General features: G+C 48.3%; 3 long non-coding RNA genes and 1 pseudogene across 11 annotated transcripts; 2 read left to right on the forward strand and 2 right to left on the reverse strand.

Moving 5' to 3' along the window:
• Positions 1-2,945: 2,945 nt before the first annotated feature.
• On the forward strand, positions 2,946-12,266 carry LOC148002172 (uncharacterized). Of its 3 annotated transcripts, XR_015634594.1 has the most exons (5): positions 2,946-3,031; positions 3,559-3,751; positions 5,421-5,700; positions 10,280-10,376; positions 10,804-12,266. It is a non-coding gene; the product is annotated as an uncharacterized LOC148002172 (long non-coding RNA). The 3 variants fall into 3 exon arrangements; XR_015634595.1 differs by lacking the exon at positions 5,421-5,700; XR_015634593.1 differs by lacking the exons at positions 2,946-3,031; positions 5,421-5,700 and adding an exon at positions 3,305-3,389.
• A 4,152-nt stretch (positions 12,267-16,418) lies between these two features.
• On the forward strand, positions 16,419-52,050 carry LOC102554603 (uncharacterized). Of its 6 annotated transcripts, XR_015634588.1 has the most exons (5): positions 16,419-16,516; positions 27,975-28,110; positions 43,790-44,163; positions 48,091-49,025; positions 49,149-49,977. It is a non-coding gene; the product is annotated as an uncharacterized LOC102554603 (long non-coding RNA). The 6 variants fall into 6 exon arrangements; XR_015634587.1 differs by lacking the exon at positions 27,975-28,110; XR_015634591.1 differs by lacking the exons at positions 16,419-16,516; positions 27,975-28,110 and adding an exon at positions 42,734-42,868.
• LOC134481149 (uncharacterized) lies at positions 25,718-31,612 on the reverse strand. 2 transcript variants are annotated; one of them, XR_015634586.1, is made up of 4 exons: positions 31,409-31,598; positions 30,621-31,023; positions 28,934-29,009; positions 28,618-28,842 (listed from the first exon to the last, which is right to left on the reverse strand). It is a non-coding gene; the product is annotated as an uncharacterized LOC134481149 (long non-coding RNA). The 2 variants fall into 2 exon arrangements; XR_015634585.1 differs by lacking the exons at positions 28,934-29,009; positions 30,621-31,023 and adding an exon at positions 25,718-25,853 and having other exon boundaries at positions 26,752-28,842; positions 31,409-31,612.
• On the reverse strand, positions 51,502-52,055 carry Rpl35a-ps8 (ribosomal protein L35A, pseudogene 8; annotated as a pseudogene).

A 57,042-nucleotide genomic window follows, 5' to 3' on the forward strand; every position in this document is an offset into this window, starting at 1 on the left:
TTATGTGTGGAGTACTTGCTGATTAATGCAGAGCCATGGGAGGGACACTGGGAAATCAGGCTGATTCGCACCTTGCGGATAATGGCTTTTCTGAAGTGTTGGCTCATCACCGATTCAATGGATTCAATGGTGGGCTCTGCTGTCTGGTACAGAGCTCCATCTCCAACTTCACTCAAGACAACATTGTTGCTAATAACACATTGTATCTGTGATAAAAACACCACTACCAAAGCTTATTCCTCTAGTGGTTCTAGAAGGAGAGTCCATAATGCTGAGAGAAGCATGCCAGGGGGATTGATCAACACACACGCGCGCGCGTACACACACACACACACACACACACACACGTCAGCCAGGTACTTTCAAAATGTAGAATCAGCAGGAGGCTGAGAGATCATATGTTCCAGAATAGACAGAGCAAACAGGAAGTGAAGCAAGTCTTTAAACCCTCAAAGCCCACCCCCAGTGACTAACTTCCTCCAGCAAAAGTCTCCCAGCCTCAAACAGCAACACCTATTGGGACCCAAGTGTCTAAATCCAGGAGCCTGTGGGGGACAGTTCTCATTCAAACTACCACACATGCTAAAGAAATCGGTGGCTGATACAAAGTGAGTATTATGTCATCCATTTAAAAGTTGTGAGACCTGAGGTCTTGGAGGATCTTACTGTGCATGCACACCAGGCTGACTTGGAACTGATGACCTTCCTGTCCGGATCTCAGGAATATGCCACCACCACACCTAGCTCTATAAATTCCTTTAAGAGACAGGAACAGGGGTTGGGGATTTAGCTCAGTGGTAGAGCGCTTGCCTAGCAAGCGCAAGGTCCTGGGTTCGGTCCCCAGCTCCGGAAAAAAAAGAAACAAAAAAAAAAAAAAGAGAGAGAGAGAGACAGAAACAATTTAACACGTTTAATGATAGGATTTAATAGATTAATATTCTAAATCGAGTCCCTGAATCTATCCAAACGCATTTGTTTAGGAGGAACTGGGATGGGGCAAGTGCAGCAGAAGACCTTGCCACTGTCACAAGGCACTGCCTGGTTTCTAGAAGCTTTGGGATCCTAGTGGGGACAACATGGCTTTGTGATCTTCGTGCCCCAGCCTCTGGGAGGGCTGGGGTTACAGATGTGTAATAGGATAGAGTTTTTTTCAATGAGACAGAACTCTTGGTTTGTTTGTTTGTTTGTTTGCTTGTTTGTTTTTTATTTAAGAAAGGGTACTAAGAAAAAGGACACAGTTCAGAGAACACCAAATATAAAATTTTGGATGCTTTTAAAACATTTATTTGTGTGTGCGTGTGTGTGCGTGTGTGTGTGGGGGGCAGCTTGTAGAATTAAGCTCTCTCCTTTCACCCTGTGGGTTCACGTCATCAGGTTTGGCAGGAAGTGCCTTTACCTAGGGAGCCAGAGCTGTCTCGCTGGCCTGTATTGTTTTATCAGATAAAGCAGGTAGAGATAAAAGTGCTTATGAAGAACTCCGTTTCCCCAGCTAGACCGAAGGGGCCAAACACCAACATGGCGGGAAGCCAGGCAGTTTTACATCTCTAGCTTTATTTACCTCATCCTCACCAGCTCCAAATGGGCCAAGAGCCGAGATACCCAAAGTATGTTCTGGGAACTTGTGACAATCTCTCAGGCTTCACGATGAGATTTCTGCAGGCTAAAAACCCCAGATGTTGGAACCACATGTTCTATTAGCCCAGAGAGAAAAAAAAATAAAGTCTTTCCTGAAATTCTGAATTTCTAAAACACTTAAAAAATACGAAGGAAAAAAAAATCCCAAATCAAACATCGGAACGCCTGCACAAGCGTACGCGCGTGAGCTTGCACACACACACACACACACACACATGCACACTGACACACACACACATACAAACACACACACATGCACACTGACACACACACACATACAAACACACACACATGCACACTGACACACATAGACAAACACACACACTCACCAATCTAAAACCTAGCAACAGATAAATAAAGCCTGGGATACACAGAGGCAGTGCTCATGTGAACGTTAGTTCCTAACTTCGTCCAGACTCTAGGATACAGTTTCACAGAAGGGAATTTAAATAGGTAGTAGACAGTGGTCCCTACTGACAGTCCAGGAAGGGTTTGTATGGAAATAGGCACAGTGATCATCACTTCTGTCCCTGGATAGAAGGCAACTGTTGTTCCTCTCTGGACATTAGCCCCACGTGGCTTTCACTGGGTCTCTATCACTTAAGCACTTGCCTCCTGCTTCCCTTCTTAGGCACCGTGATTAGTGGGGTTAATCCTAGACCAACGTTAGGTTAGGACACACTCGCTTGCTTACACGTTCGTCTGCTTTGGGAGCCAAGGTCTTAAAGATTCATTTTGTCCATTGTATCCCCAGCACACGGTGGCGAACTCAGATGTCAGCGAAGATTTTAAAACCCACTGTTAAGGGAGTAAGAGGGTTTTAAAGAAATGTGAAGCCCCTCTTCCCTTTTACCTAGAGACAAAGATCCTTCCTTGGCTTGAGAGCTGGGGGTTTTCTTCCCCAATCTTGAGTTTTCAAGCACTGGGCACCAGAAATCAGGTTGCTGCCTAAAAAAAATCCTCACTGCTATTGAGGTCACGGTGACCCGGACAGGACTTGGAGTCCCTGCTCACCCATTCAATCACTCCTGCAGGGCCTGACACCCAGTAAATGACCTGTACGTATTTGATTTTACAAAAAAGCACCCCCGCCCCCGAAACAAGAGCCAGGATGTTCCTAGGCCAGGAAATCCGTTCCTCTGCCTGCGTCCCATCCTCCTCCATGCGCCTCCATTTGCTGAACTCACAGTGGATTCGGAGGCCAGGAAAGCGACACCTGCCGGCGGATGGCGGAAGTGCGGCTCACCGGAGCCGGCATCCTGCAGGCCAGGCAGAAACGGGCCCTGGGCCAGGGCGTCTGCACGTGGTTTGCCTGAGCAAGCCGGTTCTTGATTCGGTTGCTCTGAGCGCAGCACGGTCTCCTTCTTTGAAAGATCGTCCAAAACTTCTCCATCAGGCATGTGTAGAGGAGCCTACATGTCTTCAGGTTTTGGCCCTGGGTGACATCTTCAGTCAGCCTGCTCCCCTCTCCCCTCTGGTGTGCCCAGTCTCTAGATACCTCCTGCTCGGTGAATTCCATTAATTTTAACTCTGCCAAATGAATGGAGTCCCCTTTCCTGGTGCATTAGAACCCTCCCCGTGCTTCCTGTTCTGACTTCTAGTAGCAGAAGTGGGTGGGAGCAGAAGGGCCATGAAATTCAAGGCCAGTCTGGGTTGGTTATCTTGCCTCAAAAACAAAGAGCGAAACCAAAAAAGAACACACGCTTGTTTTTCCGCCATCACTGGTAATTTTTTCAAAGCCAGATCGTCCTCTGGTAAGCTTTTGTCAGCCCCTTGCTTCCTGCAGGAGCTAGTGTGTGGTAGCCGTGCCATTCACAGAGGCTACTACAATTCAGCAAAAACACACCACGTCTAATTTATTACTTGTGCGGGCTATGCGGGTCTAGCCTCAGCTTATAATCACCCTCTTTCATTGTCACCAAGAGCTGGAAGGGAAGCTTTCTGGAGAAAGGCTGGAAGACCCGAGCCGTCTATCTAGAGCTGCTGGTTTGGGACTTGTCCCTTTAAGGAAGGGAGAGACTTGAGTTCTTGCAAGGCTGTCAAGCTCTTCTAAGGTGTCACCTGCTGTCTAGGTGGACGGGTAGAGAAGCCAGGCTGCTTCTCTGCAGATCAGAAGGTAAGTGGAGAGCCGGAAGTTAGTATGTGGGTGGTTGGACTTCTCCCAGCTGCTGGGAACGTGTTTGAAGCAGGGATTTCAAGGTGCTGGTGGGAAGACTGTTGACTCATCTCTGAGCATGCTCAGTAGGTCCCTCCCTTCTAAAGGCTAGGTGTGGAACTCAGGGAGTTCCTGCTGGTGGTTCTGATGTTCTGTTAAACTTGACCAGGGCTGGGTGTAGCTTAGTGGTACAGGTTAGCTGGAGAGGCAACCAGCAGGGGCTGGGAAGATTCCTATAATCCCAGCATCCAGGAAGCATAGGCAGGAGGTTCAAGGCCAGCCTAGGCTCCATTGTGAGACCCTATCTCAAGTATCCGAAAATAAGTTTGCTAGTTTCTGAATTAGAGAAGGGAGCAGGGTGACTGGGGGGCAGACTCCAGGGAAAAGCCCGGCTGAAGGAGAAAGGAGAGTGTTCCATCGCCGAGGATGGGAGTGGAGAAGGGGAACCAGTCTGTGTGAGAGCGTGCTAAGTATATGCTATCTGAGCCACACTGAGTGCCAAAGTACAAAAATCACAATTAACTTAACGACTTTAATGAGCTTTATTTTAGGTTCTGTAAGTGGGCTTAATGTGACGACAGGTAGGACATCCACAGAGGGAGGGATTGCTTGAAGCCACTAGAAGTCAAAGCAAGAAGCACGGGTGTGGAGAGGACCCCCACTGTCTCCCCGCCTGCCACACACACGTACTCCATGGTGAGGAGAAGGGAAATGAGAGAGTAGTGTCTGGGTTCCAGTTCACTGAGGAAGCAAGTGTGCTGAGAGGAGGGGAGACAGAGGGGGGAAGTCAAGAAGTTGACTTCGTGACGGGCAACCTGAGCAGAGAGGAAGAAAGAAAACCCTGTGTAGCACCACTGAGGGAGAGCAGAAAGACATTCCAGTAAGAGGAGTAGGAGAGAGCCGCCCTGAACGGCGACTTCAAACCAGCTGTCACCCAAACCTGACTGAGAAAGCAGCATCTTAGACAATAGGTTGGGTCCTGGAGAGATGGCTCAGTGGCTAAGGGCACATGCTGCTCTTCCAGGGAACCTGAGTTCTGTTCCCAGCATCCAAGTCCGAGCCAGCGCTAAATTCTAAATCCAGGGGATCTGACGCCCTCTTCTGGGCTGCATGGTCTCCTGCACACATGTGTATGCGCGCATGCGCACACTATCGAAAAAAATCATCTTTGGAGAATAGAAACTGTCAGAGGATATCTCACAAGGCAAAGACAGTTTTTCCAAGACCTTTAGTTGTTGTTGTTGTTGTTGTTGTTGTTGTTGTTGTTGTTGTTGTTGTTGTTTAAGACAGGGTTTCTCTGTGTAGCCCTGGCTGTTCTGGAACTCACTCTATAGACCAGGCTGGCCTTGAACTTAGAGACTGGCTTGCCTCCACCTCCTGAGTGCTGGGATTAGAGGTGTGCACTCCCTTGTCCTTCAGTCTTTCTTGGTTTTCTTCAGTCCAGCACTCCAGCCCGTGGGATGATGCTAAGACAGGTTTCCCCATTTCAATTTTCAACCTAGAAACTCCCTCACAGGCACACCTAGGCTTGCCTCCTGGGTGATTGTAGACCTTGTCATGTTGACAATATTGATCATCATAGGAGGGACATTTGACAAAGTTTCTGATCAATTTTCTGTTTTATTTCAAGGCTGGGTTTCTCTGTGCAGCCGTGACTGTTTCAGAACTCTCTCTGTAGACCAGGCTGGCCTCAAACTCACAGAGATCCACCTGCCTCTGCCTCCTGAGTGCTGGGATTAAAGTCGTGTGCCACCAACACCTGGCTCAAGACCTTTCAAAAGGATCAAGATTATAAAAGGAAGGAAGGAAGGAGTGAGGAACTCTCGGACTCTCGGAAACTTTAGGACCCCGGAACTAAATTACGATATTGGGAAACTGGTGTTTGAAGTTTAATCTGCAACATTGGACAGGTGTTAATTTCCTCATTAACCATTAACTATGTTAGTATTTAGCCGGGTGAGGGATAGATGGATATTCAGTATACTATCGTTGCCATGTTGAGAGTATAATATAATTACGTTTCTCCTTTGGAATTTTTGAGTCAAGGTCTTGCTGTGGCTCAGGGACTTCCTTGTCTTTTTTGCTTCAGGCTTTGAATGCCTGGCCTTTTGTTTGTTTGCTTGCTGGCTTTTTTTTTTTTTTTTAAACTAAGTTCAATGTAACCCAAAATGGCCGCCAACTCAATCTGTAGTCAAGGCTGGCCTTGAACTGCTGATCTTCCTGACTTTACCTCCCGGCTACTAGGATTGGATTGCAGGTTTTGTAGCCAGTTTGCTGAGATCATCCTTGACTCTTAGTGTGGGTTTTCTATTAAGTCTAAAAATCTCAAAAAGTAGAAAAAAATCATTATTTTGTATGTATGCCGCAGGGTTTGTAATGTCAAATACATTTCTTAGAGTAAACTGTTCACTTTCGTGGACTCTGGGACGTCTGGGGTTGCCGGCCTGTGCTGGGCAGGGAGGGAGGCTCCTGGCTCTGAGGGCCTGTTTGGGGGGTCTGTGTTTTGATGCTGCCAAGAACAGGCTGTGGTCAGGGACGGTTGCAGCTCACATTACCACAGTCTGGAGGCCTCCCTGCAGCTGCTAGGTAGGGCCCACTGAAGGGGCTAGAGAGGCTGTCCCAGAACTCTTTTTTTTTTTTTTAATTTTTTTTTTTTATGAGAACACTGTAGCTGTCAGACACACTAGAAGAGGACATCAGATCCCAGATGGTTGTGAGCCACCATGTGATTGCTGGGAATTGAACTCAGGACCTCTGGAAGAGCAGTCAGTGCTCTTAACCACTGAGCCATCTCTCCAGCCCCCAGAACTCTTAGTAGAAGCTATCACAGCCACTATGGGGTATTTGGACACCCAGAAGAATTACCCTAGGGAGACGGTGGTCTGTGAGAGCCTGTGGTAGGCCGAGTTCTTCCATTTGTATGTGTGAGGGGATAAACCATAGTTTCAATCTTAAAGGTCGCAGGCAGTGGCCTCTTTCAGCATGAGTTCTTCAAGCAACCCAAAGAATGAGTGTGTCTCTACTAACATCTTCCCCCGGCCTCACCACCGTGTGCTACACCAGAGCTACACCTGGGGTGATGTCGCCCCACTCCCACTCCGGGAGACATGTGACCATGTCTGGGGATATTTTCAGTTGTTACATTGGAAGGCACGTATGTGTTCAGGCATGTAGTGTGACTGTTGAACACTCTGAAGTGTGTACGAGTGCCCCGACCATCCCCATAGATAGAATGCCTTCCCGCTCCAAATATAGGTACCACACAGGCTTAGAAAACCGGAGTTAGAGGAGGTGAAATTTCGAGCTGTCTCTGGTCCAGAAGTTGCCTGGGCGCTTTTCATGAAGGAGAGGGTATTAACTTCACTTCCTGGCTTGGTTTCAAGTGGGTAATTATAACCTGCCTACCTGAAATTTACACCGAGTTTCAGTATGTGTCTGTCTTCGTGCTTAAACAAGCCAAGCGTGGCTGTATTCTCAACAACAGGGCAATATTCTGCACCCGGATCGGTTACAGGTCAGCAGGGGGTTAAACTATCGGTCTGCGAAAGTAATTCAAAGCCTTCAGGGATTAAAAAAACCAGGAAAACAAGAAACCCGGGATATTACTACCATTATTAATTAGCACGATCGCGGCGACTTCATTTTGTTTTTGTTTTTTGACCACTTGGGAGTCCCATAGGATTCCTACTAGCACTAAGGTCAAAAGCAGATACGTGACCTTCAGTCAAAACCTACGCAGCCTGGAATTAATAAGTTAGCTGTTAAAAGGAGGGAGCTCTGCGTCCTGGAGCTTGGGTGCCTGGGAGAAGCTTGGCTCTGGGGATGTTAAGCTTCAAAGCAAATCTCCAATCTTTGTTTGTTCTAGCCATTCCCTGTTTAGGAGGGAGCGGCACATACTTGTCTGTTGCTCCAAGGCAGGGGCAGATTCTGAAGGCATTAAATAGAGGCTCACTTCCAGTGAAGCCGAGAAACTGGAACCAGGCTCTGTCTCCCTTTTCTTGTTCACCCCAAAGACGACAATAATTTACAGAGGCAGAATTTAAAATCTGGAGGCGTACTTGACACATAGCATGGCTATCGTTCAGAAGCCCCAAGAAGTTGTTTGGAAAACCGATTCTCCTCTTCTCCCCACCCCCAACACCTTATGAAGGTTAAACATGCTGAAGGCCCTAGGCATAAAAAGCGGGTACTGGGGCTGGAGAGATGGCTCAGTGGTTAGGAGCACTGACTGCTTTTCCAGAGGTCCTGAGTTCAAATCCCAGCAACCACATGGTGGCTCACAACCATCCGTAATGAGATCTGATGCACTCTGCATCTGTGTCTGAAAACAGCTACAGTGTACTTATAATAAATAAACAAACAAATAAGAAAAAAAAAAGCGGGTACTTTATGTTGGTTTATTAATGTTCTCGGGATTTCTATCGTTACAAAAATAGGATCTACTTCATATGAGTAACGTGGAGTTTTGACAGAGTGGAACTTTGGGAATTTTCAATGGCGGTACCAATGATGTTTCTGCTGGATACGTTTTGATTAAATAAGTTGGGGAACTAGGGAGTTAGCTCAACTGTTAAGAGCCCTGGCTGCCCCGGAAGAGGACCTGGATTTGGTTCCCAGCACCCACATGGCAGCTCAAAGCCACGTGTAACTCCAGTCCCAAGGATCCAACAGTCTCTTCTTGCTTCCTCAAGCAGCAAACATGCACATGGTACACAGGCATACACAACAATATATCCATGCATGTAAAGATACTGTAGCTGTCTGCAGACACACCAGAAAAGAGCATCAGATCCCATTACAGATGGTTGTAAGCCACCATGTTGTTGCTTGGAATTGAACTCAGGACCTCTGGAAGAGCAGCCAGTGCTTTTAACTGCTGAGCCATCTCTCCACCTTCCAAATAAATACATTTTTAAAAGTATTATATGTTTTAAAATGTTAAAAAATTTCTATATTTTTCTTGAAATCTGTATTTTTACCTCTAGCATAAATGTAGCCTTTTGTCCACCTGATTCATCAGCATGTGTTGTCAACTAAAAACATGTATTTTGAAGTTGCAGTACAGGGAGGCAGAACTTTTAGCCAAGGGACAAGAGTCTGTTTCACAAAGCAAAATGATGGTTCTCAGACAGAGCCTAAAGCTGTGCTACCCTGGAACCAGGAGTCTGTGTGGGCCGACTCTTCCCTAGGCGCTGATCTGAGTCGAGTGTGCGGATAACTCTTAGCTTCCCGTCCCTTCTTGGTCTTGCTACCCCTACATTATAGCTGGAGAAACAGGCTGCGAGCAGTTGGAAACTTCACTCACAGTCAAAGCAGAGAGAGGAGCTAGAAGTTGCGGAATTCCAACCGTATCTGTAGCCTTTGCTCTTGCAGTCCCGCTACAAACCATGAAAATTGTAGCCTTTTTCAGTTGTTTCTACTTCACACTGGCTGCCTCTGGCTCAGGAGGCAGATGGCCCCTGGGGCCTGGACTATATCTTTGTATCAATAACTGGTTTGAGATGGTTAGACTCAGTGCATGGAAAGAGGCACCCTGCTTGGTGGAATTTGGTGCCCTATTGTGATGAGTGCATTTGCCTCCTCTCTGCTATTTGAGTTTGGGCGATGATTGTTTCTTTTCCCACTTTCCTTGCACACGGCACAATTGATACTGACTCAAGTTCAGTCACACCCCAGCATGGCCTTTTGCTTGTGGCAGTTTTGGGGAGTGCAGTGTGTGGTGCTGATGGCATATTTATCTTGGAGGGGTGGCTAGAAAGCCAAGTGTCATCTTTAAACATGAAACACATTACTCGGGGTTGGGGATTTAGCTCAGTGGTAGAGCGCTTGCCTAGAAAGCCCAAGGCCCTGGGTTCGGTCCCCAGCTCCGAAAAAAAGAAAAAAAGAAAAGAAACAAGTTACTCTTCTCCTGGGAGTCTAACCTTGGCTCTCTAAGATTCGGGAGGCAATGGTAAAGCCTTAGACTAACGGAGCACTTGGGAAGCTGGGACAGGAGGATTTTGAAGTCAAGGCTAGCCTGGGCTAAATGTACAAGAGAGAAAAAGAAAGCTGGATCCAGCTCATGAGTTGGGGCAAGGTGGGAGGATCCTGAAGCAGAGGCTAGCTTAGGCTACACAGCAAGATCTCAGCCACCTGCCAACCCTACAGTTCAGTGCCAGTGCCCCTCCCCCTTGCCTTCTTGGTCACTGCAGTAGTGGGGGGGGCGGTGTGTGCGGCTTGGTTAGCTTTCTACTACTCGTATTCAGGGTTAAGCAGGACCCTTTTTGCATCAAGTTTAAAACACAACCATTTGCTAACAGATAGTTCTGTGCTTGTAAGACATGTGGCGACTTGACATAGCCTGGGAGGCCCCTTGGATCAACCCCAGCCTGCGTTCCCTACCCAGCAGCTGTCCCAGGTGGCCTGCCTCCATTCACTTCCAGTAGGGTTAAAGGTAAGTGGTGGCCTCTGTACCGACAGGCCCCTGAGGCCCGATGTCTTGTGTCCTAGGCTACAACTCTGAAATCTGGCAGCTCTGTGCCAATGACTGTCTGTGTGGCTGAACTCAGGCCTCACACGAGAGATGTCTACTCTCACATTGTTCAAGGTAAGATACAGTTCATGTGCTTCAGACTACTAGACCTTTCCTCTGTGTGGGTCTCTCACCCTTGGACAGGCCTAGGTTCACCGATAAAACACTTACCTAGAATGTGTAGAGACTTGATCTCCACCACTGGGGGAAATATAAAAAAATTTAAAAATGGCTGAAGTCAGGTGTCCTTTTCCACTTGGCCTTCCTTTGCTTTTCCTGTCTTCGGTCTCTTATCTTCTGGGGAGAAGCTTGCCCTGATAGTATATACTGATTGACACACTCCTGCCACGCTCACACAGCATCCCCACCCCTCCACCCCCACTTCTCACTTCCTCTGCACAGCTGGGAGGCCTCTCACCGCTTTGCTCCCTCACTCCACCTGCGAGTGGGGGGAAATCAATATTTTCGAGGGATGAATGACTATGTCTCTTTTTTTTGGCAGATGAGCCTACTTAAGAAAACAACTCAAGTCAAAAGAAATCTTGACTTCCGAAGCTTAGCTGGAAACACCTCCAGTCCATGTGTGAGGCAGCCTTTTCTCGTCTGCTTCAGTCTCAATACTGACACCCCCGCCCCAATTCAGTTTGAGGGAGAGAGTACTTATTTCTTTCTGGGTTCTAAACTAAATACTTGAAGCACTCATTGGGAGCTCCAGAGGCATGTCCGGCCTGGAGCTGTGGTATCTCCCCACAGCACATCTCCCACCCTATGTCAGCACAAGGGCACCCTTGCCAGTCCTAACTGACTCTGAAGGAATCCATGTAGAGTGCCGTGACACTGGGTCGTTTGCAGTCATCTGTCCAGAACCCTAGTACCTTGCAGCCCCTCTCTCCTTAATGGCTTGGCTCCGCCCAATCCCCGCCCCGTTTCCTACCACCAATCAGCTTAAGTCCTTCACCCTTCCGTTGTTACTGTGTATCTACAAGTCGAACTGACTGCCACTAGCTTAATTGGTGTCTGTTGTGTACACCACTGGTCCCTTAGATTCCAAGAGTTTGGGTGAGCATTATAGTTACTTTGGAATAACTTTCAGGGGGAGCCTGTGAAAGGTAATTATAGGCAGCCTGGAAATTCCCAGAAAGCCTTGGCTTTGAAATAGTCGGGATTTGCTTCTTTTTTTTTCGGAGCTGGGGACCGAACCCAGGGCCTTGCGGTTGCTAGGCAAGCGCTCTACCACTGAGCCAAATCCCCCGGGATTTGCTTCTTATCTACGTACATGCCGTGCACTTTACGTTAGAAGCTCTCGGTTTGGGGATGTGGACCACGGTCATCGTAATGATAACAGAAGCAGCGTGTGAGCCGCTTGTCATGTGCCAAACACAAGGGTTACAGGGACATACTTTCAGGACAGTTGTGGTAGGCAGGGGTTGGATGCAGCTCTGTTTATGGCTTCCTCATCTGTGAGCTCAGCCGAGATCTGACCTGGTGTCCTGGTTTGCTTTCCGTGACTCTGATAAACACCAGTGGGGGAGGCAACCTGGGAAGGAGAGGGCTGGTTTTGACTTAGAGCAACAGTTCTCCGTCTGTATGTCACAACCCCTTTGGGGTTGAAAGGACCCTTTCACGGGGGTGGGGGGGGTGGTCATGTAAGACAATGGGAAAACGCACACACTGACATTACAATTCATAGCAGCAGCAAAATTACGGTTATCGCAAAGCAATAAAATAATTTTCTGGTTGGGAGGGGGGTGTCACCACAACACGAGCAACTGCATTAAAGCATCATGCAGCATTAGGAAGATTAAGAACCACTGGCTTAGAGGTTATTTATAGTCCATTACGTCAGGAATCCGGAGGCAGGTCCAGACGCAGGGACCATGGATGAATGCTGCTTCTGGCTCACTCAGCTTTGAGAACCAGGTCCACCCGCCTAACACTAGGCTGGACCCTCCTACATTCAACAGGAAAAAAAAAAATCCCACAGGGCAATCCGACTGAGGTAATTCCTCAGTTGAGGTTCCCTCAATTAGTTGTGTCAATATGTGTGTCAAATTGATACCCCAGGAAGGTAGAAGCTGGAGATGGATCGGGCTGTGCTGGACAGGAGCAATAGACATCTCCTGTATCTGACCGCTTCTTAGTTTACGAAGGAATCCTGGAGACTGATCACTGATAGGAACAGTGCTCCAAGGCCAAACTTATCCCTATCACCCACCAATCCATTGTCCAGGGAAGCCTGTGGAATGCTTGTGGCTTCCTGCCTACCCTTTCTCCTTATGCCTCCTCAAATCTTCCTCCCTCACATTCCCGGCCCAGCTCTCATGATTACTCTTCTTCCGGATTTTTCAGAACATTCTAGAAAATCTATGAAGAGACGAGAAAAACATGACCCCCCAGCAGAACATGACCGGTTCTTCTCAAACGGATGACCCCTCACCCATGGCAGCAGCAGGTACAGGCCATAGCTGCGGCTGACCTTGTACCTCCCCTCTTACACACTCCCAGTGTTTCTTGTCAGCAAATCTGTCCAATCGCCAAAAGGCCGAGGAGGGTGGGGGATGGGCCCACGAAAGCTGTGGGTACCACAAAACCAAGGCTAAAGGACAAGAAGATGGCATCGTGGGTTTTTCATCTCCAAGGACATCTCAGGGGTCCTCTTCAAAGAACTCGCCATTCCCAAACAGGCCAAAGGCTGTTTGAGATGACCAGAGGTTAGCAATATTATGCGGTAGAATATTAATGATATGCCCCTTAGTGTGCTGATGTATTATGCGGACAGTTGAGTGGCATCGAGAACGTCCACACTGCTTGCTGACCACCTGGTCTCCAGAGCCTTCTCGTCTCTCCAGTGAAGCTTCTTACCCACCAAACACTGGCTTCTCTCCTTGCTTCCCCTCCCTAAGCCTCCAGTAACCGTGTTCTCCTCTAGGCCCCTCATATAGGGAGATCTGAAGAGCAACCACAGGTAGTGATAGCATCCAGTTACTTAGCGCGGTGTCTAGACTTTCCCATGCTGTGCCGGAATCTTCTTCCTCGTCGACTTTGTGTTAGTTTTCTTTCTGTTGTTGTGCTAAAACAAACAAACAAAAAACCCAACCAACCAACCAAATAAACAAACCCACAAACAAAAGCAACTTATGGAAGAAAGAGGTTTTGGTTGTTGTTTGAGGTTTTTTTTTTTTTGTTTGTTTGTTTATTTTGTTTGCTGTTGGTTTTTGTTTGTTTTGCTTTGTTCTCGGTTTCTTGCTTCTGGCTTCTGGTCCCAGAGGGACAAGAGCCCATCACGGTTAGGAGGCATGGCTGCAAGTGTCATCAAGGGTGGCAGGAGCAGGAGGCTAAGAGATCTTGGACCACAAGCAGAGAGCGGGAGGTAGAAGGAGGGTGAGCCTATACATTTTGAAACCCCGCCCTCAGTGATATGCCTTCTCCAGCAAGGCTGCATGCTTTCCCAGACAGCACCATAGCCGAGGACCCGGTATTACAACGGCCGAGCCTAGTCTCACTCAAACAAGGCGGGACATTTAGCTTGTTGTATTTCCAAAGCACACCTTGTTTCCTCATCCATCCGTGGATGGGCCCTCGGGATAACGTAATCAGTGCTGCAAAGGTTATGAGCATACACACCTCGGGTCAAGACCCTTTATGTCTTTTGAGGCTTGGCCCTGCTGTAGTTTGAATATGAGATGTGCCTCGCTTCCCAAAGGTCCACGTTCAGCCCAGTCAAAGCAAGGAAGTCTCTCTCCACACCTTTCAGCAGTAAATCCGAGTGAGGTTGGTGTATGTCAACCACACCCTATCCCCAGGCACCTCGGTGCTGTGCAGGTTGGCTCTGGAGGGGCAGAGTTGAGGGCGGATGTTCCCTTGAACTCTCAAGTTTGTGGCTCGGTTCACACTAGAGCAGCTCTGTAATTCTTCCAGTCCGGCTGCCAATAGCAATCAGACCCTTCTCAATGAAGGTGCATCAGAGCCTCTTGAGGCTGCCTTGAAGGGTCCCTAAGAAACAAGGTCACACCCGTGCCTTCCAGCAACGGTTGAATTCTTGTTCTCTGTGTGTTGTAGTTATTTTTCTTTTCTTTTTCTTTCTTTTTTTTTTTTTAAGATTTATTTATTGTATATGAGTACACTGTAGCTGTCTTCAGACACACCAGAAGAGGGTATGGAATCTCATTACAGATGGTTGTGAGCCACCATGTGGTTGTTGGGAATTGAACTCAGGACCTCAGGAAGAGCAGTCGGTGCTCTTAACCACTGAGCCATCTCTCCAGCCCCTGTAGTTATTTTTCTGTTGCTATGGTAAAAATACCATAAGCAAGGTGCCTTATAGAAGAAAAAAATGTTTGGGCTTAAGATTCAAGATGGGTAAGAGTTCAGTAGAAGGGGGCAGAGCCCCAGTGGCAGGAGCAGGAAGCTGTGAGCTTCCTTCTCGAAGCACAAGCACAAAGCCGACATAGTGAACTGGAAACGGCATGAAGTCTTTAAACTCTCAAAGCCCTTTCAGAGTGACGTACTTACCCGGGCCAGGCTCTACCTCCTAAACCTCCCCAAAGAGCACCATGACAAATCCATGAGCTTGTGGGGGACATTCTTGTTCAAACCACCACGCCATGAGTCAGCTGGCACATTCGTGAGTCTTTCAAGCCAGAAGAGCTGGGCCCTTGGCAGTGCCAGGAAAACAGAAAAGGGCCTCTTAGACTGCACCAGCTACTTCAGTCTATACAGGCCAGGCTGGGCCCTGGAGAGCTCTGAAGTGAAGCCCTGAGAAGGCAGGCTTGCTTTGTGTGTGTGTGTGTGTGTGTGTGTGTGTGTGTGTGTGTGTGTGTGTGTGTGTGTGTGTCTGTCTGTCTGTCTGTCTGTCTGTCTGTCTGTCTTCCAATAACAGCTAGTAGACTGTGGAATGAAATCACCATTGAGAACTTCTTGGTCTGGGCTGGAGAAAGGGTCTCTTCAAAGGAAGAGACAGGTATGGGGACCTCCTGCAGTCCCACCTGGGAAAGGCATCTGTCTCAGTCACGTGGTTTTTCCTCTCTGCCTGTCTCTTGTGATTGTCGCCACAGCCCAGCAGGAGAAAGCTAAACATGGCAGGGCTCCATTTGCAGGGGAGTTGGACAGTTCTAAGTAGCACTGGTACCTAGGTGGGGGGGAGAGGTCCTCTAGAGGCTAATCTGCATATATTTTCATTCATTTGCATGCACGTAGTGTTGCCTATGAAGCTTCTTCCAGATGCTGAAAATAAATTCAACTATTAATATTTTACAAATTAAAGGAGGGAGGAACCACAAAAAGACCCTTTCATTTGCAGTTTAAATTTAAAACTAATCATAGAGGGGTTGGGGATTTATCTCAGTGGTAGAGCGCTTGCCCTTGGTTTGGTCCCCAGCTCCGGAAAAAAAAAAAAAAAAAAAAAAAACAACAAACTAATCATAGAGCCCTTTTCCTTTTCCTCTGTCTATCCTTCCCTCCCTCTCTCCGGGTTTGACCCCAAGATTTTTAATACACAGGAGACAAACACCTTAATACAGGTTGGGGTTGGGGGATGAATTGCTGGCTGATGTTGGGGACGGGGAGCGCGACAGTTCTCACAGTGTAGCCCAGGCTGGCCAGGAACTTGCTATGTAGACTAGGTTGGCCTCGAGTTCACCAAGTTCTACCTCCTGTTTCCAGGAGTGCTGGGATTGAAAATATATGCTGCCAAGTTCTATTAGTGTACACGTTCTATAAACGTAAAAAGAACCTATTTTGAGACCTTTTCAGGGAGAGACAAGAGAAAAGCGTGGTAAAATCTCCTGTTGCACGGTAGTCTGTCTTTTTGCCCCCAAAGAACTAACTAGTACAGTTTGGCAAGGTTGGGCTTTGCCTTCTGATGCTTTTTCTAAAGGGAAAACGGACTCTCACCCTGGAAAACACCAGTCTTGTTTGTTTTCTGTTCCTTTAGAAGTCAGCCCTGGAGCGGCTGGCAGCGGTGAGCACAGCTCTCGGGCGTTGTGTAACCGCCAGGCAATCACGTTGCACCCACCGCTTCCACAGACTGGTAACTGCAATAATAAATCGGAGCTTATTCAAATACGAGAAACCATCCCAGCGGGCTCCAAGTCACGTGTCCAGGTCACATGGCCTGCCAGACAGAGAAGGCGGCTGGCAATCATTAACTAATGCTTTCTCCCAGGGAGAAAAATGCTGGCTTTAAGGAGGCCGGGACGTCAGAATTGCAATAGAAGGTATCCGGGGTGGGCGGGTGACTTTATTCTCGCTAAGTGCTTTCTAGAGGAGATGGCAGAGCCAGCAAACAGGGCCCCTCGTCCCCCTGCTTTCTCTAGAATTTGCAGACTTGCGCGGCCCAGCCTGCTTTTCCAGACCGGCGGTAGCTAGGGCCGCAGCATCTGCAGCCTAGGAGCCAATGCGCCGCCCCAACGCCGCTGGGACCTCAGAGATGTTCTGGGCTAAAACTTAGGGGAGAGCCAGGTTTCTGTGCCTTAGGAAATTAGTGCCAAGGGTTCCCGGAGACGTGAGAGGGAGGAGGCACGTCAGCCTGTGCGAGCCCTGGCGGAGTGTTCATTACACCTAAGTCTTGTGGTTGATGAGACCGGGCACTCCCTGCCTGGCGGTTTCCCTGCTCAACCTTTGAGTTTAGACGTTTCTTTCTCCTTCTCTAGGTTGGGTACTGACTGTTCCTTGGTGCTTTCAAAAATCTGCGAAGTAGAGTTGAGTTTGATGTTCGCGTAGAAGTGAAAAGTAGAGGGACGGAAAGTGACCAAGCTTTGTCGGAGGGAGAGAGGATAAAGCGCAGAGAAAGGGCCTTAGCAGAATAAACAAACAAACAAAAACAGAAAGGAAGGAAGCCAGCCCTTTCAAAACCTCAAAAATCCTACTTTTCACATTGTGCAAAAAGTCCTTTTACCAGTCACTGCGTATAATAAAGACTAAGTCTTCAATGGATGGATCTCTGTGAGTCCAAGGCCGGCACTGGCTACACAACAAATTCCAGAACAGCCAGAGCTACATAGCGAGAGCCTGTCTCAAAAATAGATAGATAGATAGATAGATAGATAGATAGATAGATAGATAGATAGATAGACAGACAGACCGGAGGTATCCAGTTGCCTCTCTAGCCCACCAGTTTTAAATCGGCATAAGTTTACTCAATGGTTCTGTGATCCCATGAGAATACTTTTGCAAGGTTCTAATTCCCTTTCCTCTGGGTTTGTATTCAGCAAGGAGGCTTAATTATAAAAATTGATTACTCCTGAGCTCTGTTTGCTGTTCCACACATGCAGTAAAGGGCCGTGTTTCTTAAATTCTCCAAGACTCTTGAGATACGTTTTACAAGAACAGGCTTTAACTCAATCTGTTGTTTTAGACTGGTTTTAATAAAGCCATCTCAGTATGCTTTCAATTGCTTGGATAAAACACTATAACCAAAACCCACTTGTGGAGAAGAGGGTTTGCTTCAGCGTACAGCCCTCTGGTCACACCGTCACTGAGGGAGGGCAGGGCAGGAACCCGAAGGCAGGAGCTGATGCAGAGGCCATGGAGGGGAGCTGCTGACTGGCTTGCTCCCTATGGCTTGCTCAGCCTGCTTTCTTCTGTCGCCCAGACCCACCTGCCTAGGAGTGGCGCTGCCCACAGTGGGCTGTGTCCTCCCACTTCAATTACTAATATAAAAAAAAAATCCCTCCAAAGGGCTGGCCTATAGGCCAGTCGGATGGGGGTCATTTTCTCAACCGAGCTTTCCAGAGGCCCCGAGTCCTCAAGTTGACATAACAACTAATCCGTGTACCACCCCCATTTCCTCTGAGGTGCCGTAGGATTCCAAGATAATATTCAAAGATTGTGGCTCTAACTGCTGGGTGGGCAGAACTGAAGTCGTGATTTTCTTTTCTTTTCTTTGAGATAAGAGTCTCTTGTGATCCTGGTTAGTCTCTATGTAACCCCCAGTGCTCCTTTGTTCCCCAAGCTCTGAGGTCGAGGGCACGCATCCTCCTCGTACCCGGCCAGTGTCTCATCTTAGCTGCCATTACCAGATTGTTGGGGAGATGGAACAGTATGAAGGACGATTCTAGTGAAGAGAGAATATCCTATGGAAATGTGATTCAATATTTTGTATTCCTTCGTGAATTGAAGCATACCAAAAACCAAAACAAAACCCTAGAAAGCCAAAGAAAGCCTGGTGTGAATGAAGTGGAGGCCACAGGACCAGGAGTCATCCAGGTCAAACAGCTGCTGTCAAACAGCTTTAATCCAGCACTCCTGAGGCACAGTCATGTGATCACCTCTGATCTCAAGGCCAGTCTGGTGGGTGTAGCCAATTCCAGGTCGCCTGGGCCATTCAGTGAGACCCTGTCTTCAAAACCAAACAACTGTAACAAAGAAAAACAAACAAACAAAAAAACAAAACAAAACAAAAAAACCCCAAAACCAAAAAAACCCACAAACAGCAAAAAAGGAGGATCAGGAATTCAGTGTCAGCCTTCAGTCAGTTTTAGGCTAGCCTGGGCTACCTGAAACCGGGCATCAGCAAAGGAAGACATTCCATCTGTTAATCCCTAATAACAAGCCATCTGTGACAAAGGTAGAAGTGGAAGTATGTCCTTCTAGGGAGCGCTGTGTATCCAGGCAGAAATGACTGAGCTCCATCCACCGGCAGTGAGTGGGTGCCACCCACGCCGGCCTCACAGCCCCCAGTGCATAACTGTCTTGTATACAACTGTTTGCTGTTTCGTTTGGCCTCTGACCTGGACTCCTTGACGAGCCCACAGTAAGAACAGCTGGCGTCCTCTTGTTGTGGTCTTTAGAGGAGGGCTGAATGCTGTGACTGAGTGCTTGGGTCCCGCAGTGTGGACAAGTGTGCACACTTAGTCTGCACCTGACTTCCACGTCTTCTGCTCAAGTCAGTCATTGGATCACTGCTCACAGCCCAAAGCACCTCAGCACCTCACTGACAGACGGTTCTTTCTGTTGCTATTGGTTTGGTTTTGGCTTTTCTGTGTGTAGTCCTGCCTGCATTGAAACTCACTCCGTAAGACCAGGCTGGCCTTGAACTCACAGAGCTCTGCTTGCCCCTGCCTTCTGAGTGCTGGGATTAAAGGCGTATGAGCCACCACGGCTCAGCAGAGGGTTCTATCTATAGTTGCTTCGCCCAACCTGCTTGGGCAGAAGAGAGCCACTCACCCTGTGGCCAACCAGGAAGCGGAAGAAAAGAGGCAGTGATCTTAATTAAGAATCCTACTGACAGGGCTGAGAAATGGCTCAGTGGCGTAGAGCCCTGGCTGCTCTTGCAGAGACCCAGAGTTGACGCCCAGCGCATGCGTGGTGGCGGGTCCCAAACACCCATAATTCCAGGTCCAGAGGAGCTGATGCCTTCTTCTGACTTCTATGGGTACCGGGTACATGGTGCACATACATATATATTCAGACGAAGCATTCGTACACATAAATAAATGGACTAAAAAGAAATCTCACCAATGAAAAATTGGTAGCGGAGGATGGTCACGTGAACGTGCTCCTGGGCCTGTGCACGTGCCTCTGGGTGGCCATTCGGTGCACGGGTCTGAAGTTTGGGTTTGAATAGCTTCATGGCAAATCTGCCCTAGGTACTGGGCCTGTAGCCTAAAGTTATTTCAAGGGTGGTTGTAGCTGGATGAGAGAGGCCTTGCCTAGTTCGTGCAAAGCACTGTATTCATTCCTGAGGCACCTCCTCCCAAAATCCGGGGTTCAAACTTAAATGTTCGTGCAGAAAGCTCGCCTGGACATCAAACAGTAAAAAAGTCTCTTCCGGGATTGCAAGACTCAGTCCTGGGAACATTCCTCCCTCCAGACTGACACTAGGAAGATAAAGAACAAGGCCGCTGACAGGGCCTCATCCAGAATTCTGCCCAGCACTCACTTAGCTCCAATGTGGCTTTCCCATTCACACCCTTCTCAGGATAACCCTGGAAGTCCTGGAGTTTTGCTTGCTCTGTGAGGAGACCTCTGGTTTTCAGAGTGTCTCCTGCTGGCAACACCGAGGAAGACTTTTAAAGCTGGAATTAAAACAAAACAAAACAAAAAGCAAACCATACATCTATCTGATCCGTGACGCTGATGCCTGGCTAAGGGAAGGGTGGGTGTGGGGGGCGGGGCGGGGCGGGATGGGGCGGGGTAGGGGAATGTAGGGAGGAATCGCGGGAGGTCAGACCTTCAGTTTCTCACTGGCATAATTCTTGCTTTAGTTTTACTTTGTGTGGCTGTTTGCAAGTTAGGGAATGGGGTCCCAGGCTCTGCGCCCGGATTGAAAGCCCTGCTCCTTTCCGAAACGCAAAGGTCTCGCTAGGTTTTAACTGTTTACTCCTTAGACTTTATCAAGACCACCACACTCCGTTCTCCCAGGCCTCTTCAAAGACGGCCTCTTAAATATGCCACTGGTCTTCACCCTGATGTCTCGCCCAGGGGAAAGGCTCATTTTGTTAAATTACTCACTCAGCTTGTTGGGACAGCCTTTTAGACTTTAGAAAGACCAACACACAGCCGTTTGTGGGGAGCGTGTGAGCTCAGACACTCTGTAAATGCACTAATTAGCCGAGTGGAAAGAGCCTGAGAGCAGGCAGCAACATCTCCCTTTCCCCAGAAGGAAGCTTACGGGACTCTGCCTCAGCGCCCATTCTCCAGCTCAGGGAAAGGGGCGAACAATCGCGAGCACTGATTCCCCATATCGGGGCGTTTTAACCCCAACATCACTGATGTTCGGGGTCTGACTTTGTGGGAAAATGGAGCTGTCTGAGTCCTGTAGGCTATTTTAGCAGTCTTCCTGGATACAATCTAATCATCTGCCTTCCTCCCCAAAGCTGTGATAAGCAAAAATGTCTGTGCGGCTGCGGCGGAGTGCTTACCTAGCACGTGAATGTTAAAGGTTGAATCCCTGCCTGCCTTCTGATCAGCTGTGTGACCTTGGATAAGTTCCTTTGCCGATGTGTTCCTCGGTTACCTTTCTTGTAATGTGGGATAAGAGCATGGATATTGTTCTTCTGTGATAGAAAGTGTTGAAAACGAGGCTCCAGGAAATAGGCTACGTATTAAATGAGGGCTGTACGACTCATTTTCAAAACTTTTGGGCAGATCGTATTTTCTAAAATAGAAAACAATAGTTCTGACCAGACTTTCCAAATCGTGTCATCCTTGGGATTTATTACCTGAAAGTAGCTTCGACTTTACTTCTTTAGGCTTTTTATTTTTGTAGTTATTGTTGTTTTCCACAGTGTCCCCGGTTGCATGTTGGCGTCAGATTTCCTAGCAGAGGATATATCTTTGTGTTGTTTTTTGAGACCGTTTCTTTGTGTAGGCTTGGATGTTCTGGAACTTGCTCTATAGATCAGGCTGACCTCGAACTCACAGACACCTGCCTACCCTGCTTCCGGAGTGCTGGGATTAAGGGCATGCGCCATCCCATCTGCCCCCTCCCTTTTCTGCCTATCAGTATATGGGTGTTTTGCCTGAATGTAAGTCTGTGTACTATATGCATGCAGTATCTGTGGAGGCCAGAAGAGGGCGACAGATGGTCCTGAAACTGAATTACAGTTGTGAGCGGCCATGTGGGTGCTGGGAATAGAACCTAAGTCCTCAGCAAGAGCGGCTAAGCGGGGTTGGGGATTTGGCTCAGTGGTAGAGCGCTTGCCTAAGAAACGCAAGGTCCTGGGCTCGGTACCCAGCCCCGATAGGAAAAAAAAAGAAAGAAGAGCAGCCAAGGTTCTTAAGTGCAGAAGCACCTTCCAGCTCTTCCCTCTTTCTTTTTTTTTTTAAGATTTATTTATTTATTATATATAAGTACACTGTAGCTATTCAGACACACCAGAAGAGGGCATCAGATCTCATTACAGATGGTTGTGAGCCACCGTGTGGTTGCTGGGATTTGAACTCAGGACCTTGGGAAGAGCAGTCGGTGCTCTTTTTTTTTTTTTTTTCTTTTGGTTCTTTTTTTCGGAGCTGGGGACCGAACCCAGGGCCTTGTGCTTCCTAGGTAAGCGCTCTACCACTGAGCTAAATCCCCAGCCCCGCAGTCGGTGCTCTTAACCACTGAGCCATCTCTCCAGCCCCCTTTGTCTTTTTTGAGACAGGGTCTCACACCCGCAGCCCAGGCTGGTCTCTAATTCATTATGTAGGCAAGTCTGGCCTTGAACTTAAGGAATTCCCCTACCTGAGCATCATTGAAATGAATGCTTGTGGATGACACAAGTAAATTATCGTGTGTGTGTGTGTGTGTGTGTGTGTGTGTGTGTGTGTGTGTGTGTTGCTGAGTCTGGAACTGGAGGACTTGTGGATATTAGGTAAATCTTCTACTACTCAGCCAATCCCCCCCACCCCTGCCTTTCTCATCAGTTTTTCTGGAAGAAAAAATGGCTTCTCCTTAAGAAACTTCAGTTATTCACAAAGCTGTGCTGAGAGTGCTCTGCCTCCCACCAGCAACCACACTGTACTGCATGGGCGGGGTGGGTGGGTGGGGTGGGGTGGGGTGTGAGGGGTTGGCCATTGGCTTCTGGGTCTGCCAATCCTGATCCCTGAGATGCTTCACCAACAATTTAAGCCCATCATGCCCATGAAAGGGCTTACTTCTACAAAGGGGAAATACTTTTATCTCACTATGTCGCCCATGCTGGCCTCCTTGCCACAGATCCCCAGGGTTGGAGATTATAGGCGTGTTCCAATTTTGTTTTTTTTTTTTTTTTTCAAGTTTTTCTATCACCTTTTTTTTTTTTTTTTTTTTTGGTTCTTTTTTTTCGGAGCTGGGGACCGAACCCAGGGCCTTGCGCTTCCTAGGTAAGCGCTCTACCACTGAGCTAAATCCCCAGCCCCATGGGTGCCGTTTTCTACAGGGGGATTTTTTTCTTAAAAGTGTTTTATAACACTTACTTATGGGGGTTGGGGATTTAGCCCAGTGGTAGAGCGCTTGCCTAGCAAGCGAAAGGCCCTGGGTTCAGTCCCCAGCTCCAAAAAAACAAAACAAAACAAAAAAACTCCACTTACTTATGTATAGGTGTGTGCGTGGGTGGAGGGGACACACATATCATGCCTGGCACAGGTGGTCAGAGGGCAACTTTGTGAAGTCCTTTCTAGGGATTAAATTCAGGTCTCTCCTTTCTGAGTCATCTCTCCAGCCCTTGGATTTTTTTTTTCTTTTTTTAAGATTTATTCCTTTTATTTATGTGTTTGGGTGTTCTACCTGCATGTGTAGGTATCTGGTGGGCCTTGGAAGCCAGAAGATGGCATCAGATCCCACCCCACCCCAGCTGTATGCTGCCATGTGGACGCTGGGAACTGAACCCAGGTTGTCCGCAAGAGCGGCCAGTGCTCCTAACCACTGAGCCATCTCTCCAGCCCCAAGACGACTCACTCGGGTATGCTGGCTGCGTTTATAAAAGTCTCTGGCACAGTCAAGACCACCAGTCTACTGTGGAGGTATATGTCTAGCCCTTTCAAAATTTTGAGATGGGGTCAATCTGTAGCCCAGGCTGGCCCAGAACTCACCATCCTACTACCTTTTTCTCAAGAACGCCACATACCTGCCTTAATTTTTCACTTGAAAATAGTATTTGTAATAGGTTTTTCTCTGCTGACAAAATAAGTCAATTCAAGCGGAATTGAGAGTAAGAAGTCAGGTTTATTTGGGTGCAGAAACTTGGTGGGTTCACCAATCCCAAGGGACCAGGGAAATTGCCAGTCAGATGGGAGTTGGGGGGCGTGGCAAATTACTGTTATTTGAACTCCATCAACTTCCCACTAACCCTTCCCTCTCTCTCTTTTTAAAATTCATTTTTTAAAGATTTTTTTTTATTACTAAGTACATTTACTTTACAGCTTGTGTTTTGGTCATATCTGCATGTCTGTATGAGAGTGTTGGATGCATTGGAACTGGAGTTACAGAGAGCTGTCACGTGGGTGCTGGGAATTGAACCCTGGTCCCCTAGAAGAGCAACCAGTGCTCTTAACTGCTGAGCCATCTCTCCAGAGCTGCTCTTCCATCCCATCTCTCTCCTTTGTGGTACTGGACATGGAACCGTGGCTCTCCTCACACCAGTTGTCTAGGCAGCCTCTGCTCTTGGAGAGTGAGAGCACCCGAGTCCTGACGTCTCTCCCAACTCTTCATTCCAGGACTGATCTGGGAACCCTACAAGCATTTAACTACTTGTTTTGATCTCTTCCGTGTAGTGGCAGTTCCTTGTTCATGATTTTGTCACCGTTCATTGTTCCGTGGGTTGTCCCTTCATCTGGACTTCTCCCCCAACCCCCACCCCACCCCAGGAAGTTGAAGACCACGCCCCTGCTGTACAGCCCAACCCCCTCACGCCGCAAGAGTCTCCTCCACACAGCTTTCACCTCACTAACGCCCCTCTGGGCTTGCTCTTCCTGATCAAGGTGTTCAGATACAAATATCTTCAGCTCTGGCTCCTAGGAAGAGGACATTTTCCCAAAAATTTCCTGGAACCAGACTGCTTGCAGTCGCTTACACTGATCAGCTCGTGGGCACTTCAAACAGCTGAACAAATCCACTCCCTTCTGAACCCGCTCATCTTGCCCTCGGACCCAGGAAACAGCGCCACCCAAAACATCATGAGCGGAGTCAGAAAGCCGCAAGGAAAGCACTCAGAGCGAGGTGCCAACTTCCGGCCACCAGCGTCCCAGCAGGAAAGATGAGCTCAGTTGTCCAACCTCACAGGCTTGCTTTTGGGCTAACAGACGGTGCTAGCTGACAGGAGCAACAGGTTATTATCGCCATCACCACCCTCCTCTCCTGATAGTCTCTTATTTTTCAATACTTCCCAAACACATTCTCCACCTGATTTAATTACCCTGCTCCTCTGATTATTTCTGCTGGAAAGATTTCCTCTTTAATCTTTAAGTTTTGTGTATGCTATGATATTTAACTGGCCGTGTGTAAAGATTAGAAGTGTAGTCCATTCTTGCTGTTTAACCATCCTTCAGTTGAAGAGCAGCCATATACGCAAGATTACAGTTGAGTGCCTGGGCATGGTGGCGCATGCTCTCAATCCTCCTGCCGAGTCCTTTTGGAGGTAAAGGCAGGTCGATCTCTCTGAGTTCCAGTCCTGCGGTGACTACAGAGTGAGATTGTCTCACACCCAAACCCACACCAAACCAAACAAGTTTATAGCACAATCCGTACAGTAAGTAACACTCCGTGATGGTTATTCCACACAATGGCAACTGTCGCATGCACTTGTTACATTTTAGGGATGGATGGATGGATTTTTCAAGACAGGGTTTCTCTGTTTAGCCCTGGGTGTCCAGGAACTCACTCTGTAGACTAGGCCCGCCTTAAACTCAGAGATCCACCAGCCTCTGCATCCAGAGTGCTGGATTAAATACACGCACTACCACTGCCTGGCTAACATGTTTTCTAAAAAAGTATTTATTTTATTTTTTTTTTTAATTTTGTGAATATGTGTACAGGTATGTGCATGTGAGTGCAGTATCAATGGAGGCCATAAGAGGGCGCTGGACCCTTCAGCTTGGGACTTAGCAGGTTGTTGTGAGCCATCTGATGTGGGTGATGGGAACTGTTCTCATCTTCTGCAAAGGCAGTGAGGTGCTTTTAGTCATTGAGCCGTCGTTTCAGTCCTATTATAATCATTATCATCATCATCACCACCACCACCACCACCACCACCATCACCACCACCACCACCATCATCATCATCATCATCACCACCATTTTGGTTTTAGGAATGGGCCCCAAGTCTTTTCTCATGTTAGGTATATGTTCTAAGTTAAGCTTACAACTATTAATTTACAGGCTGTCTCTCGTCATTAAAAATAATATTAATGGCCTGGGGAGATGGCTCAGCGGTTAAGAGTACTTGCTGCTCTTGTAGAATTCTGTTTCCCAAAACCCGCCTTGGGTGGCTCACAGCCACCTGTAACTGCATTTACAGGGGGTCCAGCGCCCTCACTGGCATCCAGGAGCATCTGCATGCATGCGGCACACATACGTGCCCTCGGGCCCACACACACATATAAAATAAGTAACTCTAAAAGATAAACTGTAAACAGCGCATCCAGCTTCTCCCGCACAGCCTCACACAGCCTGCTGGCCATTACTGCTGTATTGCATCAGAAGGTCACATGGGATGATTGCCAGGGTCATCAGACTGACCCCCATGCCTCTTACAATGTGTCCGCATGTCACCTGATGCTTGATTGGAACTATTGAAAGTTCATGTTTAAAAGGCAGTTAGGTTCGGGGAGAGGGCCACCGTTCTTGCACACAGCTGTTTTGGCAGTGTATCTTTGAACGGCCAACCTGAGGATGGCTATGGTTCGTTCGTTCGGTGGTAAATTTCTGATCACCAGATCTAAGCTGGTTGGCTGTTATCATGCTAGATGAGGGGGTGGGAGGACAGCAGACAAGCTCTGAAGCAGCAAGGTCCCCCAAAACTGTCTCTATCTGGGAGACACATGGGGTACAAACCTCCGTGTTTCCCTCAGCAATGCTCCTGCTTCCTTCTCTGTTCCCCCAGATACTGGAACCCGGGGACGCCATCTTGGTTAGCCTAGAGAATCTGAGATAGATGGAATCTATTCCTAGAAAGAGACCCGAGGTCCTACAGAAAATGAGGTGGGAGGAGGGTCAGAGAGAGGTCTCACTGGCGCTGGCAGGTCTCGGGACAGGTTGCAATGCAACCCCCCAGCCAGCACATTGCAGTGGTCCCTCTGCCGTCCTGTTACCACAGTTCAGGAGAGCATGCGGCAGCAGCTGAGGGTGGCCTCAGGCTTCTGATGAGACCGGCAGCGTGGGTGTTTGGGAAATGCTTCCGTCTGCCTGGCGTAAGTTCAGTTCTCCTTAAGGCCACGCTGTCAGCACAGCTCTTGTGGACTCTGACGGGGCAAACTGTTCTAAAGGTTTCGCGGTGTTGACAGAGCCGGAGCCAAGTGTGTGAGCAGGTTTGAATCCTTTCTATCTGTTTGCCAGTTGGTTGAGTCTGGGCATATCTTCTCCTGCCTACTCCGTCAGGTGCTCTGTTTACTACTCTGAAGGTGGCTGAACCTGGGAGAACGGAGCCTAAAAGTGAGGCGGACTAAAGTCTCATGCAATAGCCAACTTTATTCAGAGCATCGAACGGTTTATCCTCTGAGGTTTAAGGAGAACCACATGAGTAAACGTACAATCTAAAGGACACGCTGCACACGGCAAAACGTGTATTTTCTTTCCTTCTTTCTTTCTTTCTTTCTTTCTTTCTTTCTTTCTTTCTTTCTTTTTCTCTCTCTCTCTCTCTTTCTTTCTTTCTTTCTTTTTTTTCCTTTTCTTTTTTTCGGAGCTGGGGACCAAACCCAGGGCCTTGCGCTTGCTAGGCAAGCGCTCTACCGCTGAGCTAAATCCCCAACCCCCCCTCCCCCCCAAAACGTGTATTTTCATAGAAGCATATAAACAAATAACGATAGCTAGTCTTAATGAATAATCTGAAGTAAACCCACTCTCATCTAGTACACCTAGGGGCGACACTGAGAACCGCTCCAAGAACAGATCGAGGTTTTGAAGAAACCGAGGTCACAACTCTTGTCTTGTTTTCCAGGCATTCTCTCACAAGCACTCAGAATTCCCCTCACGCAGTTCAGTTCCTGGTCCATGCTTCCTCAGTTCACGTCTTCTTTTCAGATCTGTGAACTCATGATCCTACCCCTCCCCCCCTTTAGTACCGGGATCACACGTATGCGCCTCAATGCTCGCTGGAACGCACTGTGTAGCGCAAGATGACCTCAGATGAATAGAGATCTGCGGCCTCTGCTCCTGGGCGCTGGGATTGAAGGTGCGCGCCGCCACATCTGGCTAGTAGGTTTACTTTATTTTGTAATAATCAAGGGTATGTGCGTTGTAGAAAACATTTTAATATTAATGGGAGGTTTCTACTCTATCTTTGATCATTCAGCTCGCTGATTAAAAACCACACAATCTTTATATTTATAGTAAGCCTATAATGCACTAGAGCTGGCAGATGTCTACCCTCCGTGATATTAGAATCTACGTCCCCATCAACAACTCCAAGTTATAACTTGTCACGTTTCATCTGGTCAGCTCTTAACTCCAATTGGCCAGCCCTCATGGCCCTGGTTTTATGACTCACCCACCCTGTGGCATCTTTTCCTCTCTCCACCTTCTCTCTCTCTCTCCTCATGGCTTCTCCTCTGATCTCAAGCCCAGGAACCCAAACCTTGCCTGTCTCTCCTCTGCCCAGCTAATGGCTGTCGGCATCTTTATTCACCAATCAGGGATAACTTGGGGGGAGGGGTGAGGTTACACAGCATCACTTGTGTAAGGGCAGATTTTCTCCTTCCTGGGAGCAACCAGGCCTCGAGGGCCAGTATTGAGCATTACAGCGCATAGCGACAGACGGAACCTCAACTGTGTGAATGTGTGTCCGTGAGGGCTGGTGTCCATGGAGCACGGGACCCTCAGGAGCTGGAGTTACAGGCAGTCGTAGACTTCTAGACATGGGCGCTGGGATCCTCTGCAAGAGCAGCAAATGCTTTTAACTGCTGAGCCATCTCTCCAGCCCACTACACACTACAAACAAACAAACAAACAAACACAGAAATGAACAAATGAATAAAACCTTCCTTGCCCCAGTTTCTTCAGTAGAAAGACAAAAAGTTACCCTTGGCATAGAGCACTGGTCCTCAACCTCCCTAATACTGCAACTCTTTAACAGAGTTCCCCACATGGTGGTGGCCCTAAAACCATAAAATTATTATTATTATATTTTTTTTGGTTCTTTTTTTTCGGAGCTGGGGACCGAACCCAGGGCCTTGCGCTTCCTAGGTAAGCGCTCTACCACTGAGCTAAATCCCCAGCCCCCATAAAATTATTTTGTTGCTACTTCTTAACTGTAATTTTGCTACTGTTATAAATTGTAACGTGAATATTAGATATGCAGGATATCTGATATGTGATCCCAAGTACAGACTAACACACACACACACACACACACACACACACACACACACACACCAATTTTATAGATTAAATTGTCCCAGGGGTCAGCATGATGGCTCATTAGGTCAAGGCATTTGCCTACTGAACTGAGTTCAGTTTCTGGAATCCACATGGTAGAGAGAAGTGACTCATGCAAGTTACCCCCCAAACCCCCAACACGTGCTGCAGCAGAAGTGCCCTCTCCCACAAAAATAAATATAAAAAAGTAAAGAGTTATAAGCAGACATTGATCCTTTATCTCTCTGCACGCCACCCCCATGGCTACCAAATTTACATACACAAAACGGAAAAAGAGAACATTGCAGCTGAACTTTTATCTGACTTGAGTGAACTTGAAGCTAGTTTCTAAAGTTGAGGGAGAATATTCCTGCCTCGTATGGTATCACAGGCTTCAGTCCCAGCAGTGGAGATGTTGAGGGCTACATAGTGAGACTCTGGAGATGGGGGGAAAGGGAGAGAGGGAGAGAGAGAGAGAGAGGGAGAGAGAGAGAGAGAGAGAGAGAGAGAGAGAGAGAGAGAGAGAGGAGAGAGACAGAGAGAGACAGAGAGACAGAGACAGACAGAAAGAGGGAAGGGAGAAACAGGAGAGGAGAGGGTGGGGGGAGAGAGAGAGAGGGAAAGAGAGGACAGACAGAGACAGAGAGAGACAGACAGAAAGAGGGAAGGGGAAAACAGGAGAGAAGAGGGGAGAGAGAGAAAGAGGGGGGGAGAGGGAGAGAGAGAGAGACAGATGGACAGAGACAGAGACACAGAGAGAGTGACAGAGGCAGAGAGAGACAGAAAGAGGAAAGGGGGAAACAGGAGAGAAGGGAGAGAGAGAGAAAAAGAAAGAGAAGAGAGAGAGGCAGACAGACAAAAAGAGGGAAGGGGGAACAGGAGAGGAGAGGAAGGGAGAAAGGGGGGAAATAGAGATTAAAAGACAGAAACAGAGAAAAAGGTATTGAGAAAGAGAGACAGGGGAGGGGGAGGGAAGAAGGGTAGAAGAGAGGCTGATTTCTGTAATCCTAAGACACAAAAGGATACCAAGTTCAAAGCCAACCTGGGTTAACACATTGTCTCAAAATAATACATATGGTACAGGATATCATGCCTATGGGGTATATGTTAGAGTTTGAGGTAGAAATTAATTATGAAGAACCCTGAATGCATTAAAAGTCTACAGTATGTATTTTAGAAAATCAGTGGACTGGAAGAAGGGGCCCTCGCTGAGATCGGGGCTGTGACCTCTGTGTCTTTTCTATTACCGAGCTACAGGGCACACATCTGCTTAGCCTGTGCATCTTGCACCAAAGGCTGACGCCTCAAAGAAGCTCCAGCTAGCAGGCGTGATGTTTGTGCTGCAAACGCACCGACTTGCTGTGGGCTGCAGCGTGGAAGTCTTTCCTTCCAACGCTCTTTCCCTGAAATCAAAGACTTAGATACTGGATTCTCAAATGTGTCGTAGGGGCTGGGGATTTAGCTCAGTGGTAGAGCGCTTGCCTAGGAAGCGCAAGGCCCTGGGTTCGGTCCCCAGCTCCGAAAAAAAGAACCAAAAAAAAAAAAAAAAAAAAGAACCAAAAAAAAAAATGTGTCGTGAAGTCTCTCCAAACAGAAAATCATGTATTCCTGCTTTAAAAAGAAAAGAATAGCCCGGATAGCTCATCTGTGGGGCGGGTCTGACAGCAAGCTTTCACAGAGAAGCGATATCCAAACAGGGAGGTCAGGACGGAACCTGCCAGTTCCGAGCTTGGTGTGCACACAAGGCGGGAATTCCTGCAGAGAACAGAAGGCCTGGTTAACCTGCACCCAACCACACGGAACACGGGGCCAAGGCTTGCATGGCTCAGCGCTCTGTGGTGCACTTGGAACTACACGGCTGAGGGATTAGAAGTTGTTTGCTTGCTCAGTACAAAGCAAGAGGCTTATAGGAACTTCAATGACAACCGAAAGTTGACTCCTGTAACCGACTGGCTATGCTTGACAAACCCCATACATTGATAACCTTTTATAGCTGAAAGGTCCCAGAGTCCTACTAAGCAGTAGCCTGTAACACTCCTGTCTAAGCCTGCTGCTGTTGGGCAACATGGGACCTAAATAAAGGAAAACTTTTCCGGCTAAGGTTTTTTTGTTTTTTTTTTTTTTCCTGGGCATTAATTACCTCTTGAAGCGTCCCCAAGGCTTGCAGCTGGTGTTTCCCACGGTTCCTAGGGTTGCAACTATAGAAGCATAACGTGGCAGTTACAATACATGGCCCAGGAAACTGTCACATACCGACATGCTTCCTGCCACATGACCTTTTTTAGCCGATGGTGCCATTGCCCACCCGCAGCCACCCTCTCTGAAAGAATACCCTGATAGACTCAGGGCAAGAGAGGGGTGTGTGCCGATGCCAAGTCCCCACCCCCATGCCCCCACTCCAGGCCTCCCTCTGCCATGCTGTCCTTAACAGAGTAGTTGGGCCAGGTCTTAACTGGTGGAACCTTGTTCTTGCTTATTTTTACAAAAGGGGCTATTTTTAAGTGTGAGACACTTCCTATCTTTGAGTTAACTCAAACACATTTCCTACTAACAAAGCAGGCAAATGTGGCTGCTAGGATTCAGAGGCTTTCCCGGATCACAGCCTGCAAGGTCTGTGGATGACACAAAGAGGGTGGCCTTGCAGGAAGGCTGGGGTTTATGACAAGAGGATTTCCTGAGCTCTGCTAACATCTGTTCCTTGGGAGGCCTGGCTTCTAGAGTGGATTTGGGTTGAGCATTGCCCTTGGGGTGGAAGGCACATAAGACGGAGACATTTAGAGCCGCCTGCTTTGCCAGCTTCTAGTTCCTGTGGTAATGCAGTTTCTTGTCAGAGGTTTGGGAAGGGCTGACAAGGAATATTGCTGGCTTTCCCTAGTGCCATCTTGCCCCATCTCAGGACTTTTCTCCCTCCCCCTCCCGCTGCCCTCCCCCTCCTTTCCCTCTCCCCTTCCCTTCCTTTCTCTCTCCCCCCTTCCTCCTCTTCATCTTCCTCCTCCTCTTCCTCCTCCTCCTCCTTCCCAAGACAGGTTCTCACTATGTAGCTCTGCTTATTCTGGAATTCACTATGTAGACCAAACTCCAGAGAGATGCCTTTGTCCCCCAAGTACTGGGATTAAAAGTGTATATGCCACAACCTGCTGTCTGGTACTTTTCCTTAACCCACTGATGCCCTAAAGCGGTCTGTATGCCAGGAGCTCTTGGTCAGCTCATGTGCCAGACAAGAAGTGGGATCCCAGAAAGAAACTTTGCCCGAAGTCATACATCTTCTAGGTGTCACACCTGGGATGACGCTCCTGCCGTTGCTCGTGATGACAAACCGAGATGGATACAGTCTGTAGGTGGCATGCAGTTGGGAAGTACCCCATGCATATCAGAGCATAAAGCAGATGTCACCCAGGCCGGAAGCACGGTGTCAGCTGGGTTAGCTGCACTGAGTCACAGGTGGCCCTTTAATGTGGCCTGACAGTACCGTTGTGCCTGGAGCTCTGTGGCTTCCACAGGAGGTTCGTTGCAGGTCCCCATGGATATCAGAATCTACAGGGGTCTGTATCTTTTCTGTCTGCATGTTGTTTGCACAGAATCTATACTTATTTCCCGTATGCTCCAATCATCTCTACCCGATTTATTTTTTCCTCTTAGAATAAAATCACACTGTGCAGCCTAGGCTGGCCTTGAACTCACAATCGCTTTGCCTCAGCCTTGCATGTTTGTGGCAACAAGTGCGCACTACCACATTTACTCTCCAGATGACTTTTCAGTCTTAATGTACACGTCGTCTGTATAAGAAGCTGGCAGACAACCTTCCCAGGCACTTATGTATGTTCACTACGGAGGTAATGTTTACCCTGCACACTTTTAATTAGTGGCTGGCGAATGTGCAGATGTGGAAGGAGCGGCCAGGGAGAGCCAGCTATGGCTGCGTAGCGAAAGCTCGGCTCCTTCACAGTTATATCTGTGGGGGACTGGTACAACCAGCGGTGTGGGAGCTGCCAAGCCAAAAGCCAAACGAGATGGTGAGATACCGCTATGCTCTTGCTAATCCAGCCCACCTAGTGGTGTGTGCCTGTATGCTGGAGGGCGGCCGCCGGGACCTCTGCGGGGATCGTGAGGAGGCTGAGACAGGGGAGAGATGTATTTAGGGAGACAGTTGAAGACTTTGGGTCCTGGGGGAAGCCGATAGGTGGTTGTCTCTACCAGTGTCTCAAATCCATTCGCTTTTAGAGACTTGGAAGGATAAGCAAGTCTGAATTTGAGAGAGTAACGTGGGTCTTGCCACGCTCCACACCTTTGCTTTAGGAGATGTGAGGAACGTTTTAACAGTAGACAGTGCCATGAGCATGTCTTCAGGTGGTCCATGTTTCTGACTTGTCTCCAGGCTCGCCTGGGCTGCAGCTTGCTTTGGGTTCCTACCCCTCCCTGTTCCTACCTCTCCTTTTGTGACTGGTCCAGGACAATTCTAGGGAATGATGATTCAGAGGGAGTAGAAATCACCATCCCTGCCCCAAGTAGGGATTCCTTCCACTTACTGGAAGGAATAAATATAGAAACTGATGGTGTAAGGTCAGAAAGTAGCTGGTGAGATGGCTCAGTGAGCAGAGGCACTTACTGCCAAGCCAGATAACCCTTGGGGGTCGTTGGCCCCTGGTCCACGAGGCTAGAGGGAGCGGAAGCCTTAGGCAGGGTTTGAGCATCCCTGAGTATAATGGAAGGACTTCTGGAGACAGTTGCAGTGAGACAGCCCTGCTTTACTGTTTCATGGGTAGGGTATTTGAGGGCTCCTGGGAGTCCAGGTTGAAAGTGCTGATTGGTCCTAATGCAGCACCTAATTATCATAGGGGCAGGAAGCAAGAGCGGGTCTAGTATGCTTGGCCAGAGCGCTCTGCACAGGACCATTCCCCAAACAGTCAGGCAACTGTGCTCAGAGATGCTCTCCAAACAAGTTCAGGCAGAGAAACGGAGCCCTCCATTTTGCATAGAGCTCAGAGAGCTATCAGGACCCGATGGGCTTCAACCTTAATAGGATTCTCCACAAATAAAATTTAAAAAAAAAAATAATCAAAGAGTAATTTGCTGGTGTGTGACATATGCTTGCCGTCCCAGAACGTGGGTGCTGAGACAGGAAGATGATAAATTCGAGGAGTAATTCTTTGTTAAGTCACGGAAGGTCATAGAGACTGGGAAAGGGCATCTCACTCTGGGAGATGGGATGCGAGATGATTGGGGACATCAGCCTTCAGGACCACAGGAAGTGGAACTGTGGGCAGACAGAAGACAAGAGAAAGAGTTGGTGGGGCCTAAAGTCAGGCAAGGTGAGGTAGAGAATTGTGGGAGGTCAGGCTAAGTGCGGCATCTAGAGCAGCTCCCTTGCATTGGCCAGTCAGTGGCGATGGTGCCATGAGCTGTATGTCACAGTGTGTCCAGAAGAGGGTTGAGGGCTGCAGCTAGGTCAAGGTCATGGGGAGACACAAGTCTTTGTCTTAGTAGCTTTTGTTGGTGTAACAGAAAACCCGACACTGGGAAGTTTATAAAGAATTTTACTCTTTACTCATCCAGAGGCTGAGGCTCTAACACCTGGTGAAGGTCATCCTCCTGCATCATCCCATGGTGGAAGATGGAAAGGCAAGGAAGTATGGGGGAGGAAGCAAGACTACCCTTATGCTAACTAACCCATGACAACACATGGCAGACCTCACCACTGGTTTTGGGTTTCCATCGCTGTGAAGAGACACCATGACCAAGGCAACTCTTATAAGGGAAATATTTAACTGGGCCTTGCTTATTGGTTCAGGGGTTCAGTCCATTATCATTATGGCAGGAAGCATAGCAGCATCCAGGCAGGCATGGTGCTGGAGAAGAGCTCTACATCTTCATCTGAAGACAGAAGACTGGCTCTTATGTCCTGGGCAGAACTTAATCATAGGCCCTGAAAGCCCCAACCCCATGGTGATGCATCCTCTGACAAGGCCACACCTACCCCCAACAAGGCCACACCTACCCCAACAAGGCCACACCTACCCCAACAAGGCCACACCCACCCCCAACAAGGCTACACCTACCCCCAACAAGGCTACACCTACCCCCAACAAGGCCACACCTCCTAATAGTGCCACTTCCCATGGGCCAGCATATTCAAACCACCACAGCACCTGTTGTTAGATTCCCCACTACTGCACCAGGGATCAAGTTATGAACACATGAGCTTTGAGAGGTGCATGTCAATCATAATATCAACTAAGTAAGAGGAGGGACTTGATACCCGATTGGTTACACTGAGGGGTACAAGAGAAAGAATTGAGAATGGGTAGAAGTCCACAGGTTTCTGGCTTGGTGGCTAGAGACTCCATTCACTGGTTCAGAATTAGGGTGTGGAGGGCAAAGGATGGGCAGGAGGAGTGGATTCTAATGTCCTATAGAATACTAGGGTTTACATTTCAAAATGGCTGAGACAGCGTTCAATCTTTGCAACACAAAGAAATGATGACCGGCTGAGGCGATGAGTATCTAGATATTTATTGAAACATCGCTCTGTATATCCATGAATATTTGAAATTATTATATATCAGTTGAGAATTGAAAAAAATGATATAAGAGCCATATGTAGTGACTCATGCCTGTAATCCCAGCTCTTGAGAGTCAAGGCAAGAGGAATGCTGTGGGTTCAAGGCCATCCTGGTCTATACTGAGTTTCAGGCTACCCTGTACTATAGACTGAGACCCTGCTTTAATAAATGAATGAACGGAGGGTTGGGGATTTGGCTCAGTGGTAGAGCGCTTGCCTAGCAAGCGCAAGGCCCTGGGTTCAGTCCCCAGCTCTGAAAAAAAGAAAAGAAAAAAAATGAATAAACGAATGAAGAATGAATGAATGAATGAGTGGGGGAACTAGAATGACATGGGGGACAGCTATGTTCAAGGTTCCCACTGGGTATTTAGGAAGGACGTCCAGAAGGCCCTGGACATTGCAACAGTATTGGGGGAAGGGTAGGCTGTACTGCAGAATGAGTGTTGGGGAGGCAGCCTGGAGATCGTGAGAGATAGATAGATAGATAGATAGACAGAGAGAGAGAGAGACAGACAGACAGACAGACAGACAGACAAACAGACACACAAAAGCCTGGCTTCAGCTCAAAGCACAGGACTGCTGGTACTTAACTGATTCCAGCGACCCCACCCCACTCCTCGACACACACACACACACACACACACACAGACACACTGGCTTTTCAGGGTCACAGCATCCTTACTCAAGGCCAGGGACGCTGTGTTCCAATGCCAGTTGTGTCACAGAGCTTCGGAGAAGGCTGGGCTTGAGGAAGAGCAGGAGGCGGGTGCAGAAGTCCTTGTTCATCAGGTTCCAGGCAACCATTCCCGTCAGGGAGTCTCTAGTGTGCATCCCCTCCTCCCAGACTGTCAGAAGTATGGAGCTGATTTGGGAAAGCCAAAAATGAGCCTTCCGATCGTCACCTGGTAGGAGCCAATGCCTGGAGCCCTCCTAAAAAAAAAAAAAAATTACACCCATTTCCATGGGGTTTCAAAGTGCCTCCTGCCAGTCCGATTCCAGAGCTTGTCCCTCTAAGTGACACCTCTACATTTTCATCCCCTTGACCCTTTACTGAGGTTAAACAGGCCTGTAATCATCACAGGGTCCCACAGCATAGTAGGGGGACACAGGACAGCACCCAAAATGGGGGACTGGGGGTGGCTTTGGAGAACAGCATGAAATATTGGGAGTATCTGTTTTCTATTAAATGATCTAAGAACAACTTTATGAGGGGAAAGCAGGCTTCTCATAAAAACAAAGACATATATATGGATACAATTTAAAATTACCACCAGCTGTCCATGAAGGAAAAATTGAGCTGTCGCACCAAGACAATTGCTGCTCATCTTTGTAGCCACGCTTGAGAGTGTCGTCCAAGCGTGTCTGTGCTCACTGGCAGGCAATACCGTAGGTGCCAAAACGCTAAGACCATTTTCAACGGGATGTTCTGAAGTCCGGACAGTTTCCAAACAACTAACGTGACATTACCACCCTGAGAGTTGATATGCTGGCCAGGGTTTTTATCAATTTGTTATTTATCTTTTCGCCAACTTGACACCAACTAGAGCTGCCACGGAGGAGAAATCATCAATTGGTCGGTGGCGGCGTTTTCTTGATTAATGTTTAACGTGGGAGGACCCAGTTCGAGGTGGGCGGAGCCACCCCGCGCAGGTGGGTCTGGGTTGAGTAAGGCAAGCATTCTTCCACAGCCTCTGCATCAGCTCCCGCCTCCAGGTTCCTGCCTCGGCGCCCTTTAGTGATGGACCACAAGTTGTTTTGAGTTATATGGTCTTCATCGCAGCGGTAAATCACAGATTAGAACGGGATTCATAAGAGCCACCATAACTTCATCTGACTTCTGGATCTGCCACCAACACCACCCTCGCCACCCAAGTCCAGCTGTAAAATCGGACTGTTTCGAACCACCAGCTCCCCACGATGACATGAGGACTTATTATCAATTATAACAGCTTAGGCCGTATAGCTTATCCTTGTTCCCCACGAGCTCGAAAATCTTAATTAACCCGTTATTCTAGTCCACCATGTGACCTGCTACCTCTCAATGTGTCCTGGCACATCTGACTTCCTCCATGTCTGGCTGGCCATTCCAGCGCCTCTCAATTCTCCCCACAGTTCTCTGCTCAGAAGTCTTGCCTTTCCTCTCCTGCCTCAGGTAAGGAAAAGAATGTTCACAAAGCACTCAGGCAGGGGATGATCCAGTGAAAATAACAATGTCAAGGTTCAGTCAAACACAAGCACTCAGCTCTCCGCTGGTACAGAAATCAACATTTGAATAATACAAATAATACAACCTTTACACGGTGCGCAAAAAGATTATCTCAACTTGGGGGCACAATTTGAGAACCATTGTCAGAGGGAGGGAGGGATGGAGGGAGGGGGGAGGGAGGGAATGTGAGAATCACTGTCTTAAGGCTCACGTTATTTTGCTTTTTAACTGTTAGAAATGGCTGTATTGGGGGCTGGAGAGATGGCTCAGTCGTTAAGAGCACTGACTGCTCTTCCAGAGGTCCTGAGTTCAAATCCCAGCAACCACATGGTGGCTCACAACCATCTGTAATGAGATCTGATGCCTTCTTCTGGTGTGTCTGAAGACAGCAACAGTGTACTTATATATAATAAATAAATAAATCTTAAAAAAAAATTTTAGCCTGACTATGTCCAGTCACCAGAAGGCTTAAATACGTAAAGTCAAGGTTCGAGAACAGGAAATGGGTACCATAGAAAACAAGTCACAGTATAGGAGGCCAAGAGCAAGCGAGGGGGGCGGGGAGGGGGCAGGAGTTGCCGCGGGCGATGGAAAGGAGATGGGAGAGATTCAGATCAAGTTCTGGAAAGTTAGGAAGCAGGATGAAAACTGCTAACCGGAGAGAGAGAGCCACGTGTGTAGGAGTCAGCTGTGGGGTTGAGCCAGCCAGGCACACTCACTAGAAAGCCGTGCAACCCTGTTCCGCACAACCCATTTCGAGCCCTTCCTCCTGCCCTCCTGGCTCTGCTGCCAGGGTGGGCCAGGGTGGCAGCTGCTCCTCGAGGGGTCTGTGAATGAACGCTTGCTTCCAGCTGCCAAGAGGCTCCCAGTCTCTTCCTTTTTGGTTGTGGATGCAGAGCTAGAAACAGGAAATGAGTTTTGTTTTTGGTGTGGGTGCGTGTGCGTGTACACGCACATGTATGCATGTATTCTGCAACTGGTCTGTTGAAAGAGAAATGAAATAAACTTCCCAAAGCACGCCGATGCTCAGGGAGATTCTAGACACATGCGCAGTCCAGCTATTCATGGAGCCAAGAAAGGCTGAGGGCTGCAAATGCTGACTTTGCACTGAAGACGCAGAGAGTGCTCAGCCTGCCTCATGTGAAGACTGCACTTCAAAGGGACTTGGAAGCTTTGCTTGGAATCCTTGCTGTTACTGAGCAGAGAGGGTCTGGGAGAGTCTGCTGAGGGAGGGGATGCGCCATCCATAAATCACCTTCCCTCCTGGTCAGAGGTCTGGCTCCCCGGGTTGCCTGTGGGGAAGTGGGGTGCTAAATAAATCTAAGTCATTCAAGTTGGCAGGGCACTGGAAACAGTCACAGAGGCAGACTCTCAAATCTGATCTCCGAAGACATCTTGGGATTTTTTTAAAAACCTGCACACTAGGGTTCCGGGCAATTCGCTGTTAAATATTTACCAGCCGCCACTGTGTGTAAACAAGGTCCAAGAGGAAGCAGCTAGACCCAAAGTAGAGAGTTCAGATAAAGCGGGACAGATAGAGAGCCACAAATTAGATTGTGTCACGGCCACGCCCATCTCCACATCCGCACCCCGCCCCCAACCACCCACGGGGTTTCTCCGTACTTCCCAGGACCGCCTGGAACTCAATTTGTAGACCAGACTGGCCTCAAACTCAAAGACTCGCCTGCCTCTGCCTCCCGAGTGCTGGGATTAAAGGGGGCCGGTCTTTCCCTAATGGAGGTTTCTAGAAGGGCTGGTTATCATGACTGCACGGGGAGTGACCCTCACATCCTGGGGCAACAGTGATGGGCTTTGACAATGACGACGAAGAAGACGACATCGACGATGGCAATGACGAGGATGATGACGATGACGACGACGACTCAGCCCTAAATGGAGATCTTGGTTACAAAGCTTCTAGGTATTGGATCTAGGTGCCTAATGGGTACCACAAGTCCACAAAAGTGAATATTCTGATATGAAAATTCAGGGCTTTTATTTATTTACTTATTTATCTGTTTTTAAATTAGTGGTGCCGGATCCTCGTGTTGATAGCTGAGGGTAAGCCAGAAGGTTCTAGAAAGGGTGAGACCAACGCTTGGTGACGACTGTATTAGTTACTCATGACCGGAATTGCTGACCAAAAACTTGAGGGAATAAAGGTTTAGTTTGGCTCAGGATCTCCATGATTTTGGTCCGTCGTGTTGGGGAAGGCAGTAAGGAACATTTCTGTCAGTGGTGCTGGGAGTGTGTGGTGGCCGTTTGCCCACCACAGTGACCAGCGGGAGGCAAAGAATGTGTGTGTGTGGGGGGGTGATCCTAAGCACAAGCTCGTAGATGGCATTCTAGATTTAAATCCTAACAATGACTTTTTAATTTTGGTACCGTGTCTAGGGGTATTTTGCAAACTCCGTGTCTGTATGTGCACCCCAGAAGTGCAGTTCCCTGAAGGGGGGCATTAGAAACAGGAATTGAACATGGACATGAGCCGCAGGGCTGGTGGTGGAACTGAACCCTGGTTCTCCACAACAGTACCTGTTAGCATTCCTTCTAGGCTCTGCCTAGCAGTTACCTAGCAACAGCGGAGTAGGCCTGGCTTGCTATAAAAACTACCATTTGGCCTCTTTCTTCTCTCTGACCCCTTTCTCCCTCTCTTCCCTTCCCCCTCCCACTCCCTCTCCATGTGTTCTGTCCAGCCTCCTCCTCCTCCTCCTCCTCCTCCTCCTCCTCCTCCTCCTCCTCCTCCTCCTCCTCCTCCTCCTCCTCTTCCTCCTCTTCCTCTTCCTCCTCCTCTTCCTCTTCTTCCTCCTCTTCCTCCTCCTCTTCTCTCTCTCTCCCCCATTTCTCTGCCTCTACTCCCTTAACCCCAATTCACATGCTCCCAAATAAACTCTATTCTATACTAGGCCAGTCGTGTGGCTGGTTCCTCAGGGAGAAGGGATGCCTCAGCATGAACCTGTCGAGGTACCCTCCCACGGGACCATACCACGAGCCACAAAACATACCCTTGGCTTTACAAAACATATCAGTACCCACCTACCCTAAACCATTGAGCCATATCTCTAGGCCCTCTAAAGCAGACTTCTTGCCTTTCCTCTCTGAACTTTATAACCATTTTCCTGCTGAAACCCACGTGCACATAGACATGCTTCTGAGGACTGAGAATGGTAGGTTTTGTTTGCCACTAAGGTCCACTGGAACGACTGAGCTGCCTTTCCAGCTAAACGGTTCTGGCCTGGCTTCCCAAAGCCTGTCGCCTCCAGCGAGATCTGCCACGTGGGACCTGAGTGAGAATGGGCGAAGTAAAGAAACCAAAATAGTCATTCAGTGGGTGAAGCAAGGGAGAAGTTTATTCCAAACTGCAGAGGCTGCCTCCTGTGAAAGCAAGGAGAAGCAACAGGGCAAAGAATGCCAGGGGGAAATGGGACCTGGAGGAAGGGTGTGTGTGAGCTGGGATTGGGGGGCTTAGAGTTGAAGTCATATGTTAATGAAGGGCAACAAATTCCTCTTGCCAGAGGTAAGAGGGATACCCCTTCTAGCAAGTAGGAACTTTCTACAAGCCCCTGAAGGAATGGGGGCTTTTATTTAAATGGAAAAAGGTCTTCCTTGGGGGACCTAACAGGACCTGTGGCACCAATTTTGAGGATGGCAGAGACATTAGATAGCATGGTGCACAAGGAAAACGAACAAGATTGGAAAGATTGAAACTTTTCGAGTTTGCACGGGAGGCCACAAGCAGCAAGGTCCATGCCTGATGACATGGGGACAGGGCGCAGTCAACACTCAGGCATGCTTAACATATTGTGCAAACCTACTTCAGGCTATGTATAGGGAACATAGACAGATGTGGTGTTTGGACCTGGGTGCTATTTCCAAGATGAGATCATCATGTACAAGGAAATAGTCCCAGACTGGGGAGATTCTTAAACTCAAAACATTCTGGTCCCATGCATTTAGACGAGAGATACCCTTTGCCAGAATCCATCAAAAGGCACACCAAAGAGACTTATGTTCTTCCCCCTCAAGGTGCCGGGGATTGGATCCAGGGTCCTGTGTGTGCTGGAAAATCACTCTGCCCTGGAGCTGCATTCTTGGCCCTGTGTGTCTGACCAAATACAATTTTAACATAGCTGTTTTCAAAAGAACAGGCCCCAGTCCTGGCCCTACTTCCTGCACAGAATTCTTTACTTCTTTAGGGGCCTTTTTTATAAGGTGGAAATAGCCCTTATACCTGAATTATGGCTTATTGTGAATATTAAATAAGACCACGTGGGTCAAAAGTGCTTGGTAAATGATAAAAGCTTGCACGGGTGGGTGGTCCCCATCTCCCCTCTTTTTATCCAGCCGCCTTCTGGAGCAGATTATAGGGCTGGTATGTGCTGTGGGTTTTGCCTCGAAACTTCCCTTGGAGAGCAGTGTTTATCTATTTTAAGGAGACCCTGGAGATAGCAGACTGCTACAGAAAAGCAAATGGAATATGGAATTACCAGAAAAAGGAGGGCCGGCTGCAAGGGAACAGCTGGGGAGAGAGTTATCAATCCGGCTCGGCACCAGACGGGTGCCAAGAGGGAATTGCTAAATGCCTGGGAGAGAGAATCGTGACCAGAGAGAGCAGTGAGTGAGTTTAAAAAAAAAAAAAAAGAAAATCACATCCTGCCAAGCAAACTGGGTCATATTCCTGATGGAGTTAGTCACTGAGCAGAGCCGAGCTGAGACGGGAAGGAGAAGGTTTCAGGGCAGAAAGAACAGCGGGCTCGGTGACTCAGCGGCAGCTGTAGAGGACTCCCGGCTCTTGGGCAGAGACCCCTCATGTGGCTGGCGTGTAGCATCTTGTGGTATTTTGGATTTGAACTCGATTTTTTTTTTTTTTTAATCCTCTGAAGGAGATTACAAACCACATTTTTACCCCCTTGGAATAGTTGAGCATTTGCACACAGGGACAAGCACGAGCATGAACATACACATACACACACACACATATACACACACACACGGTTTCGAAGAGGTAAATCTTAGAAGATAAATTTAATCAAAATGGAAGGGCAAGGGGGCTGGGGATTTAGCTCAGTGGTAGAGCGCTTACCTAGGAAGCGCAAGGCCCTGGGTTCGGTCCCCAGCTCCGAAAAAAAAAAATGTTTGGAAAACAACCATACAAGAATCGTGTGTGCAGGGGTTGGGGATTTAGCTCAGTGGTAGAGCGCTTGCCTAGGAAGCGCAAGGCCCTGGGTTCGGTCCCCAGCTCCGAAAAAAAGAACCAAAAAAAAAAAAGGAAGGGCAGGAAGGCCATCCGGGAGCTTTTCCCTGGAATTCGAGTGCGAAGGGACAGCGATCAATATTACTACTTTAAGGTCGTGGGTCCCGTCCTGTGGAGACAGGATCCAGTAATAAGACTGAAGTGTAACTTGTGAGTCACTGGCAAGAAGCTAAAGCAGGGGGTTAGCTCAGCTAACAGGAGCAGGCTGATGGGTGGGATCTTGATTTTGTTCTCATTATAAAAATTTTTGGTGCTTTCTGCTACGTAGTTCTGCCAAGAAATGTGATATGTTGGGAAAGAAGAGGAAATGTATTCTACATCTCGGTGCTGTGACTATAAAAAGCCGATCCGACGACAGAAATTAGCCGGGGCTCTGTCAAGGTTGTAAATGAGGGTTTTACACTAGCCAATCAGGGTGAGAAAAAAAAAAACAAAACCCTAAAGCGGCGTCTATATTTGTCCTTGTATGGCTTCTTTATCGCTGCCTCCTTTTTCCTGCCAGATTTCCTCTGCTGCAAGTCTCCTTCCCGAAGAGCCATCCTAACCAGAGCTGACAGCCATGGTTCTGAGAGCCGAGACACTAAGAAGACAGATGTGACTTTGTTGTTACCTCAGAAGCGAGGCCTCCAAGGGAAAGGCAGCTGAGCCCAGTCCTGAGGCCTCCAAGGGAAAGGCAGCTGAGCCCAGTCCTGAGACGCTGAATGAAGCCTGCCCCAGCCTTCCATCCTGCCTTTTCTACACCTCAACCCTCACGACCCTCATCCTTGGTTTGCACCCTTGTAAGCACATGGAGGCAGGCTGGGCCATCTGCAGTGTGGTTTCGCCTCTGGTGTCTCACTTATTATCCCAACCCCACCTCTTCTCCAAGGCCTTTAGGTACGTGTGAAAAGGTAGCTCATCCACAATGTCTTGTGGGCTGTAACCACTGAGGGGATGGAGTCTATAAGTCTATCTCTTGCCTTTGGGCTGAGTTAGACCAAACTTCAACTCCATAATTTACTAGCGGGTTAGGTAACCTTGTGAATAAGGAGTTCTTTGCTCTGAAGGCTGTGACGAACCACTTAACATTCAGTTTCGAAACAGACTGTGTAGCCCAGGCTGGCCTTAAACTGACAGTAATCACCCTGCCTCAGCCTCCTGGGCACTAAGGTTACAGAAGTGTGTCTCCATGACTGGAGTTCTTTCTTTGTATGCAACCGAGATGGACTGTAACTTAATCAGGAAGGAATTTTCTAGAAAGGGACGGACTGGTTCTTAGAGGCTGAAGAGCCAGACGTATGAGATAATTGTTTGCTCCAAGTCAGGGTAAAGAATCTCTCCATTCCAGTGTTTTCTGTTACCCCTTTCCTCCTGAGAATCCAGGGTGACAAGGACCTAATGGCCTTATTGCGTTCTATGCGGTGCTGTCTTTTGGTTAATGACTAGTCAGGGGTAGCCAGGAATCAATGGGACAAAGGCTTATTCTCCGAGAATATCCCCAGGAAGGAAAATTACGTTGTCATCCCAAGGTAAGGAATTCCTAGCAGGGGGCTGGTTCATCCTTCCTTTCCCAGGGTGCAGCTCGGGTCAGGGAATGTTCACTGCTTGAGGAGAAACGTTTCCAGGACAGGAGCGAATGCAGTTCCCCTTTAAGAAGTGGATGAAAGAACTAAGATTAGAACCAAAGAAGAGAGGACTGGGTTAGTTTGGCATGGCTGTCTTAGATACTGTGAAGCCTGGCCCCCAGAAGCAAGAACAATTTGTATTCCTTATATCCAAAAGGAAAAACTAAAGCCAAGAAATGGACTATCAAGTGAAACAGGCTGAGGTGGTACACAACAGTAAGATAGGCTACAGACGAGGAGGCAGGAGGGTCATGAGTTCAAGGCTAGCCCGAACTTACGGGGCTCCGTGGTTGAGAACACTTGCCGAGGGCCCAGGTTTAGTTTCTAGCACCCAGTGCACCTGTAATTCCAGTTCTAGGGGATTGGACACCTACTGCTGGCCTCTGCAGACACCAAGCGTACACACTGTGTACGTACACACACGCAGGCACATACTCACACCCAAAGTAAATATGAATAAATTGGAAGTGAAACGGTTTTCCTTCCACTATATCTAAAGCTACAGTCTTCCAAGAAGCAAGGTAAGCCGACTTGTGAGAGAGACAACTTTGTGTCTCTGGGAGGATTCGTGTTCAGTTGCCCGTGGTAGCGAGGACCACAGTGGACCGCAGTAGACAGGATGCTACAGCTGATGTCCTCATGGTTTCAGTGGTGACATGCGTCAGTGCCTGGGTGGCCACAGCTGCCCAACGGCACTTTTCCAGATGTGGAGTTCCAGATGTGTATGGCGTGAGTGACAGAGGACGTGAGGAGCTCCCACATACCCTTCCTGACCACCTCCTTAGGTCTGTGATGGTCCGGACATACTGTGGGAGAGCCCTTTATGTTGGAGTGACGCCCCGCTCAGAGGTCACTGCTGGGATGTGTTCCATCAGCCAGAGTCCTTCATGCTTCCTCCAGTGTAAACCACACCAACATCTTGTTTATCACTGAAGAACAAATATATTTTGAGTCCCTAGGGCTATATCTGTTATGAGAAATCGAAAATACCCATATTTATAAACATCGTGTTGTATATCAGAAATACATGAGATTTTTAAAAAGATATATCTGTATTAGCTTTAAGTGTGTGAGCGTGCGTGCATGCATGCGTGTGTGAGTGTGTGTGTGTGTGTAGGAGTTTGTGCACATGAGTGCAGTGCCCACAGAGGCCAGAAGAGAATGTCAGATCCCTTGAAGCTGGAGTGCCGGAGTTGTAGGTAGCCATGAGCCCTTCTTCCGGGTGCTGGGAACTGAACCTGGGTCCTCTGGGAAAGCAGTAAGGGCTTGCAACTGCTGAGCCTTCTGTCCTGCCCTGAGAAATATATACTATATATTTTGTCCATTAGAAAAGTAGCAAGGGAAAGCTAGACATTGAAGGCAGTGTGATTTGGATGTGTCCTGTTAGATCCTGCGTTGGAAACTTTAGGAGTCTAAAGTGCTTTGAGGAGAGACCTTTTAGAGGTGGTGAGGCTTCATCTCCTGGGCGGTGGGCGTGCCAATCCTATGACCTAAGTCCTAACCACTGAGTGTTACCTTTCTACCTCCTACCACGGGATGCCGCAGTAAGGTCCTTGCCAGATGCAGGACGCTTGACCTTACATTTCCAAAGACTTCTAAAGCAGAGGAAAGAAGTGCTTGTTCTTTACGAATATGAAAAGTAGGAAAGGAGGGAGAGAGGGAAAGAGAGGGAGAGAGGGAGAGGGAGAGTGGGAGGGGGAGGGAGAGAGAGCAAGTTAGTGACGTGGCTAGACTCTAGACTGAATGGCACTCCTACTAAGTTGGGCTCCCAACATTTTGAGTAGTTTCAGTAAAATTCCTTCTCACTCAGCTTGGTGGTGGTGGCTCATGGTTTTAATCCCAGCACTCAGGAGGCAGAGGCAGGCAGATCTCTGAGTTCAAGGCCAGCCTGGTCTACAGAGTGAGTTTCAGGACAGCCAGGGCTCCACAGAGAAACCCCGTCTCTTGGAACTAGAGTTACAGATAGTTGTGAGCCCATATGTGGGTGCTGAGAATGGAACTGGGGTTCTCTGGAAGAGGAGCCAGTGCTCTTATACTGCGCCTTCCCATCAGCTCCTGTCTTACTTAAAAAAAAAATTGTCGTGCTGGGACTGGAACCCGGAGCACATACCATATATTTCGTCTCTCCCTTCCCCCGTTTCTTACCTTCGACCCTAACTCTGCTGCCCCGTCTGACCTGGAACTCCTGAGCCCAAGGTTCCTCAGGGGGCCTCAGCCTCTCTAGTAGCCAGTGCACCCTCACCACCACAGAGTCTCCCTCTACAGAGTGCCTCCCACAGCTTTTCTGTGTGTGTGAGTGAGCGTGCGAGCGTGCGTGCGTGCGAGTGCGTGCGTGCGTGCGTGCGAGTGCGTGCCTGCGTGTGTGTGCGCGTGCGTGCGTCCGTGCGTGTGATGGGTGGGGAATGGGGTGTGGTGGATGGGTGGGGGTGAGGTGACTGCAGACCCAACCTGTAGATACTATTCTTGCCGCAAGCTTACGAACCCCGACTCTCTTTGCTGCCTGCTGCCCAACGCTGACTGGTTTTCTAGACTCAGAGAGATTAAAGGGAATCCCTTGCAATCGGCTGACTATTCTGTACTTTCCTAGGCATTTTGCAAACTAGATTAAATTAGCTACACACCATAACCCAGTAGACAGTCAGGAACCGTTTTTTGTTTTTTGTTTTTTTTTTCTCATTTAAGTAGGACATGACCTTGGCTTGTGAATAGGCTTTCTGCGACCTTACAAATAGAGTGGGTGGATAGAGGGATTGTCTCCTCTGAAGGGTGACAGGGCAGCTAAACACCCTACACTGGGGATGCAGTCCTCTCTTCCTTGCTGAGGGAGCCCAGACTTGTGCCTCATACCCTAAGGATCATGCTACTTCAAAGGCAGGAACTCAGAGAGAAGCTGGGGCTCAGGAAGGTTGAGCCTGGAGGCCCTCTGATCCTGATTCCTCTAGCAAGCCGGGGTAGCACGGTTTAACTCAGGCCTGGGAATGACCTTTACTGTCCACTCATAAATCGCTGACTGTGCCCTTTACACCCAACCTCACCAAAGTATAAGGCTTCAGTGTTAGAAACCCCCGCAGACAATAGGCTAGGGAGAAAAGGGACCTACTTGGAAGAGGGCGGTTTCCGCAGGAAGTCAGTTTTGGTTGCCTGCAGGGCTGTTTAAAATACTTAACAGCGGGCCTGCCCAATCCCATATCTTCTTCAGGGCGACCTGGCACTGCTTACTGTGGTCCCCTGCTGAGCCTCGAGTGACGTCCTGGGGAGGTGTGGAACACTGATGCTCATGTCAGGCTCCGTGGAGCAGGACCGCAGCCAGCCCCTGTGACATCTATAAAAGGCTGCCCCACCCCCGCACACCTGGTCCTCACGTGGAGGTGGCCATGGGAACCTGAGGGTAGTGAGTCACCAGGTGGGAACCCGAGGACAGTGGGGGACCTTTGCAGAGGCACAAGCCCAGCATCACGCGGTGCCAGACAGTGCAGAGGACCCTTTGTCACATGATTCGCAGACGCCGGTACAAATCTCTCCTTGGACTGAGTAGGTGCTTCTCTGCGTGGGGGAATGCTGGGCTCATCCTCTGGAACCCAGAAGGCCGCGATTCCAGAACCGCTGCTGACAGAGCGGGAGGAGGCTCCCCACCTGCTGGACCAACCGCTGACATCCATGTTCTCAAAAGGGCTGAGTCGCTGGAGCAGCTCATATCTGCACGCTGCGGTTTCGACTTTCCTCCAAGTGCATAGCTGTATGACATCTGAGAGGCAGAAGTCAGGCTGTCCCTGGTGCCAAGACAGAGGCTGAGATGACATGCATTGTCCCTGGAAGCCTGCCTTCTTACAACCTCCTGGGAGCATAGAGGGACCTGCCTGTCAGGCGTCTAGCCTGGTGGGGAAGCCCCTTCGATTTCCATAGCCTGAAAATTACCGTTCTGTGCTACGGGAGCAGAAGAGTTTCGTTCCACTGTTTTTCTGTTTATTCACTTTTATTCCGAACACTCAGAGGTAGCTTAAAAGTCCACATGTTAAAATTTTCTAGAAAAGTCACAAAGTTGTGGCTTCCCGGCCCACTCTTACTTCCATCTCTGAGTTAGTTGTACTGCCCGTGTTTGGAGCACTCGTTCGTAAACAATACATTTTAAAAGCTGTGTCTTGGGGTTGGGGATTTAGCTCAGTGGTAGAGCGCTTGCCTAGGAAGCGCAAGGCCCTGGGTTCGGTCCCCAGCTCCGAAAAAAAGAACAAAAAAAAAAAAAAAAAAAAAAAAAAAAAGCTGTGTCTTTCTTAATTTAGAGACTCCTGGTGTTGCTATGACAGTCGAAGAATAGCTTTCTCCCTCCTCAGGCCTTCTTGCCTCGCAAATTTCCTGAATTTCCTCCTGTTTTACCTGCCCTCCATCATGAGATTTAATCTAATTAAAAAATATATTTATGTGTATGGATGGATTTTTTTTTTTTAACCTTCATCTAAGTGCATCATGTGCTTGCACTACCTGTGGAGGTCAGAAGAGGGCGTCAGATCCCCAGAACTAGGAGTTACAGATGGTTGTGAGCGGCCACATGGAGGTTGGGAACTGAACCTGGGTCCTCTGCAGAAGCAGCCAGTTCCACATACCCATAAGTCATCTCTCCAGACCTTTAACAATATTTTATGAAGCACTACAAAAGAATAAAAGTGCTCCTGTTGAAACTAGGATGGTAAATATTGTCAATTTGATAGGATCCAGCATGATGTAGGACACAGGCCACTGGGCAAGCCTTTGAGGGCTTATCAAGATTTGTTTACTTGGGGGTTGGGGATTTAGCTCAGTGGTAGAGCGCTTGCCTAGCAAGCACAAGGCCCTGGGTTCGGTCCCCACCTCTGAAAAAAAGAAAAAAGAAAAAAAAAAGATTTGTTTACTTGAAGTAGAAGAACACCTTACTTGTGGGCAGCACCGTACGATGGGTTGGGATCCTGACTGAGTGAACGGGAGAAGGCGAGCTGAGCCCTCCTCTCTTCAGTTGTGCTTGGTCGAGCGTTTTGCCACAGGAGTGAGATAAAGAATTAACGTCACAACATCTTCTGATTTTTAAGATACTAAAATAAAAAATAAAAGGGCATTTTAGAATATCGTGAGCTATGCTGTTCACATGTGATGAAATCACCGGTCGTATTTGTATTTTGACTAGGTATTATCTGCATCAGGCTGGGATTGCATTCCCACTTACACACATACATACAAACCTTACACATATACGCACATGTATACACACACACACACACACACACACACACACACACACTCCTGGAACTTGCCGTCTAGATCAGGCTAGCCTTGAACTTGTGGCAATCCTCCTGCCTCTGCCTCTGGAGATAGTTTGCTGGAGCATCTATTATAGATGTGTAACCAGCATGCTCTGTTGGCCATATCTTTTGAACTGTGACTTTTTTTTTTAATTAGGAATTAATCTCCAAGGTCTTTCCAATATCACACACATGCTGCTCCTCTCCAGGGCCTGCTTCTCTCTGATGACATCTTGTACTGCCATTCTGTGGTGACGTAAGACTGGGTGTCTTTGGGCCCATTTCACTCCCTCAGAGCTTTCACCCATCCTTGTCCTCTGTGTTGTGTGCCTTGTTCCCTGGGGCTTGTGTTTTCTTCCTTGGTTTGTTTTCATTTGGGTGTGGTACACACAAAAGGTAGAGGCAGGAAGATCAGGAGTTCGAGGGCATCCTCAGCTCCGTGGTGAGTTCAAGGTCCGGTTGGACTACCAGAGAGCCAGACCAAATAGAAACAAAACAGGCCTTTGTTCTGGGCTTATCCTGAACATGTGTGGAAGGTAAGTAAATATTTTTAGTGGCTTTGCTAACGTTTGTTCTGCTCTTGCTTGCCTGCAGGCAAGGGTAATTGGCCTTCGCTAGGAGACCTCCCTCAAACTCCTAGTGATGGCGGCCGACTCTCAGATGATGATTCCTGTGGGCCATTCTGCAGCCACCTGAGTGTTGCCAAGGGACTCCTGACAGGCGGTTTTCCGTGGCTCTTCGATCCTGCTTTGATCAGCTTCCCGAGTCAATTCTCCGCTATTCACTACAGGACATAAGCTTTCCTGCTAAGCATCATGGGAGGCAGGGGACCACCAATTGCAAATTTTTCATCTGCTTCCAGTGTGTGGCAGGCCAGCTCTTAGCTGTGCCTAGCGAACGTTCTTGGGCCCTTGCCCAATTCACAATTTCTTCCCCAGGCTGAGCAGGGACAGAGGCACAGGTACACACAGGAATGAGAGGGAGCGAACACATCTTTAACCTGTTTGTTTTCAGTGCACCTGCACTGCACGCATGTGGCGAAGAGGGAGCCCCTGTCTGTTCTTTTCTGAGGTCCCGGTGGTTCCGTATGGACATCCTTCCCATGAGGTTAATGTTTTCTGTTAAATGAATCCACCCACCTGTTGTGTTACTGAGGGCGAAAGCTGAGGCCTTGCATGTGCCAGGCAGAATGCTCTACGGGTAAGCTACGCTTCTAGCCCAGTTAATTGCTTGTTTCAGGATATTTGAACCTGTTTCTAGATAGGGGGTGTCTCAGCCCTTGGCACACGCCTTTAATCCCTCTAACTGGAATACAGACACACCCTTAGTACTCATCTTCTTTTTTTTTTTTTTTTTTTTCAAGAGCACAAATCTACTTTTATTTATTTACTCTCCATTAGTTTAAATCCGGGATGGGTACAGCATCACACGGATTCTGTGTCCAATGGCCTTTGCAGGAAGGTTGCTTCGGAATTTGGCACGAACCATGCCACTGTTTCCATGGGCCCGAGTTACTTTTCCCCAGATCACTCTGGTTTTGTTTGGTTTGCCTCCAGGAGTCACTGTATTGTTTTTTGCTTTGTACACATAAGCACACCTCTTGCCTAAGTAGAACTCAGTTTCATCTCGGGCATAAACACCTTCAATTTTTTTTTTTTTTTTGGAGCTGGGGATCGAACCCAGGGCCTTGCGCTCGCTAGGCAAGCGCTCTACCACTGAGCTAAATCCCCAACCCCACCTTCAATTTTAAGAAGAGCCGTGTGCTCTCTTTGGTTCCGGAGGCCTCGCTTGTAGCCAGCAAAAATGGCCTTGCACCACAGCCTTCCAGACATACTTGTTTTTTTAGAAGTCCTGTTCCCAGCAGGCCTCCAAAGACGCCAAGATGGCGGAAAGAGGAGTACTCATCTTCAATCCCAAACAATGAAAGTAAAGTCAGTTTGCAGGAGGAAGCACCCATGTTTCAAAAGGGATGTCTAATTGAGTGGCAGAAAAAGTGATGAATCAGAGAAAGATCTGACAGAATAGGATACGCCCAGCTCTCAGGAGAAGAGAAAGGAAAAGGAAGCTCCTTAAGGGAGAGACAGACAGTACAGGAGGAAGAGAGGACAGCACAGGAACACAGTGGAGTTCATGGAGAGCAGCACCATGGAGTTGAGAGGGAGAGTGGAGCAGCGCAGAGAGGGAGAAGGAAGCAGTTTTCCTGAGAGAGTTTTACAGAGACAGAGTGAAGAGAGAACAAGCTACACACAGGGAAAGACAGAACGGGCCGAAGAATGAGAAGAAGGAAGATTAGAACATATTGCCAAAGTTAGTGTGAGGTCAAGCAGAGCAGTTCAGTCAGAGTTTGAGAGAGAAGCCGCTTTGAATCAGTCAGCTGGGAGAGGAGCTTGAGTCAGAACAGCTGAGTTGAACCAGCCACCCAGAGCTCAGAAAGAACCAGAAAGGGTGTGTTTACTCAGCAGTAAATCTCAGAGGCTGATAACTTCTAGGCCTAGATTAGATTGTATGGAGGCTGGAAGCTTCCAGGACTAGGTCTGGGTTAGCAGACTGAGGCAGTAAGCTTTGAGGACGACAGTTACATCAGGAGAAGAAAAGTCACGTCTACAGTTGGTCTTATTCTTCTGCATTGCTATTCTCCTGTGTGTGGTTAAAAATTACCTCTGCTGCTGCTGGGTCTGCTGTTTCTCTTTGTGGATGATTGGCAAATAAAGGAAGTTTAAATTGGACACGGGGATGCGTGCCTATAATCTCAGCCTTGGGGAAGCTAAGGCAAGAGGAGCATGAGGACAAGGCCAGACTGGGTTATACATGGGAGATTCTGCCTGAAAAAAGAAAAAGAAAACAAAACAACAACAACAACAACAACAAAAAAAAAAAAGCAAAAAGCCCCCCCCAAAACAAACCAAAACCAAAACCCCTCCAGAACCCCAAAAAACAAAAAGAAGACGTGTACTGGAATGTTCAAGGATACCTTGGTGATCTTGTTGACTGTTGGTGAGACCTTTGTGCCATTCCGCCATGGTCGGAAAAGCAGATGGGCAATCCAGCTCCCTGTGAAGACGGGGAAACGGCAAAGTTTTTGCAGTGGCTCTGTAGGCTAGCGCAGGTCAACGCAACACAGACCTGGAAGAAAGAATCGCAATTAAGGGATTGCCCCCATCAGATTGGTCCGTGGCATGTCTGTGGGGTGTTTTCTTGGTTGCTGATTGATGTCAAAAGGCCCAGCCCACTGTGGGCGGTGCCATCCCTAGGCCGGCAGGCCTGGGCTATAGAAGAAAAGTGGGTGACTGTCCAGTAAGCAGTGTTCCACAATGGTCTTTGCTTCATCCCGCGCTTCTGGGTTCTGACTCCAACGTTTTGTTTTTGTTCTTGTGTTTTCCCCCCTTCCACAGCAACAGGCAACCAAGCTAGAACAATAGCTAATCCAGTTTAATTTTTGAGGTGTGCACCTCTGACCTCAACATCTCTGACCGAGTTCTGTCCCCCAACACTGCTGAACCCAGGCATTAGACCTCGACGGGAGTTTGGACGAGGACGGACAGCACAGCATGGATCAGACGGAATGCTTGTGAAATTATAGTGAGAAGGAATGATTCTGAGACAAAGTGGGGCTGATTCGTGTGAGGAGGCAGCGGGTGAGCGGGTGAGCGGGTGAGCGGCGTGCGTGCAGAGCACTTGGCCACGCTGAAAGCGCTTCTTAAGTCAGGCCTTGTGGAACGGTGGCTACAGCGAGGCCTGGAGGCCAAGGGAGCTGGGCTGGAAGCCAAACCCCACTTCACTCTCCAAGTATGAGCCCGCAGGAGGTTGAATTTCCTACCACTCATAGTTTATAGAACTGGAGAAAGCCGTGGATAAAGTCTACTTGTGTGGTTGTGGGGGGCGGGGACCAGGTGACGGTAATGAAAATTGATGTTGTCCTTCCTTTTCTTCGTTGCTTCGTAATTCCCAGTACCGTAAAAAGAAAAGGTTCCTGCGTAACAAGGAATGTGTACAAATCTTGTTCTGGTCAGTGGGGACCGGAGCGACCCCTGGCCTGTGGTTCTGTCCCTGCTTAGCTGATGAAAGCAGGAGCCAGAGACTCTGCTAGGCCTGTAGACGGCAGCCTGAGCTGCTCTGCTGAGTCACTGTCTGACAGTGACAGGGCACAAAAAGTACCACAGGACTGCAAACTGCTTTGTGCTGTAGGAAGGATAAACATCACGGAAGCCACTCTTTCTTAAAAATAGAAAATCCTCTCTCCTTCCCGCTAGTGTGTGTGTGTGTGTGGGGGGGGGTGGATAAAGGGGAGGGAGACACCCACACCTATAAAATAAAATAATTTAAAAATAAGTTATGTGGTGGTTTTGTTATTATTGTTTTTTTTCTTTCTTTCTTTCTTTCTTTTTTTCGGAGCTGGGGACCGAACCCAGGGCCTTGCGCTTGCTAGGCAAGCGCTCTACCACCGAGCTAAATCCCCAGCCCTGTTTTTGTTTTTTAAGACAGGGTTTTCTCAGTGTGGCCCTGGCTGTCCTGTAACTCACTCTGTAGTCCAGGGTGGCCTCAAACTCAGAAATCTTCCTCTGCCTCCCCAGTGCTGGGAATAAAGGCACACACTGCCACTTCCTGCCTTGTGTGTTTTTTAAAAGTAATCTAAGTCTCAGAAGATAGGGTAAGTTGCACTGACGTCTGCCACCGAATTTGCCAACGGTGCATAAAGCAGAGGGAAAATGGCCTGACTCCCCATCCTGTGCCCAGACTTAGCCACCATGTAGAGAAACCTGTGACTAGAAGTCTATCTGTGTTCCCTAGTCTCCTTCCCATGTCTGCCCAACCAGGGTACAGGGAAAAAGCCAGCACCATGTTTGCCTTCCAGATGCTACTTGTCCCATCAGGATACCCTTTTCCTCTCCCAGCATCTCCTGTGCTCACAGTGGCCCCAGTGCCTGGTGTCCCTGAGTTGTGCCTCTGCTACATTCTATTTATTTATTTATTTATTTATTTATTTATTTATTTATTTATTTAATATATGTGAGTACACTGTAGTTGTCTTCAGATACACCAGAAGAGGGCATCAGGTCTTATTACAGATGGTTGTGAGCCACCATGTGGTTGCTGGGATTTGAACTCAGGACCTCTGGGAGAGCAGTCAGTGCTCTTAACCACTGATCCATCTCTCCAGCCCCTCTGCAGCGTTCTTAAGCAGGCAGACGCGATGCCAAAGGAGACATCTTTGGCTGGGTGTCTGGCGTTACGCAGGGATTTGGGGGGTTAATCCCAATAGTGTCTGTTGTTGGAGAAGAGGAAAACAGTTGTTCTTTTGCTTGCCCCACCCCCTGCCCCCTTCTACCCTGGAAAGATGGAGACAGAGGAGACTCCAGCAGGTCCAGTTAGCCTCTTAAGGAGTACTGGGTTCACCTCAGACCTCCAAAGTGGACGCCTCCAGGACAGTTATTCTGCAGCCTCCTTCCCCGGTCCGTCAGCTCAGAGACAGAACTGTCCTGGGAAAAGCTTTATTTTTCTTCTTATTATACAAACAGTAACCTAATTTTAAAAGTATAAGTCCAAGAATTGAACCCAGGACCCAGGAGGAAAAAAAATAATTATTTTTATTCTTTAATGTCTAGGGGTATTTTGCCCTCACGCATGTCTATGCACCATGTGCATGCAGTGCCCACAGTGGCCAGAAGAGGGCACCAGATTCCCTGGAACTGGAGTTCTGAGACATCATATGGGTGCTTGGAGCTAAACGTAGGTCCTTTGCAAGAGCAACAAGCGCTCTTAACCACTGAAACATCTCTTCAGCTCTCTCTCTCTTTTTCTTTTTTTTCAGAGCTGGGGACCGAACCCAGGGCCTTGCGCATGCTAGGCAAGCGCTCTACCACTGAGCTAAATCCCCAACCCCCTCTTCACCTCTCAAGTTGAACATTTTGATACATTAAGTCCTGGATCTGATATCCCTACACCCTGTATTCAAACAAAACATTTAAATTTGTGGTGCTAGGTGTCAAATCTATTGAGGCCAACACTCCACTACTGTGACCCATCCTTAGACCTAAAAGAGTTCTTGTTTTTGTTTTCAGAGTGCAAATGATTCCCTTCCTGCTATTGGTTCTGCATTTGCAAGGATCACCCTGCATTTGGAAACTTCCAGTAAGGATGTAGCACCGGTCTGATGCTCTCATGTTGTCTTAGGGTTTTATTGCTGTGAAGAGACACCAAGGCCAAGGCGACTCATTTTATTGGGGATGGCTTATAGTTTCAGAGGTTTAGTCCATTATCATCATGGTGGGAAGCAGAGCTAGTGCAGGCAGACTTGGTGCTGGAGAAGGAGCTGAGAGTTCTACATCTTGCTTGACCCAAAGGCAGCCAGGAAGAGGCTCTCTTCCGCATTGGGCGGAGCTTGAGCACTAGGAGACCTCAAAGCCCGCCTACACAGTGACATACTTCCTCCAACAAGAACACTCCCACTCCAACGGAGCCTCTTAATAGTGCCTCTTCCCTTGGGCCAAGCGGATTCAAGCATGCGCGCTACCAGCCTCCAGCAGGACCGCATGCTCTCACTTCCCTTCAGGTCTCACTTCATGATTACCTGAGGCTGTGCACCTCCTCAGGCATCTACTAGGCCATCAGCGTCTGTGAGTGGCTCTCTGAGACCAAGGTTTGGCACTTCTGCAGTAGGGGCAAGTCTCGCCTTGTTGCCTGTTTCTGTTTAGTTCCATGAGCTAAAAATAGATTTACCTTTCTTAAGTGTTTAAAAAAAGTCGAAAGAAGAAAGCTAGTTAATGGCATTAAAAAAAAAAAAAAAAAAAAAAAGAGGGTGTCCATAAATAGAGTCCATTGGAACCCAGTCTGTTTCATTTATTTCTGTCCCAGTTAATACTATTCGTGGCCGTCTTCCCACTCCA

This window comes from Rattus norvegicus, chromosome 12, assembly GCF_021556685.1.
Source record: "Rattus norvegicus strain SHRSP/BbbUtx chromosome 12, alternate assembly SHRSP_T2T, whole genome shotgun sequence".
NCBI lineage: Eukaryota > Metazoa > Chordata > Mammalia > Rodentia > Muridae > Rattus > Rattus norvegicus.